This window comes from Schistocerca gregaria, chromosome 8 (genome assembly GCF_023897955.1).
Source record: "Schistocerca gregaria isolate iqSchGreg1 chromosome 8, iqSchGreg1.2, whole genome shotgun sequence".
Lineage (NCBI taxonomy): Eukaryota > Metazoa > Arthropoda > Insecta > Orthoptera > Acrididae > Schistocerca > Schistocerca gregaria.
Genome location: NC_064927.1, coordinates 96,885,719 through 96,957,807, shown reverse-complemented (window position 1 = coordinate 96,957,807; position 72,089 = coordinate 96,885,719).

Sequence of the window (72,089 nt, the reverse complement as noted above, 5' to 3'; positions counted from 1 at the left end):
AAATTGTGGACGAGTGAAGTAACACCAGTGGACACTGATACTGCAGAGTAAAAGATCAAACACTGTATCTCCTGCAGCTACCGCATATTTTGTAACCAGCTTTGTAAAAATGCTAATGGATGCCTCCATTAGTATTAAGACCTCCCATAAGGAAAAAAGTCGGTCGCCTTCCATGTACATGAAATGAAAAATTTGTTTCCAATTGTTAATAAAGAATGATTAGTGTCAACCATTGTCACAATAACTGACCAGTAATCAGCTCTCGTGGTAGGGGTAAGGTACTGTACGTGGTAACCAGTAATGGTAAATAGTTTTATTGTATTTTATTTCCATCATTTTAACCTGGTGTCAGGCAGTAGCGTGAACAGTTGTGTGAAGTAACCTGCAGCACTTCACCAGCTCCCACGCTCTTGCACTGACCTAGGGATGCCGCCGTGGTATCGCTGAGTGACAGACGCCAACTTCCTTCCACAAAGCACCAATGGCAGGGCCGGAGGTTGTCACGAGGGGTAGGCAAGGGGGTCAGCGAGGCAGCGGTCACAACCGTGGGTCCCTCATTTGCCAGCCAGTTTCTCGCCCTCTGGACGCTTCCACTGGTCCTTCCTATTGCCGCGAAACGCTCTTTAAATTCCATGTGCAGGTTCATTTCACTGCCATTGCCAGTTTTTGTGAATATTGTACACCTTAATGATACTTATTGACAATAAAACCCATTTTTCTCGGAATTCCAGCCATTCTCGTTTCATGTGTAGGGAAACCATCCCACAGTCCCACCTGAGAACCTGATAGCATTCTGGCATGCACGGTACTTATTTATGACATGACATAGTGTGTAATGTTTGTTGCTTTTCAATTAAAATAATTATTTTTTGCTTCTATTTAATGGTTTGTAGTGTGTTTTATGTCATGATTCTAAGTCTTTGTACTTTCCATTCAAGCAATTGAAACGACAATGAAACTATTTTTTACCCTCAGCTGTTACAAGAACCCAAGTTAAATCATGCAAGTTACTTTTTCTCTGTGTAACCATGCGATTCGCTGCACAGTGATACCTACAAGGTTGGACGAAGTGTTTTTGCGGCGAAGTGAAAGACAGCGAATTCTGATTGCATCTGTTGGTGGCTGGAGCGAGAAGGCTGTCTCAAGCTACTTAAAAGCACGTAGATGCCATCTGTTGGTAGGATTTGGCAAAGAAATATCTTTGCCACACAGTGAACGACGACCTGATGTCTTGGCATTGTTGCTTCTGAACGAAAAGGGTGCATTAATTAAATTTCACATGTCAATTAGCCAAGTAAGATAGTTGTGTGAGAGGTTTGTTCAGAAACCGTGACTTAATTTTATGAAGTTGTCAGGCTTTCGTGAAACATTTGCAGACCAACTGGTATATTTATTTTTCTTACTATGAATTCTGCACAGATGTTCATATGTAGAAGCTAATGGCACCTTAAGCTCAAATAACTCGATAACTGTGTAAACTGTGTTCACAGTACATAGTTCAAAAGATTAGTGATCTTCTGCTGAGACAAAGTGACGTGATATCATACATGTCTGTTAAAACCATTTGTTGGTTTTGCCCAATGCTTATTTCCAACTTCAACTGAGACATTATGCACATGCTGTTGAACATGGCCACTAGGACTCAAGAAGACACCTCGTTGTACAATAAAAGATGAGGTGATAGAACGTTGTACAGAGAAAATACTTCGGGGAGTGACGAAACATACCTACAGGCTATCCGTCAGCCAGTAAATGGATTTGGAATACACGAGTGTCTGGCAGATGGGCGCAGAGCAGTGGATTGTTGGTGTGGCTGGTGCCAAGTTCTACGGACGACCAGGTTCGTCCCTCGTCAGTCGCAAGGGCTGGGCCGCCAGCCAGAGTGGGGGCCGTGGAGGCGGAGCAGGTGCTCAGCTGTGGCTGGCAGTGAGTGGCGCGGCCACAGTCCAGGCCGCTCGCCGACCACCTTCCTGTCTGAGTCGCCGCTACTGAGCACAGCAGAGTGAGCACGAGGGCGAGGCTTTGGCTCGAGTTCTTAGCGATTTGGTAGTATGTATGTGCTTCTTGATAGCTACAGTATTTGGGTACATCTATTTTTTTGTTTTTTTTTTTTTTTCAATAAAACGGTATGTGATGGAAGGGATCGTATGTAACATCCGTGCGTATCACTTTAACGGTAAATTTCGTTAGAGAAAGCAAAAACGATCGTTCCTACAGTAACGAACTCCATAACACATCTGAGGCTCACCGTCTGTTCGAAATGTCTTCTTTGGAGGGCCAGATGGAACGAGGATGAAACCCTTCTAACTGTTCATGTGTTCAGCTTCAACTGAGAAGCCAGGCACATGCAGCACAACTCGTCCAACTGGTAACTGACATCAAGATGTAATCAACATATATTTAAATGTGTACAGAGCTCAATCTTTTCGTAGTGACGAGTTTTAGTTGATCGTACATCAAAAGATAATGTTGAAATATAAATACTATAGTTTCACAGACCCCCGACCAGAAGGGAGGAGTGTCTTAATCTTTGTACAGACCTTTCCATGGAATCAAATGTTTCTAATTGTATGGGTGTTCACGTCCTGTGTGTGTCTACTACCTTCTTTATTTTAAACTTCGCACCATTGAGGCAATACTTAGTTCATCTGCACCTGTCAACTGAGGGGTCCAGCTGCCTGAGATTTAACCTCCGTGGCTCTTCGGGGTCACACTCATAAGATGAAGCGATATACTGTTGGACTTCTGCAAAAATGTGGAGTCTGGGAGCTTTAAGAGAGAAGCACAGCGTGGTGCAGAATGCTTGCAGTTGGCTGAGCAACTCCGTGATGCTTCCCTTTTTAATGAATAAACCTGCAACGAAAAGAGGTGCTCTTGTTTGCATCTCCTCTAGTTCCTCTATCTCCTACCTTCTACGGATCGCAGTCTAACGAGCTCCATTGTACAATTCGCCGAACAACCTGGGCCAACTACCTGCTCTGCGGGTGGATTACAGTTCCTGAGCATCGTTCATCTCGCACCTGCCTCATCTGCGATCAGTCATTTGTCCTCGTTCCACCGCAATAGCTCAGTATCCATGCTCCTAGATATTTTGTGTATGTGACTGCTTCCAGTCATTGTTCTGCAGTCACGTGATTATCCAGCAACGGGTTTTTCTGCTTTCTTACGCGCTGTATGTTAACTTGTTCGAAGGTCATTTGGCCCATTTCTCTACCGTTGTGACTTAGTAGTATCAAAGAGCAGTAGCCACGAAAAGCGTCGTACAACTTCCGACGTTATCCGCTGCGTCGTTCATGTGTGTTGTAAAGCGTAATGGTCTTGAGATAGGTCATATTTTGGGGTCTGTGAATTTCGTTACGTTCTGTGCACTTCTGTCTCTTTCACATTACAAAAGTGGTAAGATCCGAAGTGTTAAATTACCAAATCCACCGATATCTGTTGTTCACTAACTGTATTTCGTTACTTTTGATTGAGAAGTAATGTATGCGTCCTGTTTCTGAAAGAAAAGTAAGATTATGGGTTAAGTGACATGTGTGCAAAATGATGTGCTTACAGAAATTCATGAACTGTGATACTGACCTCATAGAAATTGTTCTATGCTGCTATGTTCGAGCCAGAGTGGCCAAGCGGTCCTAGGCGCTAAAGTCTGGAACCTCGCGATCGCTAGGGTCGCAGGTTCGAATCGTGCCTCGGGCACGGATGTGTGTGATGTCCTCAGGTTAGTTAGGTTTAAGTAGTCCCAAGTCTAGGGGACTGATGACCTCAGATGTTAGGTCCCATAGTGCATAGAGCCGTTTGAACAATTTTTTTGTCAAATACTAAGATGTGCCGTTCGAAGGCGGAGCAAAATATTGAATCTTCTATGTCAGGGCATTGCAAAATTCATTATGGACATCCGTCACGTATTACGACAATCGCCAAATCACGCACCAACACCTATAAGCTTGTACAGGACCTTCTGAGGGCGAGACCCACTCGCACTGGACCTTTTTTTTAAGAAGGGACTAGGACTGTAGATCCGTAGATTAATGGTAGACGTTGTTCGGCAAGTATAAATATTGTTGCGCCTCTATATGGAATAGGAAGTTTTGTGTTGCTATACTGACATTACTTTCGGCCAAATTCAGAAGGAAGTTAAGTGCATTTACTGCAAAGCTCAACACTGGTGTCCATTGAAGTTGTGTGACCTGTTTTCCTAGTGACAAATCCACTGTTCTCACGTGCTCGCCAGGAAGTGCTCATCCAGTGAGAAGTTTGGAGGGAGACGACGCGCTGTGATGGTCACAGCCTGTTGCGCCGGCACCGGCGGGTTTGGATCTGGCGGCTTCAGTCCACAGCGGGACAGGGGGCGCTGTGTGGCCGGCTGGCGAAGCGAGAGGAGCAGGGAGGGGCAGCCACGGCCAGTCTGGGCAGAAGAGGCCGTGGGGCGGCGGCTCTCAGCAGGCGCGGGGGGCGCCAGTGTTGACGCTGCGGCACGTCCGAGCAACGTTCAGGGCAGTCAGATGGTGTCAGCCGGTGTACTCAGGTTTGGGCATTTGTTATGTCCACAGTCTGAAAAGCACAACTGCTAACACGAGTATAATGAAGAAAATGGCTGTCAGGGCACATTCCTTGTTGTATAGCTTATGTATCAATAGTTCAATTCAGAACTGATTATTTACATACATAAAGTAGTTAGATTTACACTGTAAGCTAGCTTTGATATTGAAGAACTTTGCGAGTAATGTTACTTCTATTCACTGTCCTTGGAGTGCCTCATATTCGCAGGCTAAATGGCAGTCAACTTGACGTTCAGCTCCCAGTAGTTTTCAATCAATCTTACAATAATCAAATATATGCAATCCCCCTCGCAGAACATAAATCGCTAACTAACGCGTCAGCGACCCACGCCTCGCATAAATCACTGCAATGTGTATTGCTAACAATATATACAAATTGAAAACAGTATTTCAAGCTTTGCTACGTGTGTTACAACAGTTGCACAAGCACCTGTAAATCTCCTGTTAGCAGGTGTAATTCAAGGTATTAGTATGGCATATATTAAGTTCAGAAACACTGATTCGCTAATGCATGGAAACAACCTAGTATAGTGTGCGAGTTTCACGTTGCGTATATTGCCACAGTGTCGGTTAGACACAGAAAATGCATTTGTTTTGTCAATTGCGCTAGCAATTAGCATGATTGTAATATTTCCTGTGTATTCTGTAATTCTATGCTTTGCTTTGTTGCTGTATCTGGGGCTACATTCTTGAGTAAGCCACGCCTTGCGTATATTTCCTCACTGTCGGTTATCGAACGCAATAAATAGAAAAATGGGTTTCTTCCCGTTCTGTGAATTGTGGTAAGAGTTACACGGTGATTGTAATTTTCGTCTTGTACTGCGCCATTAGAAACCTTGCTGTTTTTAAATTTTCGGACACTATGATCGCAAACACTGCATCGTCTCGACAGTGACACTGAGTTTCGCGTTGCGTAGATGACTACGTTGCCCAATGATTGATGGTGGAAAGAACTGATACTTTTTATAGTAAGTGTGCTAATGGTGTGAATGGTTTCTCGTTAACGCATATCATCCAAGTTGTATCGTTAGTGTGGCGCTTAGGATACATCACCTCATTGTCCTGTGACGAACGGTATTTAGATATAATTGCCTTTCCTTATATTTTGTGAATTGTGCTAAAATAGTTGCTTCAGAGATCGATTATATATCTTTCTTTTTCCTATATCTGCTTCTTTCCGAATTAGTATGGATGAGCGTGTTTACTTCCCGGCTTCTGATACCGTGAATGTTAAATTTGATATCTCGTGACATTGTATGTAGTGCTGCTGCAAGCATTTGGATGTGATGTAATTCGCTATTCCCTTCAGTGCATATACAGTATTCAATGTTATGAGAGTGTAGCTTCGAGATCTGTAACGTTGAAGTAAACCGGTGGAATCCTAAAAGTGCATTCTATGGCAATCATCGAAACCTAAAGTTTTCCGCAAACCACCTAGTAGTTTTCGACGGAAGGCACTACGTATATCACAGTGATTCCACCTTACCTATTCCAATAGCGAGTGGCGTGTGGGATGATTGCGGTAAGCTGAACTGGTTGGTGTATTTCCTCGAATTTTTCACGTCGCGGTCTTTCACGCAACTTATGAGGGGGGGGGGGGGGGGGCGGGGGGGGGGGGGGGGGGGGAGGGAAGCAGTACGTTTTCCCGGTGCTTCCTCGGAATTTCAGTAACAGGTAGCTGCTAGGAGCACACCGCCTCTCCTGTAACATCTGTCGTGGAGATATTCGGGTATCTATGCAATACTGATGCACTGTGTAAGCAGTCCGTTTGGCTGTCTTTGTGGCCACTGTGGGTGTGAACAGACAATTTCGTACCGCTTACTTACATTACGTAATGTCTTACGGTTTCTCCTTGGATCATCTGATGAAAATTTAAGTTTCAAGATCATTGACTGCTTCTCTCATTGCTCTTCTTAACGTGGTTTTGGATTTGTTCCGATTTTGTCGGCTAGGATTTGACTTTCCTCGAATTGCAGATGCTCTCTTCGTTCAAGGGCACGAATATTAAAAGGCGGCGAATCTGTCTCGTGCCTGAAGCCCTTACTAAGAAAATAATTTTGGATTCCCTACCTTTATCCACATCTTGGTGCTCATAATTGATTATAGGTACTCCGCTATTTGTATCTTGTCACTCCTGCTGAGCAAAAATTTCTTCCTACCCTTCTCAACATCCTTTGCAAAACCCGTAGTCATAGCTTTGATGACTTTAATGTGAATCCGTCGGATAGGAGTGAAGTTGTTTACTGCAATAAACGAGGGACGACCACATAGATGTTCCATGTGAACTTGGGATGTCGCTGCTTTTCACATTTGGTTTCAAGCAACTCCTGTTGCTAAAACTATCTGGACATATTAATCTTTGGTAAGCGATCCTAACAATGGCACATTCCATTGGATGCTCTTGCAGTTTAGCAATTTCAAATTTACCTTCGCTATAAACCGTTTATGCAGAGGAAGACGAACTGAGAAAATCGCAGCTATTGTAACTTCCATTCTGGCAGGCAGTTCGTCTGTAATGTGAAAAGCGATTGTTTAACCGGAAGAGAGGACCCGCTTAAACGCCACACAAATTCCACAACCGAAGTAGTCTCCTACTGCGTGTAGTGCACACAAGACCTATTAGGGGGTGTGACGCGACAGGCTGTGTTTAAATGTGCGAGTGGGGATTTGACTGCGAGCGGGGTTGGAATGTATCTGTCAAAGCTGGAAAAACACGGAAGGGATGTTAGGCCAGTCGTTGAACGCACTACGGCAGCTAACTACTGTTGGCGTTTGCGCTCATACATAGCACATGGTGAATAACACAACGAAGGGCCATACGTCATATAAAAGAGGAATACCACGATTCTAGCAGCGCAGACCTTATTCGTGATCATTGTATATAAAAAGGTACAGCTTAGACAAGTTTTCCCGCAACTGCCAATCAGCAAAAGCAGTTATTTCTTCACTAATAAACGTACAACAAACATCAAATTTTGATCTCTCGGTGAGGCGCTTCCACTGGTTCGTTGACAAGAGTTTGTAATGGTACTTGAATTACGTAACAATTATGTCACCTCACCTGAACCCCTCGATACCAGTACAATTCCACTGTGTTTCTGCAAAGTAGACATATTTCTGAGACGACATTCAAATTTGATTTCATTTGTGATACATCGATATGTTTATATTGCAATGATATTGTTCTTGTGTGTTGTTTCTTCTGTTACTATGATCTTTGACATACTTGTAACTCTGATTTTTGGGCGCGTAAGCGATTATTAGTTAGTTAACTTCTGAGAGAGTCGGACGTTGAGAAAGTCCTCTTGGACGTCATGTTTGAAAGACGCGTTTTGTAGTCCGCTTATAAAATGTGAAGTTTAACAGTCACAGTGAGGAAGATGTTTTCAAGTATGTTTTGTATTGTGAAGTGATGTTTTGTGTGTTACGTGATATTGCAAGAAAAGCAATTAAAAGGAAGTGTAACTTGATTTCGGAGTGCTGATTATTTTTTACATCACCATTGTTCATCAAAAGTGTAATCTTCAAGGATGGTTTGTGAAGCGCATCTACAAAACTTTTGAATATAGCAGAATAAAACCTAGGCCTCTTCGCATCCGAGATTGGAAGCATAACCACCTAGATTTTCAACGATTTAGCCATGATTTTACGACGAGACCAGCGTGGGAAACACAAAAAGGTGAGTGCCTAGTTTTTCATTATTACATGAAATGACTATTAACTGTGCTCTAATGACACCTGCCACATAATGACAGTTGCTGCCCGAAAATGCAATATTTAGCAGCGTGAGCAACACCATGACAGTTGTTAGATGCTGACCTTTGTTGTGGTAGTGAAACTCATTTAACTGGGCCTTATTACGTGACGTGTACAGCAGTTTCGTAGAGGGTTTTATTTTTATAAGAAGTGGGGCCCCTCCACGCCCACACTGGCGTGATGGCCAACTCAAAAGGTTTGCTGCCATCTCTGCATAAGAATTAGCTTCTACTAAAGTGAGTTGTCGCAGGATGTGGGTACTGCGACGTTTGGGTACGTCTGGTTCAGGTTAACCATTTATACACGTTCATCTGGAGACAGATTGGATCGAAGGTCGAACGAAGGGTAGCGGTTTGAGGGGCACAGGAAAGACGTGCCGAGTCAAGAGCCAAGGGGAAAAAATCGGCGATAGTAAGGTCGGATAGTAAGAGCAGTAGAAATGTCTTGCTGCCTGCGAAAGGTCTTGCAAAGGTAGGCTTTGTTAGTAGTGGGTATCATGCATGTCGATACCTGTGACTCTGTGCGCTGCTGTTAGTCTGCGGCTGCCGCTAGGTGCCGGTGTTGATCTCTCGGTCAGCGTCAGCATACCTGTAACAGTTAGGCTCGTTATCGTTGTGTGTCCGAGAGGTCATACAACAGATTCACAGTGTAGGGCGATGTTGACCATTAGTTTGTGCGTCAGTGTGTGAGCACGTCGGTTTCTCTACTGTAGCCAGTTGATCGGCTTCAGTGGCAGCTGTCATATCCAGTCGACGTTGCTGATACGAAGGGGCTTCCCGACGTTAGTCGCTTATTGGTATATGGTACTTCGGCATAGGTAGTTACGCCCTAGAATTGGCCGCTTATACTTCCACCTATGGCTGTGATCATAGTTTCCCAGAGTAAGGATAAAACAACTCTAGTTCTTGTACACTCGTGTGGCTTGTTTTTTGAACTCTACCTTGATTGTTTCAAGGTGGTATTTTTGTGAAGATCCACGGTGTGTGTGTGTAGCGTGGAGCTTTGCTGATGATGCGTAGCACTTTGCTGATGATGCGTAGCACTTTGCTGATGATGCGTAGCACTTTGCTGATGATGCGTAGCACTTTGCTGATGATGCGTAGCACTTTGCTGATGATGCGTAGCACTTTGCTGATGATGCGTAGCACTTTGCTGATGATGCGTAGCACTTTGCTGATGATGCGTAGCACTTTGCTGATGATGCGTAGCACTTTGCTGATGATGCGTAGCACTTTGCTGATGATGCGTAGCACTTTGCTGATGATGCGTAGCACTTTGCTGATGATGCGTAGCACTTTGCTGATGATGCGTAGCACTTTGCTGATGATGCGTAGCACTTTGCTGATGATGCGTAGCACTTTGCTGATGATGCGTAGCACTTTGCTGATGATGCGTAGCACTTTGCTGATGATGCGTAGCACTTTGCTGATGATGCGTAGCACTTTGCTGATCCCCAGACGGAGCTGCGTACATCATAGGTCAAATCAGTGTCGTGTATATGAACGTCGACACCCTCCTATGCAGAGTACGTTCCCTGTTGAGCATTGGTTACAATTGTTTGAGCCTCGAGTGCACTCTGTTGCCAACAAATTCGATGTGGTCGACCCATGTAAGTTTCTGGTCCAGCCAGATACATATATGTGACTTATTCTCGGAAACGTATTAGGCGTGTATGTAGAGTTATGTCTACAATGTGGTATCCACAGTAGTTTCGGTCTGCGTGTCAAAAGAACTGCTTCACACTGGTCGACGTTTACTTTTATACGCCCTAGTTCCAACCACGGCTAGGCAGTTCTGAGCGCCGTCTGTATTCGTGCGTTGATGTTCGACTGTTTCTCATCTTGCGCATGGATGGCTGAGTCATCCGCGTAGATGGCTAACGTTTCTGGGAAGTCGTTAATGTACAGGTTGAACAAAATGGGGCCCTAGGATGCTTCCTTGGGGTACTACAGCTTGGATACACTGTTGTCTATTGTTTGCCTGCGCGTCAGTGTTGAAACACCTGTTAGTGAGATGAGTGTATGAGAGGTACGAGTCGGTCCGGGAAACGAGCTTGGCTTAGTAGGCGTATGTGGCAGTTGTGCCAAAGACGGTTGAAAGATTTTCGATGTCGAGAAATTAATTTTGTAGCCCTGTGGCATACGTTGGAATATGCGGAGGAGTTGTGTTGTTGAGTGGTGATCCCTAAAACCGAATTAGGGTGTCATTGGCGATGCAGTGCCTGGTGATGTTTCAGTGCTACATTCACAACAATCTTGCTGAGCGAGCGCAGCAGATTGACTCGGTACTTTTGTGGGAGGGAGTGGTCTTTCCCTGGCTTCGTGAACATCAGGACCTTGGCCGCCTTCCAACTGTCAGGGAGGTGTTGCTGTTTCAGGATGATATTCGTTGCGTGCAAGGTATTCTACGGCTCTATCCGTGAACTTCTGGAGGCCATGGTTTTGAATGCCATCAGAACCCACGCTTTCCTAGCGTTGCTTTGCTTGATAACTAATGTAATTTCATTTGTGCTAGTGCGTGTAACTTAGTCACGCGTGGGCTGGGCTAAGAGTCGTGTAACCTCCTGGTCCGTTTCAACTGTGAATACTATATCGGAAGGAGGCAGATTCGGCTACAAAGACGCTGCGCGTGTTGTGGCCATAAGCTCTGCCTTCTTCGTCGCGAAGTAAGCTGGAACGTCTGATCCTTGTGGAGTGGCAGTGTAATGTTTGTGAAGTGTGTGGCTAGCTTCCATACGCCGGGACGTGTGGTATCTAGCTCTGCGAGTTTCTCCATTGTTTCGAAATGTTTGTATTTTGTGCCGTATTATAGCCTGGAGTCAGAAATTCCGTTTATAGAACGGCGTGTGGTACGCTGCCAGTATCTCCTGAGGCGGTTTTTCGTTGGGATGTGGCCCATGATTTCCTGGTTCAGGGCCGTAGAGTGTTTTGGTGTTGTACGTGGAATGTCGTCAGTCATTGCGCCTTGGACGGCAGTTTTAAAAGCCTCCACTGCCTCAACAATTTGTCGCGTGTCTATAATACGGTGGGTGTCCGGTATACGACTGTCAAGCGTTTCCTGGAACAGTGTCCAGTTCGAGAGCTTGCGGTTCACTAGCCTGCGTGGTTCTGTGTCCGGCAGTGTTTCGCCCGTGTGCAGTACTGCAGGCATGTGGTCTGAGTCCAGATTGTTTTCAACCATGAGGTTGAGAGTGCATGCGATGCCTGTGATGCGGGCTATGCCAAGCACGTCTGCCTTGTGTCGAGCCTGTGCAGGCACGAAAGTGAGGACGTCCGGCCCCCAAGTATAATGTAGTTTCGGCGTAGTGCGTGTTCGCACAGCTCCTTGCCGTTGGAGGTACGTATTCGTGAGTTCAATTCGGGGTGTTTTGCGTTCAGATCTCCATTGGTGGTTAACTGCCGTGCTATGTTCAGAACTGTGCTGATATCGCGTGAATTTCTAATAGGATTCTGTTTCTCAACGCTAAAGATGGGCATCATTTCAGTTTCACCTGTGAGGAACTGACGTACTTTGCTACAATTAGGCTCTTCGAACTGAGGATCGTATGTCAGTTAGGCTTTAGTTAGGTGCAAGCTAGCCTGCGGTTTATTCTCCTTTAACGTGCAGCAGTTTTTCAGTTCATAAAATTTTACATAACGAGGTTACCCGCCACTATATGGGGTGCTCGGGTCGCTTTCAACCACTTAATGAAATAGTTGGTTTTCGCCAGTCTTCGAGTTAGTGTAAACATTTCAAAGAAAAACTTTCATTAGTGCAAATTGAGACGGTAGTTGAGTGTCATTGCACGTAATTTGCACCTTTAGAATCTCAGGGATTGATTCACTTGCTTGCTGCTTAATAGCATCGGGAGCAATTTTATTTCACCATTTCGGTTGCTAATGCGCTCGGAAAGGGAAGCTGGTTTGATCGTTCCCAATGATAACGAGAGCCGACATATTTCTGTACATTGCCCAACAACATTTGTAATGTTTTTCCCCGCACCGTCGCAGTGGCGGGCTGGCTTCCTGGACCTGGTCTGCTGGGCAGCCAGACCGGGAGGCGAGGACTCCTGGGCGAGAGCCGCAGCTGCGCGCCGCGCCGACAAACACGTGGCAGCGCAGCACACTGCACCGACCCAGGGCATCTGTTGTCACATTAAGCAGTCAGGGAAGGACTACGGTTTCATAACAAGTCACAAAATAAACTACTGTAGTGGGGAAGGACAATCCCATGTGGCAAATTTGTTGACGTCGTTTAAAGATAGCATTGTGGAGGGCATGTCCAACGAAGCGAAGATAAAGTTCGTGAGATGCAGCTTGACGGAGGTGTGGCAGGTCGGATAATCGAAATCAGCATTTACAGACTCGCCGCGTCTGAGACGCTGCTGCTATATAAAAATTGGGGTGTAGGAAAGCAGATACACCTGCAGAACGCGTTCCTGAAGTACACCAAATTCTTTGCTGTGGCGTTTGCTCTATTGTCGCATGGTGACTACGGAGAGCTTTCTTCAGTACGTGGAACGGATGGATGGTGCGGCTTGCTAACGGAACAGAGGTGCCGGTAATGTAAGCAAGTACGGGAATTGAAGAGAAGATAGGAGCTGCAGAGCGCCGACCGGGAGTGCTTCCAAGGTGATATTAATAATTTTCAGGCTAATTCCCACAACCGTGGAAATTAGCATAGCAGGGAGGCGGCGGGAAGTAAGAGGCAATGCAGTAGTGGGCAGCAGAAAAGGAGTAACGAGCGGCAGCAGCAGCCAGGAAACTGGATGTTCTCCCAACCGTAGTCTCCGAAGGGAGGACTAAAGATGACGTAAACGGGATCGAAGATGAGTTTACGAGAAGGATGACACATAGTAACGATCATGCAGAAATGGGAGTGTCCAATACGGAGGCGGTAATGGGCAACGAAGAATGGTGCAGAGGCTGGAAGCAGCGTGATAGTGAAATTAGAAACAGCATGCTACGAAAGAGAGCATAGGCAGTTGGGAAATTGGGATGTTTGAGACGAGGTCAGGTACTGGAGAGAACAGCAGAGTGCGCTTGTCCTGCGCTCAGGGTAGTAACAGTGTGCACAACGGGTTAAACAGGGTAAAGCTATTCTCTTGCGAGTTTTTGTATTGTATTTTGTGTGTTCGAGTAATCAATGCCGGTCAGTTTTTGCTTTGTGCCGTTTGGCGCGATTCTTCGAATAATAGACTGGGACTTGGCCGTCGATTAGTGTTTTGCCTGAGGGACGGCAGTTGGAAAGGAGCCGCCGAGTGACAACGGCAGAGAGCGCGTCGGCCGCGCTGTGGCCAGAAACGGCGGACTGGGGGAGGGAGTTGAGTTGTCCCAGTGAGACCGCGGCGTCGTGCTGCTGTAAGCCGTTTACCGTCGCCGTATGTTGTGGCCTTACAGAACCGAAATTGTTCCTTTCATTCTTCCGTTCATTCATTTCTTCTGTACTACCAAGGATAGTGTCACGGATCGCCATCAGTTGTGCTATAGTGTGTGTTTTGAGTCAGCGACAAAAACACTGTATAAATAATTTGTTACGCATCTCCTCAAATTAGAAAGCAGAAATTAGTATACTGCAGGGAAATGGCCACTAACTCTAGTATCCAGTGTGAATTTGATGCCCTTAGAGCCAACATGTATAACAGGTATTTCTGATAGTGTTGAAGTCATACTTCGTGAATCTCAAAGAGCGCACTAGTCGAGTCACAAGAAGGGCACTGCAGCGTAGCAAGTACAATTACGAAGTATTACATATTATGATCCTGTGATCTTAAATCAAAATGCTGCCGCACTATGTAGGAAAATCCACGTGCAGCAGGTAGGTAGGTAGGTAGTAATGATGGTCGTGTGTTACGTAAATTTCTTGCCCACGAATTTGTGCATGCGCCAGTAGGTACTTGGCTGGCTCGGACAGCCCGTAGTCACCTGGCTGTCGCCTGGAGCAGTGTTTCGCTGGCTGAATACGGTGTGTAAGTAAAGCGTGAGGTTATGTATCTATTTACTTAACAGAATATTAAGAGTGGATGAAATCTAGAATTCTTATGAACTTAGTTTGCATCCCCCTTTGATCCTAATTTATCCTTAATATCCCGTATGACACCACTGCTTCCCTGAAGAACTACGTTCTCGATTGCACCAAGTTTACTTTTGCGCCATTCATTTAAAGCTCGGAGAAATAAGCTGCTTTCCACAGTGACTGAATTTTATTTCAAATGAAAGGCAAGTATGTATTGCTCTTGTATTTCAAGAGACACGCTTGCAAGGACAGGGGCCTCGAGATAAAATGTAGTATCGTATTAGCTTGGAGCATTTCCATTTATTGTGGAATACAGTGTGCGAATGATTTGGTTTACGTGAATTTTGAGTAGCTTTATGTGATCAGCTACAAGTACGGCGGCTTGTTTTGTATAGGTTTAACTCATGTCAAACCCCCATTTATTTTACAGCTTTTTTCCACTCTGAGAATCTCAGACACAGCAGTTACGACAGGATGGGGGCGTTGGGTTATTCGGGGGAGACCAGCGAGTTCACCGGTCTCGTGGAATTAGGGAAGGATGGGGAAGGAAGCCGATGTTAATAAAGGCTAAGATATATAGAAAGAGTTAAGGAAGGCTTAGATTGCTACCTTACCAATTGGGAGACGAGCTTGTATTAAGAAAGCTGCCAATAAAGGAAAAAAGAAAAGAGCGTAGTCGCTTGCTAGCGACCTCATCGTAGTCTACAGTCAACACAACCTCTTGATGATCAATGACAGCCATCGTAATTTCTGAGGGGTCACGTCGAGCAAGGCTGGGTTCTAAGCAGAAGAAGAATCCACAAAAATAGCGGCCACCTGTGGATCAATAGATTTTCTGTTCTGAGTCTGAAGAGAAATTTTGGTCTAGGGATGGAGTTCCCAGCCGGAGACCTGATTCCTCGGCCTTCGTTGTAGTGTCCTATTTTGCTCTTCCATTGAGGACTTGGGCTGGCGATGGAGATGCTCCAGGACCTCATAATTGCGGCTCATGACCCTATCATGGTGAGCCAAAGCTGATGGCGGCAGTCCTTCACATAACTTTTTTTTTATTATGACCAATTCTCATATGTTATTCTTCATCTTTAACTTGCGTAGGGGATTCTGAATACTCCTTTCCAAAGATTCCCTATTTCTACATGTTTGTAACTCTAGCACAGTACCATTCCTGCAGGCAATAATTTGGCAATAATTTTGCATTGGTGAAGGCCTTCTACTCAGGATTCCGGCAATGTCACAATACATTCCTCAAATTAGTATTCACGTTCGAGTTCACATTTGTGGTCGTTAGTACCACACAATGTGCTACCTGACCTCACATACCAGCCTAATGTTTAGACTGCATGAAATCATCATCAATTTGTCCCACATTCATGTTACAGGGTTGTTCTGTGCGCAGTTGGTATACCCAACTCTTCCTGTGTTAAGGTACCTATGTGTCAACTGTTACACAATTCCTAATGAAAATAATTAATTTATATGCAGTTTTACATCTTACTTTCTCTGCTCCTTTCTCTCATCAGTAAGCTACGCTCAGTTAGTCCGCATTACTCTCATTCATATCTACTTTACAAGTTCAATATGTCTCTCGTCTGTTTAACCTTGGTCGCCTTCTCTCTTTCAGAACAGAGTAGCTCAGTTTGTATGTGGGTAATGAGAGCTCTTGATGCCCCCACTACCTGTTCTACGCTGTGGCACATTAAATACCTCTGAGAGTGTACATCTACATAATAGCACAGTGTACTGCAGTTGCTACCCTTAAGCTCTGTGTTGAATTGACCACCTCTCACTTAGTCATCTTTTCTTGAATCATATGGCACCATCGTCCCTCTCCCGATTTCTTTGTTGGTCATTCTTCTGTTACCACTCACCAGGAATCTTCGGTGAAAGCCCCAGCTGCCCCTGAAGCAAGATTGTCTACGGCACAGTGTACACGCAGGGTGAGCCGGCCACCTTGCCGTACGCTGTCGCTGACTATCTTGTTTGCATGCAGGAGGGGTGTTTCACTGGAACCCTTGTGAAGGAGCTTCCTGGTAAAATCCGTGGCCTACTGGACTGTAAATAGCTGTTTAACAGTCGACATAAACCAGTTTTTTCTTTCTTGCACAAGCAGGACCAGTTAAGCTATTTCCATTTGTTCACGTGATGCACCGTGTTGTTTACCTGCTAGATTTTGCTGCTGGGAACCCACCCTGCCGCACTATTCCTTTCTATACTGGTACAGATGGTGTGCGAATTGCAGAGCCCCAGTACAACGAAATGCACGAATGGCACACCCCAACACCCAACCATAGCTACAGACGTAGTGCACCGTTATCAGGATAGGCAAAAATTTTCAGTGACAGTGATTGTATGGAGATGACATACAAATATTACCTCAACCTTAGAGACTTCCAACATATCTGCAGCTCATTACTCTTTCAACTTTATTTTATTCGTTATCCATATGTTAAGACGTTCAACCACGTTCAAGGACATAGATATTGTCAAATCTGTTGGCTACTATTTCAAAGACAATACCATAATTACGAATGATTTGTCTGGTAATGGATGTAATATTTAACTCAGGGTCATGTGGTTGCTGGAATCTTGAGCATTATAGAAAACTTCTGATCTTACAGTCAATGTACAGTTCAAAGAATTTTAAAAATGAGTATTTCAAAGCTGAGATTTAACTTGAGGTATAAAACTACCAAAAATGCAAGGATGGCGTTGATAATAAGCGAGGAGAATTAGTAATCTGCACTAATAAATCGGAAGAAGCTGGGATAAAATTATTAAAGCCCAAGCCAACAAGTGCAGACAGGCAAGATGTTGAAAGTACTGTTAACATTTTTTGGAAATGTAGGATGCAGAGAGTGACATGAGGCAAGTAAGTTTGGGACCGGTTCTAGTATTGACGATTCGGATGACAACTTAGAGAGAGCCTTTAGAGACGGAAATTTTTTTTGGGACAGTGATTCATGTAAGGAAGTACCACTTTCAACAACTTTTCATCCAAATGAGGTGCACTCCTTTTTTGATAGTGTCCATAAAAGCCACTTTACAACGGAATCGATACAGAAGAGTAAGCTGAGAAATACCAGTGCCTGCTTAAAAGGAGGTACTTTCGATTTTGGGGTGCAGGGCAGCAGATGTCCCAGCTACAAAAGATGCTTTAGATGAATTTGACATGGGATTCGTGGATGACTACTAGTCCAAAGATAGCTGGGTAAGAAAATATTTTAAGATAGGCCGACGGGGGAAGGGTAGAAGGATTTGGTGATAACATAAGATCTGAATTTGTAAATGGCTAACTTGATTCACGGTTCATGGTGAACGAACAAAAGTGTAGGCTACCCGTCTGGTAACAGGGAAACAAATTGGATTTTCAGTATTTCATGCATTTAAAAACATAATGTCGTCTCTGAAGTTCAGTATTGCGTTAAGTCACCCACAGTAAGACAAGCAAGACATTTAGAAACTGCATATTTGTTAAGGCAGCATCAGGATGTGTAAATTGCCAGGACTAAAACCATTCAGCATTTGAGAATGAGGTCACTTAGTGACTACTAAAATTTTTCTCGCTTACATGCTTACCTTCGAATATGTAGCACACTGCCTCATTTGTAAAAAAAATCGGATGCCTGAAGATATTTCGCGGGTGGTATTTCACTTGTTCCAGGAAGTAGGTGCTTAGTGGTAGTCCCTTCTAAAGCAGAACAGAAAATGAATTTCCCTAGATTTCCAACACCTCATGCATTTACCTGAAAGAACGTTCATGCATTATGGAAAACATTTTGACATCACAAGAAGAGATATGTGCATACTTAATTCAAGAAATTCCAAACAAAAAGTGTTAAAATTTAAAATCATTTGCATTTTCCCCAGAAAGTTCTCTCTGTGGGTTCCAGAGAGAGAAAGCCAGGATTTGAAACGGTAACTTTGTTCGTCTTACCTTTTGCTGCAGCATACACTTCATCTACGATTACCACAAAGATTCTTCAACCTTCAGTAATTGTTAGTTCATATGTGTCAGACCTGTGGCTCCCACATTCAATAAACGCGTGGGTATTTAAGGTCACTTCTTGACTTCAACACTATCCCAGTAAAACAAGAGATAAGAGGCACGCCACCTGGTTAGAATAGGTGTTGGTGAAAGGTAGATAGGGTACTCTCTAAATGCGGCAACAAGGGCAGGTATTTCCAAAATACGTTGAATAGGAATAGTCAGCATAAGATTTAAACAAGCCTGTCAGAATTTTAGGACCTTTCATATTGTCTGCTTGCATCTTTGAGGATATAAGCGCATTTGAACTTACTTTCAACGTAGTGTATATGAAGAACGAGACGACACGATATAACGCCTGTGCGAAGCATGTAACTTGCTTTACGTTAAAAGTTTTACAGATGCTTTCCCGGCGGTTATCATAAATACGAGGCATAAAAATAGGACGCTTTTCTTATTAGAAAGTATTGGTCACAGTATTCCTAAAAGATAACAAAACTGAATACTGCGACATTTTAAAGCTCGACTTCGGAAGTTGAGGGATGGTGTGCGGAGAGTTTCACTTCGTACAATGCTGTTTACATGAGCTTTAAGGCAATCATCTCCAATAGCAGAAATGGCACACGCAGCTATGAAGTTAGGAAGCAACGTGAAAGATCACTAAGCAGCTTTTGGTGAATATCCTACCCTCCGAAGTGGGAAATTATACTAAACCTGTAGGAACACTTCCAAATAGTTTCGGTTAAGTCAGTAGCCAGAAAGTCTACAGACGTATACCAAATGTAGCCATGGCACTGGCCGAAACAAAATATTTGCACTACACGAATATTTCCGTTTGCAATTGCGCTCCTTTTTTAAATTAGAAATAGCCTCGCAGATTGCAGCACAATATATGAAGTTCATCCGACCCGTCCTCAATGAAATTTTTGGCTATCAAAATAGCAATATAAGCCAAAACAGTTAGTCGTTCCGTCAACACAAACCATCATATTTTGAGTTTTCCAAGATCTTTCGAATTTCACCTAACGCGTAAATGACAAAATTGAGAGGAGTTCGATTACCTTCATAAAATTCGACATTGCTGGAAGTCCATTCAAGTCATAGATATACTTACAAGAACTTCTCAAGGTCAAATCGACAGTTCTCTGACGCAATGTAAAAAATAATTGGTACTTATTTTTAAAGGGGAGCACGTGTAAACTGCTAATTATAAATATTTCTACCCATAACTGTGCGTATATTTTTAGTAGATCCGGGATATGATGTGTGTACATTTCTAAAAATAATCGGGATACAAGATTTGCCAGTTTTTCGACACATATGCTTGCTCTTGCAAAGCTGCACAAAAATCAATAAGAATGGATTTTGCCTTCCCTTAGTTGGTATTGCTTTAATAAATGATAGCGTACCCCACACTTCGTGTCGACACCTACATGGCTACACTGCAACTCACATTTAAGTACCTGGCATAGGGTTCATCGAACCACCTTAACAATAATTGTTGTACTCGACTCTGGAGCAGCGTGCGAAATATTGTCAGTCGGAAGAGATATCTGGTGCTGGAAATTAGGTGAGAAGCTCCCGCCGCAGCCAGAAACTCCTTTCTTTTAATCGTGTCCACACAAATCCTGTACCATGTCCATGACACTCCCCATATTTTTCGATAGTACAAAATGTACTGCTCTTGGTTTTTTCGATTTACTCAGTCGGTCCTACCTGGTAAAGAACAAACACCGCGCATCAGTATTCTAAAGGTGGATGGACAAGTTTAGTGTAGGTAGTTTTAGTAGGTCTGTTGCATCTTGTAAGTGTTCTTCCAGTAAAACGCAGTCTTCGGTTCGCTTTCCCCACAACGTTTTCTGTCTCGTTTCCAATTTTGGTTGTTCAGAGCAATTCCTAGGTAATCAGTTAAATTTACTGCCATACGACTTGTTCGGTGTAACGCATCAAAGCGTTACCTTTCGTTTTTTGTGTAATGGATGATCAGAAAACGAAAAGACAGTTTGTTTCTGAATGTTTTCAGTAAAATATTTTTACCGGAGCTATGTTTGTTACGAAACCATCGATCTCTGTAATGACCCTTTAGGACGTTTAATTTAACGAAATCACAAGTCTAAAAACGGGGTTCATGTCGCTAAAAACACGTGATATGTCACTTGGTTTTTCTTCTTGCCTACTTAGCCTCCGTGCTTGTCCTGACAACATGTAAGTACGCTCTGTCTGTAACAGTTGGTTCAATAATTCCCTTATTTACTGTATTTAGCTATGTTAATAACGTAAAACGTGACCGCTTCAATATGCCCTCGTCGTTCGAATAACTTCTTCTTTCTTCATTCTTTCCCTTTTGTACAAGTAAGCTATATATACGCGAAGGCAAAGGTAAATTAATTAGTTCCTTTGTGGCAGAGATGTTTTGATACAAGAAGAAGAGATTGGCTCTTCATCTGAATAATGTCTGTATCTTGATCTCTTTGTTTCTATAAGTGGTAGCGAGCAGGCGATTGACGACATCCACCATACCTCTATTGTTTAAAAATGAATATTTGAAGCGCACGTTAAAAGGTGACATCAAAAAATGTGTTGGGAAGTAAATTTTTATTCATATATTCACGTCGACCACACCTGTCCCTTCCATCCGCTCAAGAGGTTGAAAAATATTGATAGCCCTTAGATTCGCATTTAGAGCCCATTAGTAATTGTTTACCAGTAACTGTTTTCTTGTTTTGGCCCATACAATAAGCTCTCGAAATATGGAAAGCAAAAGGAATTTCAGTAGAAGAATTTGTTTCGCAGTACTGACGACGAAAAAGAGCTCATAGTTCTGGAGGCGTGTCATGTCCATGAATATCGAACTTTTCTCCTGGGACATCCTGCACACATTGAACTAAATTATATTTACGTTTACAACATTTAAACGTGTGAACGCTAAAACATTTTCCGGCACACATGCAATATGGTGATAAGCATGTAACAAAAAACTTAGTTGTAATTAAAGTGCATACGTGAGAGGCAATATGGTACAGGGAGAACGGATTGTCAGCAAAAGCCTTTTACGATATCGACATTTTCAATCAGTATAGTGTTATTTCCTTTTCGGGAAATTGAATACTTTTGGTTGTGGATAATGTACATGGTGTAGCGACTAATGATTGTAATATTATTACTGTATTTTACTTCATTCATTTTAACTTAGCCTAAGGTAGTGTCGTGAGCAGTTGTGTGAACAACTCTGCAGTACTCGTGGCCGGCTCCCACGCTGTTACTGAGGTAGGGACGCCACCACAGTATTGCTGAGTCAGAGGTGCCAAATTTCTGCGAGAAATCCGCCAATGGGAGACCGTTTCCCGTCACGTGAGGTACACAAAAGGGTCGACGAGGTAGCGGCTGCAACAGCGGGTCGCTCTTTTCCCTGCCATCTGCTTCACCCTCTGGACGTGCCATCCTGTCCTCCATACTGGGGGCGAAGTGCTCTTCGTCTGTGGCCGTTGTCCGTTTTCGTGAATATTGCACCCTTCAGTAGTAGTTTTTGAGAATGAAACCTATTTTTCTGTGAATCATAGCCCTTCTCAGTTAACGTATAGGAAAACCACCCCGGTTGGCCCCTAGAGCTCCTCGTATCGCCCTGACATGTACAAAGTGGTGTCATCGAGTGGGATCTTCCCACAGTTCCACCTGAGTCGGTATTCTGCTGCTGTTCCTATGTGCTGGCAACCACAGAAATGCCTAGCGGTTATCGCCGGACGCGTCTGGAGGCGATCCCGACAACGTGTCAGGCCGTGACGGCAAGTGAGAGCGCGCTACACGGCCACGCGCCGCCACACCACGTCCCCCGCCGCCAGTACCGCAGTGGTCGCGTGCCTCCCAGCACCTCCGCTGCCGCTGGCTGCTGTGACGGGTCAGTCGCCTTTCGCACGGCCGCCGTCGCCGAAGCCACCTCCGTTTGATGCGAGCGGCGCTGCAATGAAGACTGCTTGTTAACAACTCTGGCCAACTTCCGCCGAGGTTTCTTACCAGCCGGCCTCTGTGACCTAGCGGTTCAATAGAAAAAAAAAATCTACAGGAACGGCTTAACGCGATAACTCCAGAACGTGAAACCGGAGCTGCCATAAGTGCAGTAACAACTCCAGGCCTTCAAGAGCCCCTATAAATGAAACAGAAAAATTAGTACCACACATATACATTACGCTTCCAGCCATAACTTTTGTACCTTCTTTTGCTGGAAAGCCAGGCGAGAAAGTAACATTTCCCAAACGTCAAAGAAGTAGGATGTACATGGGCATGGCGAGACAATTTTTCGTCAAATGCCACCCAGCTGAAGTTTTCGGAGCGCTGCTTGGCTTCATGTTGAGAAATACCATACAGGATCGTTGTCCGCAAACTAAGTGGCCGAATGCCCCCAAGACGAACATTGCAGCAGGCAAGGAAAAGAATACTGAAACAGGAGTACTACACTGCTGCCACCCACCTTAGTCCCTAGTAAAATATATGGACCCTATAAAAAGGGGAGAGACCACTGAGGTAAATCACTGAGTTTGAGGTAAAGCTCAGAGGAAAGTCTGCCAAAATTATTGTAGACATAGGAGCTAAAACGGCCACGCTACCGTATAATCGGACTGGGAGACAAGAGAATCATTCCTGCAGGTACCTGTGCAACATACCTGCACAATGAAGGGAAAAGCATATGGAAGTAGGTGGACTATGTTTTCTTAGGAAACTATTTCCTAGCTGAGGCTGAATCTTATTTCCTATGAGGCTGTGAAACATTATAGGACGAGTACTGTTTGGTCAGTGATACAGACCACTGTCTGGACAATGAGCGTGCATACCATTTGCGAGGAACTTGTGAATGTGGAGGCCTACCTCACAAGCTCCAACTGAACCGTGTACGTGGGCGTTGAGACCTATCACATCTGTAACTAACAGCGGTGGAACAGTGGTAGCTTCCTGGATTGAAGTCAAAGACCCGGTACCGCCGAGATCGTACTTTCTGGTCGACCCAACGCCCACAGATACTTTCTGTACAGGCTGCAAGACACTGAGAGGTCTATGTATTGTAGGCTACAAGTAAAGGGAAACAGGTTTAAAATACCTCTGTGTTGAGAATGTCGGTCGGCAGGATGTAGAAATACCACATAGCACAATAATAGGTAGTGACGAAGAATTTATGCAAACAGAAGTTTCGAAGCAGAAACAGTGTCACGAGAGAAGACGTTAGTAGTTAACCGTGAGGAAGGTTTGTGCATTGTCACTCTTAATAAGAAATCAGTTGAAAGAGAAGTTAGCTTATTTGCCAAATTGGAGTAAAGACTTGTGTATCCAATTTTAGAGGAATGTGTGTGGTTATTCGAGGAAAGGCAATATTTGCCAGCAACTGAAGTCATACAGCATAAGACGCCAGACCAACTGAGCAGAAGACGTGTCGTTTACCCCGTCAATTACTATCTGTTGTAGAAGACGGGATTCAAGAGCACTTGGCTGCAAGGAGAATTCAACCCCTTGCAAGCTCGTGTGCCTGTCGAATTGTCATTGTCCCAAGGAATTAAGTCAATGGGCAATAAACGTGTGGTCTGTGTGTTGATTTGAGAGCGGTAAACAAGGTTACCACGCTGGATATGTAACCTGTGCTATTTATCTACGAGAACTTGGAAAAATTAGGAAATTCCAAATTTCATCAGCCGGGAAACGCGTTCTGGATATCATCAGATTTAGATTGCACCACGACAGACAGAAAACTGCTTTTGTTGTCCCATCTGGACTGTGTAAATTCTTGTACATGGATTTTAGTCTGACATGCGCTTGCCAATTGTGAGAATTTACCGACTTGATAACACGTTCAAATCCTACTGTGTGTCTTGAGTATCTCGATGAGATAGTAATTTTCGCATAATCAATTGAAAAGCATAATGAACGATTAAGAAGTGTGTTGACTAGATCGAAGAGTTTACAGTTGAGTTCAAATGGAGAAAAACGTTCGTTTGTACAGTCAAAGGTTCAGAAGCTGGGGCACATCATCGGTTCAGATGGAGTCAACTCAGATCCTAGATTAATTGAAATAGTAGATAATTTTCCAACCCCCAAGAAATGTTAGCTACAATCTTTCCAAAGTTTACCCAATTATTACAGGGGTTTTGTGCATTATTATGCTGTAACAACAAAACCATTAACAAAACGACTAAAGAAAGATACAGTATTTGAATGAACAGAAGACTGAGAATTGGCAGTGACGATAATAAATTTTGACTAGCTAAGCTTTATTTATATATCCAGTTTCAGAACACACACACACACACACACACACACACACACACACACACACACACACACAGATTACGTTCCTTTACAAACACTACAGAAGCATCAAATCCATTTGAGAATGTGGGTTAGAATATCTGTAGCCCATTTCCACGAAGCACCAAGGATAATAAGTGTATTGCCAGTGTTCATTTTTCAAGGTTCTGAATTTTGACACTACTTGCAGATACGACCGCTGAAACTGTTGATTGCACCTCTGCCAGTCACTTGGTATTGCCGTTCGAAAGTCCTGACGCAGTACTCACTGGTCAAGGCTCAGATTTTATGTTGACAGTGTTCGCCCAAGTTTGCAAAATGTTGCGTAGCAAAAATGGCGAACTACGTCCTTCCATTCTAAAGCCAATAGGTGCCTAGAGCGAGTGCATCAAACTATTGCGCGAACGCTATTGTACTATGTAGGGAAAACCCAGTTACATAGCGGAAACTGCCCATACGAACCAGTGAATGGGATATCGATGCATTAACCATAAAGGGAAATATTTCTATTTTGTCACGCAAACTGTGACTCCACCGTGTGATGGAAGAAGCAGAACCACAATGGATGTAGTTGTGAGTAAACGCGAGTACACCAGTCATGTTAGGAATTTCAGTTACGACTTTCCAGCAGACTTGGCCGTCCTGTCTGTCACTGTAGCATGGGTGATAAACGGAGATTCATATTTTAGCAAGGGCCCGCTACGATATGCATCTTCGTGGAACACATTGCTACGTGGGGGAGAGACAACTTACTATTTCAGTATAGTCAAAACCTGCCCAAGTGAACTTGATCGTTGCAGAGCTTTCAAACCAAGCAGATAACGCACATTAAGATACTAATACAAATACCTTGAAGTTACCAAAATACGATGTAAGTAACGTCCATTACTGGTAGTCTTCCGTTATGTTTCATTCAAATTAGGGCGAAAGCTGTCATTTATTTTTTAACTGTATTCACAGCACAGCACGAAAACCTGAGCATGCGTAACCAACTTCGAAATCTGCAGTATTTACAGCTGTAGTCATTTGCCACAAAACGTAACGGGAGTGTAATAACAGCTTATCATATGTAACGGTGGCGGGAAGTATCGAGTATTAGAATTTGATATTTACCGAACTACCGAGCTACAGCATCTATCAGCTTTACATAATGCAGCTAGAAGACTTTGGAACACAGCCCCTCTCCACATAAAAAAACTGTTGATTTCGACAGACAAAACACACACAAAAATTCACGCTCAAATTAGAAATAAAACATTTCAACCTAATGTCCATGATTTACCACGCTGACCAGAGATCTTGAGACACCAAGGAAAGTTCGTCGTTGGCAGAATGAACTGTCTGTCTGCGAGAATCTGCATCCACCACAATAATTCATAGGATATTGCAAGTAGGTTGAATAAATGAGCGCAGATGCCATCAATGACGACTTACGGTAATGAATAGTGCAGGCACAAAGAAACAGATCGTGGACTGACAGTAAATGACCAATGAATATATCCCCAGTATTAAGGCATTTGACAGCAAAAAGTTCTTAAATATATGCTGTCTTAGTAACAAGTAGAAATGATATTGTAGTTCATGACGCAGTGTGAAGTGCATGGAGAACCAATAAGCGGACACAGTTCTAGCTAATAAAAGAACGTATGTAGAAATGTTAGTGTTCAGCGTAAGATTTTGGATCTCTGCCGGTATGTCTTTATGCTTTATTATGTATTTTATCTGACAGTCGACCTCGCTGTCTCTGAGCCTGTTTACACATTTCGAGGTGACTTTTTATTTCTTTATGTAATATATAAAAAGGATTCAATGCTGTTAAGAGGACACTCATTGAGCTATTGCGAAACACACGGATAATGTGGTGTCACTGCCAGACACCATACTTGCTAGGTGGTAGCCTTTAAATCGGCCGCGGTCCGGTAGTATACGTCGGACCCACGTGTCGCCACTATTGTTAGTAGGCTGTTCAGGTTTTCATATTGGTAACGCCACGTAGCGCTCTGTATGAAAATCACTGGCTCTGCTGTGTGCAGTCAGTGGCTGGGTGGCATTGTTGTAATACTCGCCATTGTAGTGTTGGGCGGCTGGATGTTAACAGCGCGTAGTGTTGCGCAGTTGGTGAGCCGCCAGCAGTGGTGGATGTGGGGAGAGAGATGGAGTTTCGAAATTTGTAACACTGGATGTCATGAACTGCTATATACATTATGACTGTTGAAGTCAGATTGCGTTGCGCTAAAAATAGTGAGTGTCAGTTTAAGCACAGTAAAGTATAATTGTTCATTGGGGACGTTTCACTATCAATGATTGCAGACCGAGCGCCGCCACACGGCGTCTAGAGAGACTTCCTAGCACTCGCCCCAGTTGTACAGCCGACTTTGCTAGCGGTGGTTCACTGACAAAATACGCTCTCATTTGCCGAGACGGTAGTTAGCATAGCCTTCAGCAATGTTATTTGCTACGACCTAGCAAGGCGCCATTGTCAGTTATTATTGATATTGTGAATCATGTACCGTCAAGACCGACGTTCGTCATTAATGGATTACAGTTAAGTATTCCACCAGCTACGTCCGTTTTTCTAAATTCTAATTTGCTTGTCCTGTTCCAGACCTCACGCCAGCCTGCGTGAGCTAAAACGCGTGCCTTTCGGCCTCATCTAGTAACAAGGTGTTGGCTCTCCTGCCAACCACAACAGATAATTCATATTATTGTAACTTTGTTCATTAGAAAAAAGCACTTGAAGGAAACATTCCCAATACGAGGATATACGTCATTCTCGAAGTGCTGCAAACAATTATTTGCTCTCACTGGGAGAATTTGTTCACAATGCACTGCATGAAACAAATACTTTTCGCACTGAATACAAGTACAGTGTGTGCACCATAATGCCTGTTACTCCAGTAGTTTAGGTACAGCAACAATTCCCAATAGAATGGGAAATCGGAAAGCTTAGCCCATGAGAACCAATAAGAGTTACCTGCACTTAGAGGCATTCTGAATAATTCACTAGCAGCGTCACCGCGACCTCTGTCGTATGCCACAATAAGGCACACAGAGTAGCTAGGTGCGCACGTCACTACGCGCTTAGTGAAAAGGAAACGGCGAAACGTCTATCCTATGTACTGACGCGAGACTAGGCACGTGTTGATTTCTGCGGTAGACAGAGTAAGCTATAATCGATTCTGATGACGCGGTTATTTAGGCTACCGACGGGGGCACGGTGCACGTGCGTCCATTCTGCTGAAATTGGCAGTGGGCGCCCATGACGGCATACTGGTGCAGCTAATGTTTTGACCCTGACGCTTTTATCACTTAGGCCACTGACTAGTTGTCAGCTCTATTCCGCATTCCTTGCTTCTGTCGGTGAGCAGCTAGCGGGGTTAATCGGGACTAAAGCCTTACACAGTACCGTAACTACCACATTCTTTTCCAGCCACATTATACCGAAATACCGCTCCTATCTTGTCGCTGTGATCCGTCTCGCTTTACTAAGGTCTTTGTCAGGCGTCAACAGCGTCCTACATACGGCAAAGATTAACAAAGGTGTCAAATGCTTCACACTTGAGTAATGTGTGCCTGACCTTCAGGGATAGAAATGCAAGGCAACTGTTTGTGCTTGTCGATTGTTGCGAACTGTGTTCCTTCACCACTCCGTTTGGTACTGCGAATATTGTTGGATGGCACACTCAGAATTCTTCCCATCTAGTCGTCATTACCAGTGCCAGGTCTGTGCCTGTAGCTCTATTGGTCGTTCGCTATACTGCATGGAATTTGTATAAATCTACCTACTGCCGATCCCGCGAGCCTTCAGGGCAGGTTGTGCCACATCACTGGCTAGACGATGAATACCGTGGGTGACGTCTGATGAGTCACCCTAATTCACAGGCGTGGCTCTCCCAATAGTGTTTTGTATAATTGTATACCCAAGTTTTCAGCATATGTGGTAAAAAGCGATTTATTAAGGAAGTAGTTTCCGGATGCCAGGAGTAAAAACTATTTGTAATGAAAGTGACTGATACCTGGTTTGTTCAGTCGCCAATTACGCCTCTTACAGGCTCATCCTCTAATCGTGTCTGTCACTCATTGTTAGTTTACGCACAGTTCGATGAGTCACTTTGAGCCTCCTTCGATACAATTCCCACAGCACTTTGGCTCAGCTGCAGCCCAGCTGGTGTCAGCCATTACGCCCACCAGCACCACCTTGGCTCTGCCCATGCTATCGACTATCAGCTGTTGCACCGACACTCGAGGCTCCTCAAAGTGTAAAAAACACAGTCGTAGTATCACACTCTCCAAAATTGTGGACGAGTGAAGTAACACCAGTGGACACTGATACTGCAGAGTAAAAGATCAAACACTGTATCTCCTGCAGCTACCGCATATTTTGTAACCAGCTTTGTAAAAATGCTAATGGATGCCTCCATTAGTATTAAGACCTCCCATAAGGAAAAAAGTCGGTCGCCTTCCATGTACATGAAATGAAAAATTTGTTTCGAATTGTTAATAAAGAATGATTAGTGTCAACCATTGTCACAATAACTGACCAGTAATCAGCTCTCGTGGTAGGGGTAAGGTACTGTACGTGGTAACCAGTAATGGTAAATAGTTTTATTGTATTTTATTTCCATCATTTTAACCTGGTGTCAGGCAGTAGCGTGAACAGTTGTGTGAAGTAACCTGCAGCACTTCACCAGCTCCCACGCTCTTGCACTGACCTAGGGATGCCGCCGTGGTATCGCTGAGTGACAGACGCCAACTTCCTTCCACAAAGCACCAATGGCAGGGCCGGAGGTTGTCACGAGGGGTAGGCAAGGGGGTCAGCGAGGCAGCGGTCACAACCGTGGGTCCCTCATTTGCCAGCCAGTTTCTCGCCCTCTGGACGCTTCCACTGGTCCTTCCTATTGCCGCGAAACGCTCTTTAAATTCCATGTGCAGGTTCATTTCACTGCCATTGCCAGTTTTTGTGAATATTGTACACCTTAATGATACTTATTGACAATAAAACCCATTTTTCTCGGAATTCCAGCCATTCTCGTTTCATGTGTAGGGAAACCATCCCACAGTCCCACCTGAGAACCTGATAGCATTCTGGCATGCACGGTACTTATTTATGACATGACATAGTGTGTAATGTTTGTTGCTTTTCAATTAAAATAATTATATTTTGCTTCTATTTAATGGTTTGTAGTGTGTTTTATGTCATGATTCTAAGTCTTTGTACTTTCCATTCAAGCAATTGAAACGACAATGAAACTATTTTTTACCCTCAGCTTCTGAACGAAAAGGGTGCATTAATTAAATTTCACATGTCAATTAGCCAAGTAAGATAGTTGTGTGAGAGGTTTATTCAGAAACCGTGACTTAATTTTATGAAGTTGTCAGGCTTTCGTGAAACATTTGTAGACCAACTGGTATATTTATTTTTCTTACTATGAATTCTGCACAGATGTTCATATGTAAAAGCTAATGGCACCTTCAGCTCAAATAACTCGATAACTCGATAACTGTGTAAACTGTGTTCACAGTACATAGTTCAGAAGATTAGTGATCTTCTGCTGAGACAAAGTGACGTGATATCATACATGTCTGTTAAAACCATTTGTTGGTTTTGCCCAATGCTTATTTCCAACCTCAACTGAGACATTATGCACATGCTGTTGAACATGGCCACTAGGACTCAAGGAGACACCTCGTTGTACAATAAAAGATGAGGTGATAGAACGTTGTACAGAGAAAATACTTCGGGGAGTGACGAAACATACCTACAGGCTATCCGTCAGCCAGTAAATGGATTTGGAATACACGAGTGTCTGGCGGATGGGCGCAGAGCAGTGGATTGTTGGTGTGGCTGGTGCCAAGTTCTACGGACGACCAGGTTCGTCCCTCGTCAGTCGCAAGGGCTGGGCCGCCAGCCAGAGTGGGGGCCGTGGAGGCGGAGCAGGTGCTCAGCTGTGGCTGGCAGTGAGTGGCGCGGCCACAGTCCAGGCCGCTCGCCGACCACCTTCCTGTCTGAGTCGCCGCTACTGAGCACAGCAGAGTGAGCACGAGGGCGAGGCTTTGGCTCGAGTTCTTAGCGTTTTGGTCGTCAGTAGGCGCTTCTTGACAGCTACAGTATTTGGGTACATCTATTTTTTGTTTTTTTTTTTCAATAAAAACGGTATGTGATGGAAGGGATCGTATGTAACATCCGTGCGTATCACTTTAACGGTAAATTTCGTTAGAGAAAGCAAAAACGATCGTTCCTACAGTAACGAACTCCGTAACACATCTGAGGCTCACCGTCTGTTCGAAATGTCTTCTTTGGAGGGCCAGATGGAACGAGGATGAAACCCTTCTAACTGTTCATGTGTTCAGCTTCAACTGAGAAGCCAGGCACATGCAGCACAACTCGTCCAACTGGTAACTGACATCAAGATGTAATCAACATATATTTAAATGTGTACAGAGCTCAATCTTTTCGTAGTGACGAGTTTTAGTTGATCGTACATCAAAAGATAATGTTGAAATATAAATACTATAGTTTCACAGACCCCCGACCAGAAGGGAGGAGTGTCTTAATCTTTGTACAGACCTTTCCATGGAATCAAATGTTTCTAATTGTATGGGTGTTCACGTCCTGTGTGTGTCTACTACCTTCTTTATTTTAAACTTCGCACCATTGAGGCAATACTTAGTTCATCTGCACCTGTCAACTGAGGGGTCCAGCTGCCTGAGATTTAACCTCCGTGGCTCTTCGGGATCACACTCATAAGATGAAGCGATATACTGTTGGACTTCTGCAAAAATGTGGAGTCTGGGAGCTTTAAGAGAGAAGCACACCGTGGTGCAGAATGCTTGCAGTTGGCTGAGCGACTCCGTGATGCTTCCCTTTTTAATGAATAAACCTGCAACGAAAAGAGGTGCTCTTGTTTGCATCTCCTCTAGTTCCTCTATCTCCTACCTTCTACGGATCGCAGTCTAACGAGCTGCATTGTACAATTCGCCGAACAACCTGGGCCAACTACCTGCTCTGCGGGTGGATTACAGTTCCTGAGCATCGTTCATCTCGCACCTGCCTCATCTGCGATCAGTCATTTGTCCTCGTTCCACCGCAATAGCTCAGTATCCATGCTCCTAGATATTTTGTGTATGTGACTGCTTCCAGTCATTGTTCTGCAGTCACGTAATTATCCAGCAACGGGTTTTTCTGCTTTCTTACGCGCTGTATGTTAACTTGTTCGAAGGTCATTTGGCCCATTTCTCTACCGTTGTGACTTAGTAGTATCAAAGAGCAGTAGCCACGAAAAGCGTCGTACAACTTCCGACGTTATCCGCTGCTTCGTTCATGTGTGTTGTAAAGCGTAATGGTCTTGAGATAGGTCATATTTTGGGGTTTGTGAATTTCGTTACGTTCTGTGCACTTCTGTCTCTTTCACATTACAAAAGTGGTAAGATCCGAAGTATTAAATTACCAAATCCACCGATATCTGTTGTTCACTAACTGTATTTCGTTACTTTTGATTGAGAAGTAATGTATGCGTCCTGTTTCTGAAAGAAGAGTAAGATTATGGGTTAAGTGACATGCGTGCAAAATGATGTGCTTATAGAAATTCATGAACTGTGATACTGACCCCATAGAAATTGTTGTATACTGCTATGTTACACGTTTGGAACTGCATTAATAACAATTATATATTTTTAACATAGCTGTTACCATAGGAATAGTTTCTGCAAGGACTATGTATCAGCTTAAGACGACGACCCTGAATGAAGCTGAGCCTCATCCAAAGCCTTGAAGATCGTGGCAGACTGGATGATCAGCTATCCAGTGAGTGAGTAAAAGATGCATATAGCAGTGTCCCTGTCCATTTCTTATTGTATTGTGACGTAAAGTCCATCCACCACTGTCTCTCATTTCATGCCTGAAGTGTTTTCTTACCTACGGTCACAAACAAGATGAAAGTTTACACTCTCACAAGGCATGCTTTTAATGCCGGCTATGAGATGATACTCCACTCCTGAAGGCAGAGTTGAAAACTGTGTGGAGGATCTACAACTCAAAATGTCAATATCCTTGTACCAGAATCAAGACAAGTTGCTCAAAGCATATATGTAATAATGCAACAGGTACGGCAAGGTCGCTAAGAGATTTAAAGGCGCATTGATGGCCAATCAACAACCTAAAAACTGAGATCAGAATGTATTCTTAATTTTCCATTTCTGTTTCCGAACATAACATACCTACAACCATGCAACAAAAATAAAGTGTAATGTGCAGAGAATGTACGTTCTCCGTGTTCCGTATTATCAGCTGTTGCGACATATGCTCCATGGTTGAGCGTAAAAGACTGCAGTTAAAATGAAATAGTCTCGCTTCATGATCGACATACCGGAACGTCATCGAAATATACACACAGAGCATCATTCACAATAAAGTCAAATTTCTATTTAATTTACCAGTTTTCTAGTGAATAGTTCATAACAAGAAGTATAACCAGTTGTGTTGGGTTTATTTATGTCATCTACATTTTAAACTAACTAATGCTCAAACGGTATTTACATCATTTGAAACTAGTTCACATTTGTGTTCCAACTCTGAATAATCCTGTGATTGCAGGTGTTTTGTAGCAATGTGTCCAGCTAATATATATATCCTTATTAGTGGATTGTTTTCACCTTTCTGTCTTTGTACTTCAGTGATAAATAAATTGGTTTATGAGGTGATCAACATTAACTTCTTGGTTTAATTACCGTAGTTTCTAGGGCACTAAATCAGAAGACACGCTATTGTCTCCAATTTGTTGATTTAACGTCGACTTGGAGATAATGCCACAAGTATTACTTATGCCTAGCTCAGCCTTAAAGAAGAAAAGCTGTATGGAAGTCAACAATTGGAGATGTGAAAATTATGCTCAGTGAGTAGTTTCTCATTTTATCTTCTATTTGGCTGAGACGAAAAATACCAGAAACATTGTACTTTTCAGGACTTGACACCAGAATCAAATGCAGTTTCTCCCAATGTATAATATCCTGAGTATAGCTGAGCTTCAGTGAGGTTTGAAGAGCATATGCGACATGTGGATGAGTGAGAGTACTTCGTGCAGGGTGAATTTGCCTCGTTTCACTTTCCTTACTCAAATGTCTGTGTCATTCATTCAGACATACGTGTGTGTAGTCTCAACTGGGGACAGCGGTGCATTGTAGTGAACTTACCAAACCAACAGGAAGACGATGCCTTGAGTAATAACAACCCAACGAGTAGCTAAACACTGTTTGGGTAAGGTACTTAGCCATTTCACCATTTAGGATGTGGTGTTAGGTAAAGTACATTCACTATAAGAAAACTAACACATGGGTTGTCTGTGAAGGAGTATTTGTTTTTTCAGTTCACCCACAAGTTCTGCACAAAGGTGTTTAAAGTGCCTGGTGTGAAATACTGCAGACCAACCCAGTCATAATGTGCCAGATCCACAGTGATTGGCACACATTCAGCACGACAGGTGGGGGAAAATGAGGTGCTCAGCTCCAGCCAGAAGTGACTGACACGGGCATAGTCTGCACATTGAACACATTCCCAGTCCTGCGACCTATAAGCAATCTGAAAAAAATTCAAGTAGATGATACTATGATGCGCCATCTGAAAGATATCTAGTTCAGCTAATAAGACTATGGAGTAAAAGGTATCACTTTTGCAAGAAATTATGAAACATGAGAGAAAGGTGGTGCTTAACTCACAATATCCATAACACAGTATACAAAACTGTAGTGGCGTAAACTGAGCATTATATTAAGAATTTGTAAAAATAATTACAAATCCAATCTTAAAATCGCAAATATGTATTTTAGGTCACATAAATTTCCTGTAAATTCGTAATTCGTTTAAGGAATAATGGTCGAAGTAAAATGAATTAAGAAAACCTCAGTGGTACACTTGCTCACAGCAGTTTGAGACAAAGCAATGATGTGCAGGCCATGTAATTCATGTCATTCCTTTTTAAAAGGTTATTATTTCAGTGAATTGTGAGCATGATGCCAATCGCAAAGCGGTATGATGAATTAGAACTCAGTCGATGCTTTACACGGCATGTGAAAACCGGAGACCATGGAAAATTCGGTCTCGTTGGTTGTAGTGAGTTTGTCCACTTCCTCCCTGTCTCTGATTGATTCAGATTGCTCTTGCGTGGGGGTGTGGCAGTTAGAGCATACAGGCAGTTACTGTAAGTTCAGTGAAGCTTTGTACTCCCTCTAGCACAATAGGATCAAGTATTTTCGATGACTAACAAGTATCTAAGGTGAGACAGGCCATATGAGTTCTATATACCTAATCTCTATCCATTTTACGTAATTACTTACACCATACGGTAATATTTCAACTATTTAGCAAATTAGTGGTTTTTAATTTGGGTTGAAATACTGTAACAAAATGTGCCAGAGTGGGCTTGCATGATGCACGCTTACAGTTTCTTCTCAAACTGTAGCACAATCCTTTATCGTATTCCAACAGTAAGAGAGTAGAATAAGTCAATTCTTGTTGCTGCTGTTTTTCCTTAGTATTTATTGGTCACCATAGTTACTTGCTTACACAACTAAAATAAGCAGTGAAAAAATCAGTAGCTCGCTATTTTGTGTTGTGGAAGTAGTTGGTTACACGAATAAAGGTGGTGGGCAATTGTTAGTTTAATATACAACGACTACTTAAGTTCCATCAAAACAGGCAAGTAAAACTTACGATCCTCGTGGTACGTCGAGCGCCAACTCCTTATCCAAGACGAAATATTCTGCCAGTTGAGAGAGGCAAAGCACTTCGCCCTCTAAAACACGGTGTGACTGGGTTAGATGAACGATAGTATAAAACGTAATTAGCTGGGAAGTAATAGTGGTATTTATTGGTAGTATCTTTGTGTTATGGTAACTCGGCTTTCCTTTACACACTTAATACACCCGATATGCGCACGTTTAGTGACGCAACAGGTACCTTATCAGTATACTATTTCCCACCAATGTTGCGGACCATTCCAGGTGCAGTCTTTGATGGGCGACATGAAGTGCTGTCGAAGGCGACTATAACTATCTACCTGCTCGTCAGACTGAATTCAGAGGGCTTCGCTGGAATTGTGTTCAGACCACTTCAGCATGGTCGTAATCCATACTTCAGCCGAAAATCATGCTGTAGCCGCGTAACAGACTATAGCTCCATGACAGATAGCACACAGTACACTTTCTGTTATAGAAACCACATTGCTACTGACACTACTTTATGTGAACTGAGTAGGAAGCACAGGAAATATTTCAAGTTAGCTTAATTGTCGAGGCCAGAAACCTATAAATATCTCAAGTTCGTCACATAACATTTTACATTATTATATCTGTAACCTGGACACGCTGTAGGTGATGTGGAAATATAATGTAAATAACACCAACAAGGAAAGTATGAGACTGGAACGCAATATGGACAAGTTGTAACTTAGAACAATTGATACTGATATTGTGCATAGATTGTCAAACTGTCACCAAATTCCAAACTGTTTCTTTGTGCCCACCCTGTAGTAACTATGTCTTGCTGCCACCTCAGCCTTGCCGAGTCTTCTCTTCCAGGTAGTGTTCTACTGCTCAAATTGAATTAAAACCTCAGTAGACTGGACGATGTACAATAACCAAACATAACACACTGAGGTTGTCACGTGGCATATTTTACAGACCCCAGCACATTAGCACTCTGTATCTATTACCCAGAGACAAGGTAAACATACAAACAAAATTTCGTAACATCTGTCCCCACAATATGGCCAGCCACAATTACAAATAAAGCGAGATATGCATAGTTAGTTGCATTGATTTCGTGATGTGTTGGCAGTTAGCTAATAAGTAAAATGTGACAGGCGAAACTGAGGAGAGTGCGACATCACAACTATTCGATGTGACCAGAGATTGCATTCTGTGGCAGTGGACAGGCCGTTCTGACCTTGCCCTGGAGCCTATAAAGTGAAGAGGAATTGTGGCATCAGTCACAACCAACACAACTACATCAACGAAATTAATGTTGTATGTTTGGAGGAAATCATTGTTCTGATCCAAAAAAAAGTGAAAACTAACGATTTTGAGAAAAACATTGAATACTGTCACTGTGTAAAATTGTACCAAGTGATGTTTATGTTGACTCAATACATAACACTACTGTTCATACATTGCTGGTGACACTTTCAAGGATGTGGATGTAAGAGAAAAGTGTCTTTCCAAATTTTGTGGGGCTACTGTGGCTTTCATTAATACTTAGTCACAGTTTATAATGGTGGCATACAATAACATACTAGATCCGAAACTCACCAGTGTGTGACTTGGATTCTGAAAAAATGTTTCTGCTTTGGTAAAGATGTGAACGTATTTCTTTGTTCTCTGTTTGACAGTTCATCTAAGCTAAACATTTGCTAACACATAAATGTTACCTCAGTGAATTATTTTTTACATTATGGTACAATGTTCACAGTGCAGTCATTGTGACAAAAGAAGTTGCTGACAAGTTCTCTTCAGTTAGAAAAGATAATGACGAGCTGGAACTGCTGCTCAATTGGGGAAGGTAGATGGTAAATTAAAAAGTCATAAGAATCAGTGTTAGGTCACCCAAATTCGTTACTTTTCTTCAGTTATAACATCTGCTGTCTCTTTGTAACTCTGACTTAAATGTTCCAGATTGTACTAGCATTCAAAAACTGAAGGTATGGTGAGTATGTAATAAGCATAACGTATGCCCAAAGAGAATCGTGAAGTTGCACTGTGGCAACCTGGCAGTAACATGTTGGTTACAGTCACACAATGTGGTAGAGGGAAACTGATCTGCTCATAATTTTTGTGAATGTAGTTGCATGCACCATGGTTTATAGGCCTACTGGGGATACTCGCCATGTAAAACAAAGAGTAACGCATCATGCTTGGTACCTCTATGGTGATGTGGAAATCCAAGTTTCGTAAATAAAAAATGTGAATACCGTCAAGGATACCTGTTTCTGTTCAACTGGAATACAAATTCATTATTTCAACATTGAATGGGCTCTGCGCATATAGTAATTTTTAATGGCTTGGCTACTTTCCCCAGGTAAAGTATTAGTATTAATTGAAGTTGTGTATAAAAGGGCGCTTGTATCAGCTGTAGTACAGGATTGTCATCTGTAAATCCATATATTTACTAAACCTGAGTAATTACAATTACATTTTTCGTATTTATACTTCATTTCTATCCTTCATTGTCTAATCTGCTATATTTAGGTTTGCTTCTAAAAATTCTTAACATGGAACTGTATTCGTCAGTAATTCCATTGACTGACTGGCTGTCCTGCCAGGAGTGCTAATTCTCTTTTGAGAAAACATGTATTCCAATATTGAAATACATACCTAGAACACGGAATTCTTAATAAATAAGATATTCTCACTTATTTTTTTCTAAAAGAGCTAATTTTTTAAATTGTATAATATACTAGAACAAGGATGTTGCAGGCATAAAAATCTGCTAAGTAATATAATATATCAAAACAAAGTATTTGTGGCCCACTGTTGGCAAATTCATTTTGTGATGTTTTAGAGTGAAAACGTTGAAGTCTGTCAGTTACATAAAAATGTAAGTAACATAGCAATTTGCACAAGCATAATTTCACAGAGCTTTATAGATTACGCAGCCAACAATGGCTCACAATGCACAAAACATGCCGAGCACCAAAATCTGGCAGGTTTGCTCCGTTGTATGAAGCATAAAAAGACTGTACTGCTCTATCAAAATAAAGCAAAACCTGACGATAAACTAGCCTGCAGAAGCTTTAGTGTTGCAATTGACGTTCAGCCACAAACAGTAGTGATGCCTCAAACTTTCTATCAGATCTCTTTTTGCACAGTATAGAAGCAGTCGAGGGAACCTCTTGTGAGGCAGTGGTTGATGATAGAAGAAGTGTAGGTATGATTACAATTTTGCCAACATTAATAATAATAATGTTTTGACACACAGACACACAGACGCGCGCACACACACACACACACACACACACACACACACACACACACACACACACACACACACACACACACACACACACACACACGCTCGCTCGCAAGACTCTCCCTAGTTAGGGGTACATATACTACTGAAGGGAGCTAAGCTTAATGTCACCAATACCAAAGAAAGATGATAAAAAATCACACCATGACTTATATGCAGTCAGCGTATTAACCACAGTATTTAACGCCTTCTAGTACACTTTTAAGAAGTAAGTGGTGGACTGCCAGACTCTGCAATCCACAGTAATGGGAATGACAGAAGGTGCATCCTGTTCTACCAAATATTGGGATTGCTTCCCACTCCATATTTTTACATTCCTCACCTAACACTGTGTGTTGAAATTCTGAAAGTTCACTTGGATGTCCAGGTGTCTACTTTGGTTTCTTCAGCGTATCCACGACACTTCTCCATGGGTCAAATAAACCTTGGGCCATATATGCTGCACGTCATTATACTCATTCAGTGTTCCCTGTAGTTTATCTGGGGTGCACCCCAACAAGTAAAGCAGTATAATAGGATTGGTTGTATGCGTGTTTTGGAAGCAGTCCCCTTTATAGAATGATTTCATTTTCAAAGTATCCAGGACTGATGTGTCCGCTGTTGTACCTACATCTTACAATGTATGATATTTCCATTTGATTTAGCCAGAAATTCCTGCCTCATGGAAATACTTGGGTGTAACATTGTAAATGTTATTCACTGAATCACTATGTTCCTGTATTTTGTAATATCCTCAGTTTGAAACACATTCTTTATCCTCCCATATATGCCCATGAAATTCAAAGGTTGCCACTACGTTTTCAGCGAATTCTGATGTTACTGCATGAAAGTCATAGTTAAGGTTTTGTGTGTTCGTTAAATAATTCTCAAAGTTCTTTCTTACAATTCTTAAGAACTCCCATGAGTGAAACTCTCATGTTCTTGTCACTTGTTGAAAAATAATCTGCCAGGCCAAGATGCCATTCTATACAAGTTAACACAAGAGTTATTGTAGGCAGACGGAAAACGGGCGGTAAATTCTGCAGTACTTCGCTCTTTCCACAGTGCAACCGAATGCATATCACTCGTTGCAAAGGAAAAGCGGTTGAAAATGAAAGAACATATTGGTAAAAGTGGACTGTATTTGGAGATGACATTGCGAGACACAGGTAGAGATGCGTGCACGCTGCTTGGCGGTCACGGCCAGTCCCGGCAGTGCAGTGTGTGGATGTTCGGGCAGAAAAAGCGTCACCTGCAGCGAGCGTCCAATAGCTGCTGCGCCCTTGCGGCAAGTTGCACCAACATGGATCATTCCGCCCACCTAATTCACATCAATTCACAAATAAAGTTAATCACATGCAGCACAAGTTACACCAAACAGAGAAAGAAATAAAGTGACTGAAGAATCTGTGTCCTCTGTAAACAAAACAACTAGTAATTTAATAGTAATGTGCATTAGAGTCTATGTTTCCTGTGGAACAACACCGATCTTAGACTGTGGTCGTTTGTAAGTTCCCATTGCAGTACACACCGAAACAACTCGTACCAGACCATCAGGACCAGGGTGTGTACGAGCAGTGACCCCAGACCGCAACACGAAGGGTGGCAAATTGTCTGCCTTCAGTAGTACCAATGTACCTGGGTGTAGATTGTCCTTTGTTTAGCTCTTTGTTGTAGTTAGGATAGGTAGTCCTTTGACCACCATTTCCAGATGTGCTGCTGCACTTCTGGTTGAGCTACTGTTTTGACAACCTTGATGATTGCTCTGAAAGCAAGCCTGGCTCTAGGATAATGGTCAAGGGTTCACCAATAAGAAAATGGCTTGTCGTAAGGCATGGGAATTCATCTGTGTTGTCAGGAAGTTGTGTAATGGGTCAGGAATTCAAACATGCTTCAATTTGTGTGCATATTTCTTCAAACGTTAGCACTTGGTTACTCACGACTCTCTTCAAATATGTCTTGATAGATTTTGTGCCTTCTTCCCACAGACCACGAAAATGAGTTGCATGAGGTGTGGTAAAATGCCAGTGTATGCCGTTCTGCGATGCATAGTTCTGGATTTGGGTTGTGTGAAAATGTCAGCTGAAAAGTTCATGCAGTTCACCCAGTTCATTCCTTGCACCCAAAAACGTCTTCCTATTGTCACTGCACACGTTTGCGCAAACGCCTCGTCGTGAAATGAATTTTCAAAGAGCAGCAATGAAAGCTTGGGAGGACAAATCAGTGAAAAGCTCCATGTGTACTGCCTTTGTTACTATGAAAACGAACAAGGCAATGTAGACGCTTGTGCTAGTTTTGCTCCTCTTTCCTCCATTCCTTATGTGTAGTGGCCCTCCATGGTCAACCCCATAATTAAGGAACGATCTCCTTTGCTCTACACGCACTGACAGAAGTTGTCCCATGAGGTGTGTTGCAGTGGTTGCCTTCAAGCGATGGCAAGGAAGGCAAGGCATTGGTGGATTATTTGTCTGATTACAGATCTTCCATTGGGTATCCAGTACCTTTGTCTGAGGCTTGCTAAGAGCAACTGAGATCCTGCATGCAACAAACGAAGATGATCGCTCATAACCATCAATTTAGAGACATGATACTTAGGAGGAATAATCACAGGGTGCGTCTGACTGTAAGAACCCATGAAGAATAATGTTGGGCTATCTCATTCACAGTGCAAGTAGTTACGAGTAAGCAAACATGTTGAATACATTTCTCTGGTCTACCAGCTGATTCATCTGCATACTTCATGGCGTTAACAGGCCATGCTGATGGTGGCTGATGGAGCCAGCAAGGACCTGTCCACCATAGCTTACTGTCACCTAGCTTTCTTTCCCACAGCCTTGTCCCACAGTTACACAGGATCAGCCATGGTTCATAGTATGTGGCATGTTAAGTGGAAGGGGTGGCTGGATGCCCTTCCTGCTGACACCCCATACCCCCCCCCCCCCCCCCCCCCCCCCGGGAAGGAATTAGTGTACCCGAGCTGTGTTTGTGTAAAGTAAGCCACAGAATAGTGTGAATGTGTTTCAAATGTCTGCGAGTCGTGTAACTGAAGCGGAATGTGGGGCCAGGCCGGTATTCACCTAGGGGATGTGGAAAAGTGCCTAAAAACCACATCCAGGCTAGCCAGCACAGCGGCCCTACGTCGTTAATCCGCTGGGCGGATTCGATCCGGGGCCGGCACGCCTACCAGAGTCCAGGAAGCAGCGCGTTAGTTATCGTTCTCGGCTACCTTGCTGATTTACTGTCACCTAGCTATTGCCGTGCAATTCTTCTCGAAATGATGTCCTTGCTGAGGCATTAATCACTACTCGAAGATTGGTAGTGCTGCTTGATTCTTTAAGCACTGCATGATGTGGCATGTAATATGTGAAGTTCTTTGTATCTGTGGTCACCAGTTCCATATGACCCAATTTTAATATTCTCTCATGAAACTGACGTACTGCGTCCGTAATTCTGGCTGTCGCTGTAGCCTTCTCTCTAAGCGTTCTAAGCAGCATGTAGCATTATTTACACTCTCCTAGTCCTGCATGATTATCTATCTTTCGCCCCTAGTTTCATCACGAATCTACCATTTGCATCATCTGAATGGTCTTCGCAACATGCTCCTCACATAATCGTTCTATTGTGGGCAAAGAAACAGACCATTTGTTCTTGCTGCCCGAACCTTTCGACCTGAATGTTAAGGTTGGTATTGCGTGCAAGGCATGACAGTACTCTTTGAGCATTGGACTTAGCTGAATGAGGAGGTATCTTTCCTGACACAATCCAACCAAATGATGTTTCCTGTAAGGTTCGGTGTTTATCTCTTTTTCAGCTGACCAGGCTGCAGTATATCAAAAAAGATCGATACTCCATGCAGAAGATCAATCTGACCAGGTTTGTTGAATGATGGGTCAACTAACCCTACGTGCTTAGGAAGCTGCCAGGTGGAGGTCTCAAGGGATGCTGTTGGGAGTGGCCCTTTTATACACGATAGTAATGTACAGACAGCATGTGTGCCATAGTCGACAACTTTGAGGAAAAGTGCACACTGCAAACGTGCGACGATTCTACCGTTTGAAGATCGCTGATGCCACTTATTTGTATCGAATATCGACTGAGCAGTAGTCCCATCCGATATGCTAAGCTCCTAGACACAAAGTTCATTTGTTAGTCACTGTGCAGTATGTTTGCTGTTGTTGTACATCCGCTTCTTGGTTTCTACTGTCACTACTACTGGCTTGTTCCTTGAGCAGTAATGTGTTGCGATGCTTGTTACAAATTCAGCAGTTGCAAGAACGACATTCCTTTTCCCCATGATTCACGGCCAGACAGTTGAAACAAAGTATTTGTCTATTCACGAAGTCTATTCTGCCAGCAATATCGCTCTCTTGAACGTTGGACATCTACTTAGTTAATGCGCTGAGTTGCAGAACGCACAGTCGGGAGCAGTAGTGACAAATATACGCCGAGAACTGTACCCTTCTGCCTTAGTATACTTGGCGGCCGGCTGCTGGGAGTGGGGCAACATTTCGTCCAGATGAATGCCATCAGATCTTTCACACGGGAAAAGTGGTGTCAGGTGTTTTACATTCCCACTGTTTCCTCAGAGTCACACTAAAGCGATCCAACAAAATGTGCGAGAGCAATATTTCATGCAGTGGAATGCCGACCTGCATTATCTCAGTCGCGTTCAGATTTCTCATTAGCTGATTGATTAACATGTCAGTCTTTAGTAGATTCAACTTTGACGTTGGGCAAATTCGGAAGTACTTTTACATGCAAATTGACATTTAACTTGGGATTGAAAGTTAGGAGACGAGGCACTGGTGGAAGTAAAGTTGTGAGGACGGGGCGTGAGTCGTGCTTGGGTAGCTCAGTCCGTAGGGCACTTGCCCGCAAAAGGCAAAGGTCCCGAGTTCGAGTCTCGGTCCGGCAAAGAGTCTGCCAGGAAGTTAAATATCAGCGTGAAAATTTCATTCTGATAACTTGGGATTGTTATACCTTTGAACTATCAAATCCCATGCAATTTTAAAGTAACTTTCTGTAACCGGTAAGTTCTCAACCAGATTACGTGGTTCATCAGACACACATGACCATAGATAATATCGCTGGACATCAGTTACGGCTTCGTTGCTAATAACCAGTGCCTTAAAGGTATCGAAGAAATGCACGAACTGTGCTATGTTACCATTGAATTTTGGTAATGAAATTGCTCGGAGCTTTATTTCACGTGCACTGCATGGACTTGCAGACGTAGGTGGTAACAACATTTGACTGGAGCAGTGTCGCTATCTTCCATTCTAAATCTGAGCACAAGTTTTCAAACGACTCCCTGTCTGCATTATGAGATTCTTCTACATCGTTAGTCTCTGAGTTTGGATGTAATTGTATTTATCTTGTATTTATCAGTGACTGCCTTACTCTGATGTTGAGATTGGATCCTTCTTGAGAGCTATTAACAAATGTGGGGAGTCAGGTCACTCGTCACTACCCAAACGTTTTATTCATATCTTACAGAAATTAGCAGTACGGCAATAAACAGCCTTTTAAACACGCCCCTAACGGCTCTCAAGTCATTTATAGCAATACAACAGTTTAAAAAATTTAAAGGACGTTAGTAAACAGGCTACTAAAGCAAATACAGAACTTTGTTAATAAAGGACGGTGAGGTAGTGAAGCTACTAACACCGCCAATAAAAAAAAAAATAAAGGTCTCAGCGAACACACGATTAATGGCAGGAATTAAAGTTTTTAAACAAAACTTTTTAAACAAAAGTGTCCTGGAATATCATTTGAACATATGACGGACCCGTGTAAGGCAGCTACAAATCACCCACTCAGGGGTGCTCAGGCTAGGCAGAATACCGACCAATTTAAAACGCCCGTAAACACAATTGCCACTCTTAAGCTAGTCACTGCACCGACTTTTAGACAGCGAAAACTTGTAATAAGATGGCTTAACTTGCTGACAGAATTAGAGCTAGCCTCGTGCAAGGAAACATTACACCACACAGTCCTGAATGAGCGACCACATGAATTTACTCATAACACACGACAGAATAGCCTAACAATTAAACTGTCAAAACTACACCTCCCATCGGGCAGTATCGAGAGGAGGGGGAGGAGGAGGAGGAAAGATCAGTTTCTTCAGTTACATCGGTGCTGGGGACAGGAAATCCGATCGACGGAGGCCACAAGGCAGAAGAGACGCTGGTTACGCAAATTACTACTTAATGATTAAACCTTCCACTAACTTAACTTGCAATTATGTTCGAACAGGCAGTACACGACCTCCGATGGTAAGGATCCAGACATCCGACCGCGCACGCGTCGCCAGTGTACCCAACACGCCACGGTCACGCGACAGCACGCTCTGTCACCGCAGTTCACGTCTTCTGTGCAACGTTGACGGGTAGTGACCGCTCCTTCATGTTAGGTGTCTCCTTTTTCAAACTCCGGTGTTGAAACGGAGTAGCTCAAAGAAGCTGGTTAATGTCCTACCAAAGTGAAATGAACAGCAACTACTCGTCGGGCGATTCTGTGTACAACCAAACCCGCGGGGAGCTCTTCCGTCAACTCGACCCGCTCGTTACACACAACCGACATACACCACGTGGCGACTCGGTACAACCGACCACGCCTGGTCCGCGCTGGCGAGCCACACTGCCCTCCCATCTCCACCAGACGCGCTGCGCGCACGCCCTGACTTCAGCGCCACCACACGTAGTTACCACCGGTTCAAGATCTCACTTCCTCCACAGCAGTTTCCCTGAAGCAAAACGCAGATACCGATAGCAGAGGGAATAGACAACCAAGCAGTCACTTAATGACAGACAACATATCAAACACACATGTCAGGGGAAGAAAAGGAAAACCAATGCAATCTAAACACAAGGTCGATACATTGCTCAGTCGCTTTAAGGTTTTCGAAGCGTAAGTAATTACAAAAAAAAAAAAAAAATCTGCTACAAAGTAAACGTGTAGCTAACTTCAGTGGACAGCACTTATTTCGTTAGCATTGTCATACATCCTGCCAAGCAATAACGTATCAAGTCTGGGTAAAGCAACGAGCATGCACATAATTTATCTGAAGATGAACCTTGCCGTTGGTGGGGAGGCTTGCGTGCCTCAGCGATACAGATAGCCGTACCGTAGGCACAACCACAACGGAGGGGTATCTGTTGAAAGGCCAGACAAACGTGTGGTTCCTGAAGAGGGGCAGCAGACTTTTCAGTAGTTGCAGGGGCAACAATCTGGATGATTGACTGGTCTGGCCTTGTAACAGTAACCAAAACGGCCTTGCTGTACTAGTACTGCGAACGGCTGAAAGCAAGGGGAAACTACGGCCGTAATTTTTCAGGAGGGCATGCAGCTTTACTGTATGATTAAATGATGATGGCGTCCTCCTGGGGAAAATATTCCGGAGGTAAAATAGTCCCCCATTCGGATCTCCGTGCGGGGACTACTCAGGAGGATGTCGTTATCAGGAGAAAGAAAACTGGCGTTCTACGGATCGGAGCGTAGAATGTCAGATCCCTTAATCGGGCAGGTAGGTTAGAAAATTTAAAAAGGGAAATTGATAAATATAGTGAGAATTAGTGAAGTTCGGTGGTAGCAGGAACAAGACTTCTGGTCAGGTGACTACAGGGTTATAAACACAAAAAAATTGTGGGAATGCAGGATTAGGTTTAATAATGAATAGGAAAATAGGAATGCGGGTAAGCTACTACAAACAGCATGGTGAACGCATTATTGTGGCCAAGATAGATACGAAGCCCACACCTACTACAGTAGTACAAGTTTATATGCCAACTAGCTCTGCAGATGACGAAGAAATTGAAGAATTGTATGATGAAATAAAAGAAATTATTCAGATAGTGAAGGGAGACGAAAATTTAATAGTCATGGGTGACTGGAATTCGAGTGTAGGAAAAGGGAGAGAAGGAAACGTAGTAGGTGAATATTGATTGAGGGTGAGAAATGAAAGAGGAAGGCGCCTGGTAGAATTTTACACAGAGCACAACTTAATCATAGCTAATACTTGGTTTAAGAATCATGAAAGAAGGTTGTATACATGGAAGAACCCTGGAGATACTAAAAGGTATCAGATAGATTATATAATGGTAAGACCGAGATTTAGGAACCAGGTTTTAAATTCTAAGACATTTCCAGGGGCAGATGTGGACTCTGACCACAATCTGTTGGTTATGACCTGTAGATTAAAACTGAAGAAACTGCAAAAAGGTGGGAATTTAAGGAGATGGGACCTGGATAAACTGAAAAAACCAGAGTTTGTACAGAGTTCCAAGGAGAGCATAAGGGAACAATTGACAGGAATGGGGGAAAGAAGTACAGTAGAAGAAGAATGGGTAGCTTTGAGGGATGAAGTAGTGAAGGCAGCACAGGATCAAGTAGGTAAAAAGACGAGGGCTGCTAGAAATCCTTGGGTAATAGAAGAAATATTGATGAAAGGAGAAAATATAAAAATTCAGTAAATGAAGCAGGCAAAAAGGAATACAAACGTCTGAAAAATGAGATCGACAGGAAGTGCAAAATGGCTAAGCAGGGATGGCTAGAGGACAAATGTAAGGATGTAGAGGCTTATCTCACTAGGGGTAGGATAGAGACTGCCTACAGGAAAATTAAAGAGACCTTTGGAGATAAGAGAACCACTTGTATGCACATAAAGAGCTCAGATGGAAACCCAGTTTTAAGCAAAGAAGGGAAAGCAGAAAGGTGGAAGGAGTATATAGAGGGTCTATACAAGGGCGATGTACTTGAGGACAATATTATGGAAATGGAAGAGGATGTAGATGAAGATGAAATGGTAGATACGATACTGCGTGAAGAGTTTGACAGAGCAGTGAAAGACCTGAGTCGAAACAAGGCCCCCGGAGTAGACAACATTCCATTGGAACTACTGACGGCCTTAGGAGAGCCAGTCATGACAAAACTCTACCATCTGGTGAGAAGCAGGTGTTGACAGATGTGAAAATTACCGAACAATCAGTTTAATAAGCCACAGCTGCAAAATACTAACACGAATTCTTTACAGACGAATGGAAAAACTAGTAGAAGCCGACCACGGGTAAGATCAGTTTGGATTCCTTAGAAATACTGGAACACGTGAGGCAATACTGACCTTACGACTTATCTTAGAAGAAAGATTAAGAAAAGGCAAACCTACGTTTCTAGCATTTGTAGACTTAGAGAAAGCTTTTGACAATGTTGACTGGAATACTATCTTTCAAATTCTGAAGGTGGCAGGGTTAAAATACAGGGAGCGAAAGTCTATTTACAATTTTTACAGAAACCAGATGGCAGTTAGAAGAGTCGAGGGATAAGAAAGGGAAGCAGTGGTTGGGAAGGGAGTAAGACAGGGTTGTAGCCTCTCCCCGAAGTTATTCAGTCTGTATATTGAGCAAGCAGTAAAGGAAACAAAAGAAAAATTCGGAGTAGGTATTAAAATCCATGGAGAAGAAGTAAAAACTTTGAGGTTCGCCTATGACATTGTAATTCTGTCAGAGACAGCAAAGGACTTGGAAGAGCAGTTAAACGGAATGGATAGTGTCTTGAAAGGAGGATATAAGATGAACATCAATAAAAGCAAAACGAGGATAATGGAATGTAGTCAAATTAAATCGGGTGATGCTGAGGGAATTAGATTAGGAAATGAGACACTTAAAGTAGTAAAGGAGTTTTGCTATTTGGGGAGCAAAATAACAGATGATGTTCGAAGTGGAGAGGATATAAAATGTAGACTGGCAATGGGAAGGAATGCGTTTCTGAAGAAGAGAAATTTGTTAACATCGAGTATAGATTTAAGTGTCAGGAAGTCATTTCTGAAAGTATTTGTATGGAGTGTAGCCATGTATGGAAGTGAAACATGGACGATAAATAGTTTAGATAAGAAGAGAATAGAAGCTTTCGAAATGTGGTGCTACAGAAGAATGCTGAAGATTAGATGGGTAGATCACATAACTAATGAGGAAGTATTAAATAGGATTGGGGAGAACAGACTTTTGTGGCACAACTTGACCAGAAGAAGGGATCGGTTGGTAGGACATGTCCTGAGGCATCAAGTGATCACCAATTTAGTATTAGACGGCAGCGTGGAGGGTAAAAATCGTAGAGGGAGACCAAGAGATGAATACACTAAACTGATCCAGAAGGATGTAGGTTGCAGTAGGTACCGAGAGATGAAGATGCTTGCACGGGATAGAGTAGCATGGAGAGCTGCATCAATCCAGTCTCAGGACTGAAGACCACAACAACAACAGATGTATTCTGCCCCAAGAAATGAACCTGACCGAACATGTACTAGCGTGACATCAACCTAAACGAGTGTAGTTATCCAATAAAAATATTATTGAAGTTAGATATAGACCTAAAAGTATGCATGTTTCATTACTACACGAAACACCAGTAGTGGGACAAGTATATTCTAAAATCTAAATGACACAGTGCACTGAATCGTACTTAGTGGCAGGGAAAAGTAGAAACGTCGCCACTCTGCACTGTTGGTAAATTTAAGATGTGGCAACACCAAAGTTACATCTTGGCGAGAAGTTAAAATTTTGTGTAGAAGATAGGTAAACTCAAGAACTCCTTTGATTGACAGGTTCTTAACCTATTGTTCTGTTAAGTGGTTTTCCATGTCACCCCCATTTCCATAAACTATTGTACTGCCTGACATGCTCTTCGAATTTCACGTGCTTTTGAACGCCATTTCTGTTGCATTCGTCTTTGTCACCTACCCCTTAAACTACTGTACTGCGTTTTACATAAAAATTATGCAAATTAACCAACTGTTCTTCACTTAACCTGCTGTTCTGCTCCATGTCACCCACTTACACACACACCCTCCCCTTAACTATTGTACCACTAACTCCAGATGGATAGAAAAAAATTATGCATACTAATTAAATCGGTATTATTCACATATATGGGGAAGTTCTTCTTAATTCACAGCATCCTATTGGTTGGCAAAATCGATGTAATATAGTTTAAACAAAACATAGCTAGTAAAAAACACATCTGGATGCCGTAGTCTGAGTGCATCGGCGAGCCCCCTGGAATGATGATGCTGCCCTTAGCAGCCAAGTCATACATAGGTGTACGTTCGGGACCTGCAGACATGAAGCAGGGACATTCCTTTCATACTTGTCATTAGGGGAATTCCTGTCGAAATAAGTGTTTACCTAGGCACCATTGCTGGTGCAATGACGCATAGCTGACATGTGGGTCCAGTGCCGAGAGATGTTGCTATGCTGCCCAGAAAAGCACAGGGAGTACTGCTCCTAGCAATCCTAACAGAACAGCCCGTCTGTCAGTGAATTTACACATCAAACTGCTGCTGCTGCTCCCCTCTTTTTTCTGCAGATGAGACTTTCAGCGGCAAAAAGCTATTTTACACTGATTGTGATATTGCACTGACAATTAATTAAAGCTAGCAAAGTACCCTACATAGCGTCAGTTACGAAAAGACTCTTACTCAACTACACTGCTCTCCCACTGAGGACATGAGCTTGAATATTAGAGCGTGAAACCAGCGATATATCACCACGTACCATGTCGATGTAGTAAACATAGAATTCATATCCTGCACCATACAAAGTCATTCCTTTTACATCGTTCATACATATACCGCGAAGACAGCATAAGCATATGCACCATAGGCATCCTTGTGGCACTAGATATTTCCCATGGGGGCAGGTGGTCATCCACTCCCAAAGCATGACCAGCGCTCCCTCAGTGGATAGAAGTCACGCTTAGAACTGTCGTGCAAGGACGGGTTCGTTTCCCCCTCGGCACAAACGCGCTACTCTTTCTGGTACAGACCTGCTTGCTTGCTTTTCTACACACATCTTCAGACTCTGGGAATACAAGAACATACGTAATTTTGCATGGTTTGCTAGAATATTATACCATTTAAGCGGTACTTCTCGATATCAAGCACATAGCAATATCGTTTGCATAGAAGTAGCGCTTTCATGACATAGCTCCACAGATAAGGACTGGAAATTATTTCTCTGGGAACCCTACACTGTAGACAGGTGGAGGGTGCAGTAAACCACATAGTAACTAGAAACTTATCCCGTCTGTGAAGACCATTACGTGAGAACTCGAAAAAATAGAGGAAACTGATATTTCCACTCATGAATACCAGTGTCAGTGATGTAACAGATCCGAACCATCCTTATAATTTACAAAGTCAACTAAGGTGTTTCTCACGTCTAGACAACCAGATAATGTGTCTTCCACCTGCTAGATGCACCCCCCCCCCCCCATCGATGTCCTCTCAACTAAATAAAGACAGGAAATGTGAAGAATCAGTCGACCCAACAATTTACATGGGAGAGCGTAATGATCCAGCTGAAACACATGTCCATGTTGAATCCTCTAAGATTTCCATGCGATCACGAAAGCTACCCAACACATGCTAAGTATTAGCTCCGTATTCGGCCGTCTAGAGGACGGTTCTCAGCTACATTCCTACATTCGTATACTCCCAAAAGACCTTTCCATTTGGACAGCTCCCACTGTTAATGGGGAACGTCAGTCAGTCCCACACAGGTCACCAGCGCTGCACGCCACGCACCTCTAGACATAATTATCCTAGGAAATCAGTCACATATATATTTGATCGCTATACTTGCACTTAAATTTTATGATCGCGGTCTCAATTGAACGACGTTTGATAATGAGCGAATATCGGAAATACACTCTGCTGACAGCTGTGGCTCTCGAAATAGAAATATCTGTACGATTCTTATGACTTGATATACTCCCCTTTGTTATCACAGTACTTGACGTCAAATCCATACCTTGCTTACGAATGGACGTCATTTCCTTTGAACATGTCGGAAACAAATACGCATAATTTATAAGCATGATGCTCACGGCGAACTTAATACACACACACACACACACACACACACACACACACCCTACTACTAAGTATAATACTTCGCCAATAAATGATTTCCAGCGATAGAAAATAATACTGATCGAAAATCAACGATGACTGACATGTCCAATAAGTTTTATTGCTAGTAGTACCTCTGTGTCATAGAAAGAAAGGCGTAATCGTCTTACAAACCTCCACATGTTAAAAAACCCAACCATATTACCATCACAAGTGTTCTTGGTTCTGCAAGTGCACACAAGTATCCATGTTAAAAGCTATAATGGTTTTATAAATCTACATATGGCATTACCTCTGAATGAAGTGGTGTACAGTATCAGACATACACATCGCCGACGGTGCAAGCTCGTAATAAAATTACTGCATTTTGAAAGCAATTCGGCTAACGAGCTTGGTAAGAAACCAGAATTTGCAACTCCCTCACGCCGCCGCCACCAGATATTTCTCCTGTATTTGTAGCGCATACTGTCTCAATACCATGTCTGAGGTTCTGCGATATACCCACTGAGCTATAGGTGATGGTTGATTGAGAGGGACCACGAACAGTAGTTGATGGTGTGCTGATTGAGGTCGTAAGAAATGTACACCAGCATTTCAGATCGCTAGTATTACGCTATCCACTACAAATGACGTCTATGATTTGGAATAAAATCCTACCGTTCAACCACATACATGCTTTGGATCACAGCCAAGAGGAATCATACTTCTGACACACTCATATCTCAAAATGTGTCGCCTTTCTCGAACCTATCTGCTACAGTAAAGTTACAACATGGTCTTGCAACCACCCCACATACTCAGCGCTATTGTCCCTGCAGCTTTGTGCATGTGATTGTTCCAACGAAAGTCGGAACTGAGTAGAAGTCGAAGAAGGTTATTTCTACCACCTTCTGCAACCTGTGTAGAAACAGGCGAAACTGAGCTCCTGCGACATAACTGTGTTTTGACTATTCGGTGGAAACGAAGCCTGCTCCTCCAACACGAGGTAGTATAAAAGAGTACAGGAACTGGGGGAAGGACGTGGATTTTGCTACTGCATTGTGCTGCTTCTCCAAACTACAAGAAGGTATTACAGATCCACATCGCTCAGCGCCCATTCACGTCTATCACCCCAACATTCTATTATCGTTACTCTGAAGTGAAAAATTACAAACTATCATAGCACCACTAACTTTATCAGATGGAAAACTCGATAAGATTTTTACCACATCTCTCTCCTCCCAAATATCGAAAACAAGTACCGCATGCATGCTGGCTTGTCCGCAGCTCGTGGTCGTGCGGTAGCTTTCTCGCTTCCCGCTCCCGTGTTCGATTCCCGGTGGGGTCAGGGATTTTCTCTCCCTCGTGATGACTGGGTGTTGTGTGCTGTCTTTAGGTTAGTTAGGTTTAAGTAGTTCTAAGTTCTAGGGCACTGATGACCACAGATGTTAAGTCCCATAGTGTTCAGAGCCATTTGAACCATGCTGGCTTCGAGCACATGTGACGATCCTATTAAATATACAAGTATTGATCCACTGCACGGACCAGTTTAAAGTTTCATCACCTGTACTGTAGCAGGATGACCGTATCCCACAGACTGTACTGTAAGTTGCAAGAGACACTACCCGTGACCCCGTGTCAGTGTTTGAGACATTGCTTTTTTTTTCCCCTGCTGTAACACGCTTTGTACACGGCCATACATTTTGTTTTCTGCCACGGCTTCGAGGTCTGTGTCAGGTTCTAAAGTGACATTAACACGTCCTGATCCATTGCCTCTTGCAAAAAACTAGACGTCACACGGTGTAAATGATGTTGTTATTGCCCCTACCGTAACATGCCGCACACAGAGCATGATTTAAATTTAAAATAAGTTACAACATAACGAACCTGGAAGAGTTTGGCGGCGTTGTGGAGTGTTCCGAACTGCTGTCCAAAAGTGATTGGAGACCTCTACATTTAAACTCATCTGTCACAGTGACGGAGTAGGTGATGGTTCTGTGTTCCATTGCGACTGATTCCTCATACTGAAGTCATGTACGCAATCACTGTTTCGGTGCTGTCCGTCCCCAGAAAGTGTTGTCCCACCACCAAAACTCTTTCAACTCAAACAAGCGATGTCAGCCAAAGTGGCTCTGAGCACTATGCGACTTAACTTCTGAGGTCATCAGTCGCCTAGTACTTAGAACCAATTAAACCTAACTAACCTAAGGACTTCACACACATCCATGCCCGAGGCAGGATTCGGACCTGCGACCGTAGCGGGCGCTCGGTTCCAGACTGTAGCGCCTAGAACCGCGATGTCAGTCAATCATTATGTGGTAACCAACAGCGTACCAGTTGATGAATGGCTTGGAAAAGACAGCCCCAACATACTGTAATAATAAGCATTATGGTTGATTGTGTAAACAATTTTACCATTTTTACAGTAACTTCAACACTGACCTATGATGTGACAACATGTTTCCCAATTTCAGTATCGTAGCTAAACCACCCTTTCTCCACTTTGCGAGTATCACTGCGAATGCAGATAGATTACTGTGCAGTACATCCATTAACTGTTAATTGTTGAGCACATACTTCATCAAAGTATATCAGACAGCGCTCTACATATTTCTATCACTTAGAGTGTAGTGCTTAATTTGCGATCTGTCTCTATGGTGATGGGAGTCACAGAGCATTCCCACAGTCTCAGGGTAAAATTAGATACTGAATGACCCGCCACGCACTGTCATTGACCAACCCGCCCTGCAGCACCTTTACCGATGTAATCTGCAATCGGACAGACGTAGACCGCTACATTCCACGGCTCGTGAATGGATGGAGCTTGCTGAGTCCCTGCCCATCTAAGTGTACAAGATTTGTCAAGATGCTCCCATGTCGAGGAGGTTAGCAGTCCTTACCGATGAGTAGTAACAGACATGAAAATATTGTGATTTAATAGCAGACAGTGAAGAAGAACAAGAAATGGATAATTTGTATGCGTGATGGATCTGGATGGAGTTCGAAGAATTATTACGTAAGTCAACCAAGCTATCAGCTTTAAAGTATTATTATAGAGTCTAGGATCAGTACCTGGAAGCTATTGGAAGGAGAGAACATAAACACTCATACTCCTCAGGTTACAACATTCCGCACTTAAAAGGGGCTATAATGTTAGTTTGCGTTTCCAACCTATCAGTCGTATGGAATCTAGCGCTGTTAATATTCCAATGTAAGAAATATATTTCAAGCACATGACATACATCGTTCTTCCCAGTTTCTCTACAATAGACTACGTGACCGAACCGGGAAAGGAAAAAACTACTTCCTTAAAACATTTGCTCTGTGTGATATGTGCATAATATAGCTTTCCAGAGATGTATAGCGTCCATTATTCACAAAACATCACGCTTCATAAATTATACTTTGCCTGCATCAGACCTATATAAAATTATGGTTAGTTACGGGGAATACGTCTGACAAGGAATCTGATAAATGCATAGCAGCGGAGTCTGACATGTGAAAATTACAAGTCATTCCGCCACAAATTCTGTAAACAACACATCTGTGATGCAAATGTATACAAGGGGGTTGCAGTGCCTCACAAGAACCTATCGGTAATTTAGTTATGAAGCTGAAGTCCTGTTTTTACACCCAATATGCGAAAGGGGGATGGAGTGCATAGCATAAATCATAGATCGCGTAGAGGAATGTGTCACGTTACATCACACATTCGAAGTCCTCTGATGACCGACAGGTTTACCATTAATGATCGGAAGCAGACAGTGTTTGTACATAGCGCGCGATTGGTCCACCTGTGAGCCCTATCCCAGATGCGACGAGTGGTAGATCCACCACCGAACATCTGTTCTGAGATATATATACATATCACATACAGAACACATGGCTATATACTAGTCGAACACAGGCTATCACGCGACTGATACTTCCTGACAGAACAGCGGAGAAACTGACCTATAGCAACTACTCCCTCTCTATAATGCGTCATCAGTCTACCATCATCCTTTAACGCAGATGCATGTAAATTTAGAGGCGGATAGTTCTGTGTCTTCCTGAAAAGTGTCAAATAAAGTAGTCAACTCACGCGTGTGCCAATTCTCTGGCGCGATGCGTATACGGCACTATAGATAGCGACTTGTATTTCTGTTTCGGGTCTGGTTCGGCCTGCGCAGGCGCTGAGGCGGCTGCTGCCCTCTGGAGCGTTTTTTGCGGGGGGCCGCGCGCCCCCGGCTCGGCAGTTGGATTCGCACCGAGCTGGCGGTATTTGGCCTTCCGCCCCGGTACGGGGGTGTGGTCTCGTTGTTGGCGGGCCTCGTTGATTTGGCCGTTGGGCGGTGTGGCGTGTTGGTGAAGTGCTGTAGTGGACAACTGATGGATCCCCACACGCGATCGCTCGAGATTCTCCGCCTCTGAAAAGGGTGGCACGATATCGCTTGGGTTTCTGAACCCAGGAGTTGTAAGGACCGCAGGGCAGGCTTTCTGTGTGTTTGCTCTGTCCGGTCTGCGTGGCGGGGTTCGTTTCACCTTACTTCAGCTGTTGGTTATATTTTCTGCGTGATTCCGTTTTGACCAGAGTGTAGGTGTGGAGTTTTCTGCTGGTGTGTACCCAGTCGTCGCCCGCGTTTTGCCGTCCGGGGGCAGCTGTATCTGTTGGTGGGAATTATTTGGCAGTGTGTGTTTTGCTTGGACCCCGTGTTCTTCTGAGTTGACATTGTGGCCAGGCTGGCTCGGTTGTGTTGTTGGTTTCCTGGCTGGCTGGGGACTGCGCGCGCGCCTGTTCCGTGGCAGCGGTCTGATATTTTTTGTGTGCTTCTTAAGTTGCTAGCAACTGCTTTTAGCCTTATACTTACTTATTTTTATTTAAATTGCCGGGCATTGTCATTTGCGTGTTCTTTCACCTTTATTTATTTGTAGTGTCAATTAAGCCTAAGACAATGTCCATGGTGCAAGCAATTGATTTTAGCCTTGTGTGTACTTAATCCTATTTAAATTCTTGGGCATTGCCATTTGCTTGTTCTTTTACTCTTATTTATTTGTTGTGCCAGTAAGCCCTTGGATGATATCAGACCTTGGTATCTAAAAAATGGTTCAAATGGCTCTGAGCACTATGGGACTTAACATCTACGGTCATCAGTCCCCTAGAACTTAGAACTACTTAAACCTAACTAACCTAAGGACAGCACACACATCCATGCCCGAGGCAGGATTCGAACCTGCGACTGTAGCGGTCTCGCGGTTCCAGACTGTAGCGCCTAGAACCGATCGGCCACTCCGGCCAGCCTTGGCGTTGGTCTTAAGCATCGTACATTATTGGAGGAACTACGACAACAACATGTTCCCATTTCCACCGAAAAATCAAAACACGGTCCTGCCGCATTAACACAGCTCACTATTTCGAAATAGGTTGCAGAAGCTGGTATATTTTGCACTCTCTGACTTCTGCTCAGTTCCCACTTAAATTGGAACGATCATATGGTCAAAGCTGGAGTCTGAGGAACAGTTATAATACCTAGGTTCTGCCGAAAAACAGCGTTGGAAATTTATTGTACCAGATATGTTCGAAAAAGGTGAGTCGTTTCGAGATACGCGAGAGCCACGAATATGTTTCACTAGTGGCCGTAATCATTAAAAGACGCCTCCATAGGATGTAACGCAGGTATGTGGTTGAATGGAAATGCTTGATTCCAGACAGCATTTCTACCACAAACACTATAGTTCTGAAAAGCCAATGCATATTTCTTACTAGCTCATTCTAGTGTTGCATTTTTTAAGTGATTCGTTGCATAGCACACCATGTTCTGCATGTGATAATTCTCAGGCAATCATCGCTTATAACCCACTGGAAATTTCGCAGAACCTGTAACTTGGCAGCAGGGAAGAATGCATTACAAGTTATGGAGGCATATCTAGCAGTGGGAAGAGGGAGTTGCAGATACCAGCTTCATACCACGTTCATTAGCCGAAATACTTTCTAAATTCGTTGGGTTTATTACGAGCTTACACCGCCGGCAACATGTGCCCCCACTATCGGTGTGTTAATACACACCCCAGAGAACACCGTGTATATCCAGTGTCGTGGTATTTGTGTGGAAAACCACTCACTTGGAGGTAAGGCCATACCTCGATTTATAAGGGTTGTATAGTTTTTAGCATGGATATCGTTAGCGGTACTTGTATGCATCTGTTTGTGAAAGTAACATAGTCGTCGTGATTGCGTTCTTTTTTAAAATACTTGGTAGGTTATAAGACAATATCGCCAGTCTCTTCCCAACACGCACTGCTACCACTTGCAAGAAAAACAAATAGGACATGTCTATTCATCACCGATTTCCGCTCAGTACTGTTTTGGCTTTGCCAGCATACAGTTATTGGAGAATTATCATACATAGTAGTAAGGGTTGCGTGAAGGACTCACTGTGGTCAGCAGGATTACAATGTATGTTTGTGTTCCGACATGTTCAAAGATAATGGCTTTGGTCTATCGTAAGAAAGGTGTGGGTTTGACGTAGAAATCTGCGACAGCCGGAAGCGGAATAACAGATTTTTTACGTGGACAATTAATTCCAGTCGTAAGTAAGGTACTGATATTTATATTTACAGATCCACAGCTGTAATTGTAAGATTTAATTGTAAGTACAGTTATAAAATGTGTGTGGCGGGTTTCATCGGCCCCTTATGCCTGGCATGCGAGGAGTGCTTATTGGCGTTGGCCTGTGGCCGGAACGATCGACATTTCTGGTTTACAGTGGGAGCTGCCCAGACTGGAGAAGCTGGCTGGGTACTCGAATGTGGCTGACCTAACCATGTCGCCCTCTAGGCGGGTGAACAGCGAACTGATACTCAGTATATGTTTGGCAGCCTTCGTAATCGCGTGTGTTCTCCATGGAAATGTGAGATGATTCAATATGGGCATTGCGCTGGACAGCTATTGACTCCCATGTAAATTATCTTGTTGACTGCATCTACACAATTCCCAACATTATTTGTTTGAGAGAACATACATTTCCTGGTTCTCTAGACTTGAGAAACACCTTAGTTGACTTTGTAAAGGATGATTTGGAATGTATTGTATGGTTGTCTTGGGTATTCGTAAAAAAATAAAATAAAAGCAGAACTAGCAGTTCCCTCTATTTTTTCGAGTTTCACGTAGAGATTCTCACAGACTAGAGAGTTTTGTAGTTCTCTGTGGTTTGCAGTACGTCCCAACTAGAGTAATAATTTCCAATACTTATCTTTGGAATAATACTGTGCAAGCGATAGTGCATTGCAAGCATTATTGCCATGTGCTTGATGTCGAGAACTATCGCGTAAATGGTATGACATTCTGGCAAACCATGCGAAAGTAGATGTGTTCTTGTAATCTCAGAGTATGGAGGTGGGTGTGGAAAGCATGGCATCAGGCAAGCTAACAGGTATGGTCCAGAAACAGTAACCTTTTGTGCCGAGATGGACTGGCCTACTCCTGTACGACAGTTCGGTTTCATGCAGAAAAAAATTCAAGCTGTGTAATTGAGGAAGTGTCTTTGGATATAATTTCCGTATTTCATGATCTATATACCACTTTTTCAGAGTTTAACTGTCAGTGCAATATGACTGCTGTATGTTTTGTTGATCTATAAAGAAAAGTCTCGTCTGCAGGGTGTGGTGGACAGTGCTCTCTCATCATCATCATCATCAGCAGCAGCAGCAGCAGCAGGCTCAGCTTGTCGGGTAAATTGAATGAGACCCAATCGTAATGTTCAGTTCGAAAGAGATCCTTTGTACAGGGCTTAGGACCATCTGCAGACTGGTTTGAACAAGACTGGGCAAAGATATCTACGGAAATTTATGTGACGTCTGAGAGTAACGTGTTGCCTTCTTTGTTCGTGTGCTCAGACACAAGTCGAAGCGTACCATCCTCCTCTGGAGGGATGCTGTCCATCATCCACCACTGTGGCTTTAGAGCACCTACAGACCTGTAGGACATCTAAAATTCACCGAAAATTTCAGCCATTTTTTCTCGGTTGTAGGACAGTGCTTCGAATTCTTCTTGTGTAATTGAATTGATTGTCCCGGCTGTGCTTAGACAGTGTTTAGAGAGGTGAGCAAAATGTCTCTCACCAGCAGCAGCAAATACAAAACTAACAGAAAAATGACAGACATAACAGCAGCTGTAGGATTCAGAAACTTTGGTCTCTCACTCTGGCTCTGTCTTCCAGCAAGTAGCTGGAACTCAAAAAGTGGTGCAGTGATTCTCGGAATAACACGTGTAATTGTTTAAATATTTTCACATCATCTGCAAAGCGCTCTCTCTCTCTCTCTGTCTCACACACACACACTCTGTGCAGTGTTCCATTTACTTCCTCTAATATCTTCAAATTAAGATTGTGACAATATTCTGCAAAACCAGATGTAATAACTCTTCAAGCGCTTTATGTTCAAGACAGGACCTCTTGTAAGTTGGAAGACTGACTGACTGTCTCGACTTTTATTGAGTGATCCACAGTTAATAGTAAACGCACACGCATTTGTTGGTATGAGCTGCCAAGTGTAACTCAGCCCATATTCATTATTTCATGAACAATGTTCGTCTTCACGAAATATCAATGCTATTGACACAGTTATTAGGTGCTAATGAACTCCTCCTCCAGCACAGACGTTTTGTCCATTGAACACAGAACACAATTACGTTCGTATTTCCAGTCCAGTAGCTGGAAGGGGGCCAAGTCCTTTCCCTGCCATTTTTTCGCCAGACCGCCATCTTGGATTACATCACAGGAGAAGAGAGGGGAAGGGAAGACGGCGGCCTCAGGTGACGGTGTTTCAAACTAGGTCAATTGGACTCCAGACCACATCGTGAACACACTGGACGGAGCTGCCTATGACAACTCAGATTGTTTAAATAAACAATGCTTGCATAATAAAGACTTAATTCCATGCTATCGAGCACCTCAGCACAGAGTCCTTTCCGCGGCAATTTCCAGATGGATGAGGGGAGTGGGGGAGGGGAAGGTGTTAGGTTAGTGGAAGTAGCCGAATTAACATGTTTTCCCACTAAAATTTGAACTTCCCATCCTGACGTCACTGCGATGTTGCCACATCTATGGCCACCGTATTGGACCTCATCTTGAATAAATTTGGCGATAAAGAAAGGTGGGGTTGTACCTGCCTTGGTCCACAACTAACGGTTCAACAGAGGAATGCGTGTTAACGATGTGTGTAGGTTATTTGGAGAGTGGCTGCAATGTGTGACAGAGTGTGAGAATCCATGATAAGACAGGTGAATATGTGTATTGCATCCCATGGAATCCACTTTGAACATCTGTGTGACGTGGATGCGATGCAGCTCTGTACTTTCTTGAAGAAATTTTACGATTAAAATATAGGGAAATTTCCTTACCCAGATGCTACCGGCTTCCCCTAGAGGAAGTACCATTTAAAATATGTAAATATGAGTGTTGGCAGCACAGTGTGCTCCCAGATCACTAGTCACTTCTGACTAGGAAAGCGCTCGTTCATTTCTTTCCTGGTCGCATGATACGACGTGAAGGCGCTATCAGTTGGCTTGGACGTTCGCCTCGTTTAAAACCCCGAGACATTTATCTGTAGGGGTATGTGCAAAGAGGTAATCTGTGTAAAAGTTCCAACGACGGAACAGCGTTTAGAGCTTCATATTGTAGTAGCGAGTGCAATGTCACGGAATGGATTTCTCAAATTTGCTCAGATATACCGGGTGTTCCCGTCGGTATAAATTTGAAAACTTAATAAACCACGGAATAATGTACATAGAGAGGTAAAAATTTACACACATGCTTGGAATGACATGGGGTTTTATTAGAACAAAAAAAGCAAAGTTCACAAAATGTCCGAGAGATGGCGCTGGACAGCTTAACGTCAGTGACTGCGCATGACAATCGTATATAAAAGGAGCTGTAATGACAGAGAGAATCAGATGCGCCAGCTGTCGCAGCATGTTGACGTTACCTGAAAAGGCGCTTTTAGTGAAGCTGTATTATCAGAATGGGGAATGTGCTAGTTCAGCGTTACGATCCTATCGTCATAGGAAGGGGATTCGATCGGGTAAAGGTCCGTTGACAAATGCAGCTGTGGCGAGAATGATTTCCAAGTTCGAAGTCTCAGGTTGATTAGACGATAGACCCCTTAGTGGCCCACCGAGCACAAGGCGTAATGGTGCTGAGGCAGTTCAGGCAGAAATGGAGACTGTAGCGGCTTCGTCTATGCACGGGGAAGTCAGCACTCGTGCAGTCGCACGTCCCACACGCTACTGTGTGGTTGGCACTTAGGCGTACCCTCCGATGCTATCCGTACAAAATCCATCGGCATCATGAACTGTTATCTGGCGATTTAGTGAAGCGCAGGGCATTTGCGGTGTGGGCGTTTCAAAAGATGGCGGAAGATGACGATTGGTTGAGTAACGTGTTGTGGACCAACGAAGCTCATTTCATGCTCCGAGGGTCTGTCAACTCCCACAACTGCAGAATTTGTGCTACCGAAAATCCTAGAACTCTCGTGGAAACTCCATTGCACGACGAGAAAGTCACGGTATGGGTTGGGTTTACCACATCTACCGTTAGAGGGCCTTTTTTCTTCGAGGGAGTGCGTGCATCTGGTTTTGTAACTTCTACCGTGATGAGTGAGAGGTACGCCGACATGTTACACAATCGCATCATCCCCAGCCTGGCTGATAAACACCTGCTGGAACGTACGGTGTTTATTAAGGATGGCGCTCCACCCCATATTGCTAGACGCGTGAAAGATCTCCAGCGCGCGTCGTTTGGTGGTGATCGTGTGCTCAGCTGCCACTTTCGTTATGCTTGGCCTCCCAGGTCTCCAGACCTCAGTCCGTGAGATAATTGGCTCTGGGGTTACCTGAAGTCGCAAGTGTATCGTGATCGACCGACACCTCTAGGAATGCTGAAAGACAACATCCAACGCCAATGCTTCACCATAACTCCGGACACGCTTTACAGTGCTGTTCACAACATTATTCCTCGACTACAGCTATTGTTGGGGAATGATGGTGGACATATTGAGGAATTCCTGTAAAGAACATCTTTGCTTTGTCTTACTTTGTTATGCTAATTATTGCTATTCTGATCATATGAAGCGCCATCTGTCGGACATTTTTTGAACTTTTGTATTTTTTTTGGTTCTAATAAAACCCCATGTCATTCCAAGCATGTGTGTCAATTTGTACCTCTCAATCTACATTACTCCGTGATTTATTCAGTCTTCAATTTTATACTGACTTTTTGATCACCTGGTACTTGCACCAGCAACCAAGAGTGGATGGTGAGGATTTCGAACACTTGAAGGAATGAAGGGAATTATAAGAAAGTGTTTATGAGACGTAATTTGTTGTTTCCTTTACGTTACCGTTGCTGTCATTTGTTAATCGTCATAAAAACAGCTGACCTAAAACTCCTGCCGATCCACTGCAAAGTGCACACAATCAGCTGGGCCTCGGTTAGCGGTGCAGTCAGGGAGCGTGAGTGAGTCCGTGAGTTCGGTCGATAAAAGAGCGTCCCGAATGGCTGTGCCGGCTGCTACGTCAGCGGGTAGCATCATCAGAGCGCCACCTGAACATACAGTACACAGGTGACGAATTCGACGACTGGCTGCCCAGCTGGACGAGTCTCAGCAGGGCCGCAGCGTGGAGGTGCGGGAGGCAGGATTCTCCTTGATATGTGCGCCGATGGTGGAACAAAAATACCCAGGTAGCGTAGAGTTAATGAATTGATTCATCAGGAATTAATAACAAGTGTACTCCGATGTGAACTGAATAGCAAGTCACTTCGTGAAATGGAGCAATAGTACTTGTGGCAGCCGAAGGCTTGTTAGATGGTCACTGAATCTACGTTCATTAAACATGTACTTTATAAAGTGGAAATCCCGTGGGGAGTAAACTCACTGTGAGTGAAATGCTGTGCCGTGCTGTGGTTCGAGTACTGCCCTAAATACCGCTCGGCGTTACCATCCAACTGGGCCTAGCTCTGGTCACGCCTGTTGCGGAAGATCCTCTGCCAAGAACAGTGTCCCCTGCGTGCTAAGCTTCGAGACACTAGTGAGATGTTGACTGCTGACACCAGAGGTGTTGAAGGTCGCCAGAATTCTCTGCAGAATGGAGGAAACCGTAAAGCCCATCTTCATGTCCCTATAGCAGGCAGGCAGCTTCGGTGGTGGTTGCTGGAACAAAAGAAATTGGCAGTTTCTGGGTATCATAAGATGGTCAACAGCGACGTGCTGTCCTGAAGTGTCATATGCTACTAAATTGGAGATAAGTGCTGGAAACCAATGATAACGTTCCTTGGTAAAAGGGAGGGCCTTGCTGGATCTTTAAACAAGAAACGATGCGACTAGAGCACAAAGTAGGAGGGGTATGTATGTATGTATGTATGTATGAGTGCAAAGTTTGCACCGATGAGTGTGTCTGTGAATTTTTTGGCAGGAGATGAGCTGTCGTATCTGGTTGATCTGTAGATGCCTCGCCTAGAGGATGGTGACGGTGAAGTTTAGGTAGTTGAGTTTTAAAAGTGTGGTCTAAACGTCCGTCGGTTGTATTTAGAGCAGCATGGAAGAGCGCTGTGTGAATTAGGACGAGGCTGTTTCTGTAGCAAAAAGCGGAGTGTTCTGCAGATGCAAACTGGGGAACACCTTCTGTGACAGTGGTGACAGGAAATATTTTTCTGCGTCGGTACCTTAATGTAAAAACTGTACCGCCTGGCAGAGGTGCCTACGGTGCCCGCGGAAGAGGTGAGTGCACTGAAAACGCTTTTGTAGAATTTTGAAAGTAGTTCTTCTTTAATGCAGGTGAGCCATCCCGCCAGCAGCTTAAGGATCGGACATGTTTGAAAGCACGAAAATTTCAAAAATTCATTATTTTTTCCATGTAAAATATAAAATTAGGGTAAATTGGGTGGTATGGTTTTCTTCTTTACGCTTTTGTCTTTAAGAAATCATTTTTGAATCCATATCTGACGCTTCATATAACCGCTGCCCCAGGTGGAACGATGCCTTGTAGCTTGAACATTCGTCGTTGCTGGAAATTGCCGAAGCCCCCTACAAGACTTGTAAGAAATGAATTTGATAAAAGTTATTTTCAATATATCCTCTATCAGCATATAAGATTTCTGACACGTATTAAGTTCTAATAAAATCAGATTCGGTTGAAAATCGTATGTACCGTTCTCAAGTTAAGTTTCCCTCAAATTTGAAAACAGGCTTTCGAGAAAAACGCTTTTTTTTTTTTGGTTAAGTGAGACAGACACAAATCCCACCAGTGATACCTGGACCACAGTGCAATCCTTTCAGCTCCCAAAGGAGATCGTCCTCCATCTTCTTCGTGGCCATGGTGGTCCTGCGACACCTCGGGCAGCTTCTGGCATTGGCGGCTCCGTTCGCTCGATACTTATTTCTTCCGATTTTATGCAGAACTTTCAACATGCTGGTTGTATTCGAGCACGTTCGTAATATCCATAGTGCCAGCTAGCCCATCGTTGAAATAAAATGTTGCCACACTGAACATGATGGCGCCTTTTTACCAGACAATTTTTCAAAAGTCGAACTATGGCTTGACAACTAAGTGTCTGACGAACTTGGGACGAACACAACATCAGATAACCCAGAGAACATTTAAAGGCAAGAGGGGTACCATCCCCTTAAATGTATGAGGTGTCACGGTGGTCACTACAGTAGCTCGGTGAAGTATTTACTAGATGGTCGGATCTGGGAAGCTCAGAGCCTGCCAGATTAAAACACACAGTTGTGTAAGAGGCAGAATAAAAAGTTTAAAAAGTCACATCTTTAAATCGAAACCTTCATGGCTTGCCAGACTAGGAACTTCCCTTTATTAATATTTGCAACTTTTATATTGATTTTAGGTATGGATCTAGTTCCACACGTTGTATGTCAGTGCATGTTTTATTGTCGGATTCCAGGTCATCACATGCAGTTACTACGTACCTACCCCCCCCCCCCCCCCCCCCCCCCAGGGGGCCCACAACTCTTTTGTGGATACGTGTGTAGCGAGCACCGGACCGCAAGCTGGTGTGGCCCTCCTTCCTTTCCGGGCTGCATACCTTACTTTTCCACATCCTTCCCCATGCCCCGTCTCCCCCCCTCACCACCGCCTCTTCCCTTCCCTTTCTCCCCCTCTGGGACTATGTTTAGGGCATACGTTCGGAGACAGACGCTCGAAACGGTAAAACAGTCTCTCTTCTTCGCTTTCTCTGCTGGCAAGTCTGTCTTTCGTTTGTCCTTCTCTTTTCCTTATCTCTCCTCTTTACCATTTTCTCCGCTTCAGCGTTTGAGACCTCTCTTCATTCCTTTCCTTTCCTTTCCTTTCCTTTCCTTTCCTTTCCTTTCCTTTCCTTTCCTTTCCTTTCCTTTCCTTTCCTTTCCTTTCCTTTCCTTTCCTTTCCTTTCCTTTCCTTTCCTTTGTTCCTCCCTGTTTCTTTTTCCTCCCTGTGCATGTCTGAAGGCCGGTAACGGGGTAACGCATAATTCAGCGCCACGGCTAGACAGGTAGGACACGTACGTACCCCCTGGTAATGGCCAGGTCCACGGAGGGGTGATTACGCGAGCTGATACCTTCCGAACGTGCCGATTGGTCTCTCTGTCCGTTTCTCGGGAGGTGTGACCTGAGGTGTGAACAATCACCTAAGGTGGGAGTGCCCTCAGAGAGGGCCCCCACAAGGAAGGAGCGCGCCATCGGAGACTCCGATAATCGTGGGGGATACTTTGGGAATGGTATCCTCATCTACTATGTCTGCTCACAAGCGAAAGTTATTCAGAAAGGTGTCGAAGCACTGCAGGTCCTGTAAAGTCTTGTTCCCGATTACGAAATGGCATCTTGTTGTTACAAACAGTCAGTGCCCTCCAGGCACAAAAATTTCTGCGTACTTCACTGCTAGACACCTTCCGTGTCCAGGTGGAAGCGCACCACATGTTAAATTCGTCACGCTCCCTCGACAGATTCTCCGACGAGGAAATTCAAAACTACCTGTCTGACCAGGGTGTAACGGCTGTTCATCGAGTCATGAAAAGGGTTGACAAGAACATCGTTCCAACCAGTACTCTCTTCCCGACAATTGACCAATTTCAACTTCCATCGAATATAAAAGCGGGCTATGAGATAATTTCCGTTCGCCCTTACATCCCAACCCCTACGCGTTGCTATCGGTGTCAGTGGTTCAATCATACCAGCCAGTCATGTTCCAATCCAGCCAAATGTGTTATGTGTGTCAAGGATGCCCATGGGGCTGCTTGTCCACCACCGTCCCTTCGTTGCATCAACTGTAAGGGTGACCACACTGTTTCCTCTAGAGATTGTCCCATTTTTAAAGACGAACGGCTCATTCAGGAAATCAGAGTGAAGGAGAAGTTGTCGACATTTGCTGCTCGAAAGTTGTTAGCCAGTCGAAAGCCCACTGTCCCTCGCGCAGGTAAATACAGCACTGTCATTGCCTCTCCTTGTCCAACAAAGGAGGCAGCCACGCAGACTTGTGATCTCACCTTTAGTGCCACGGTCGTCAGATCGGCCAGCGCAAAGATCGCCCATTCAACCTCCTCACTCTCACCTGCTCTTTCTATGGCTCACCCTTCATCAGGTTCTGCTAAATCCCGACCCCCAAAACCAGACACCCGGATTTTCAAAAAAGAGCCTACTCGTGAAGATTTCTTACAGACCCCAACTTCACAACCATCGATTCCTCCTTCACCTCAACGTCCCGTATCCAAGAAGGCTAATAAGAAACCCAGTTCCCATCCTTCTCCGCCGCGGCGTGTGTCATCTACAGCACCAGCTGGCGGTAACCGCCCTCGGCCGTCTTCTGTGTCGCCGAGGCGCACTGCTGGCGGCCGATCAACTGGCCAATAGGTGTTGGCAGTAGCTGCTCCCGAACAACCTATGGATCAGGATCTTCTGCCTTTGGCTGAATGCTCTTGCACGCTGTCAGTCGTACAGCTCTGAGCAGTCGTTGAGCTGAGGGCAATCTTGGTCACATTCTTCCCTTTTCTGTCCACCCTATCTCCATTATCCATAGGAATATCCGCGGCATTCGAGCCAGTCGGGATTAATTGTCGATTCTCTTACGATCCTACTCGCTGGTCACCTTCTGTCTTAAGGAAACAAAGCTGCATCCCCACGATCGCTTTGTTCTCCCTCATTTTCAGTCAGTCCGATTTAATCTCCCCTCTGTTGAAGGCACTCCAGCACATGGAGGACTCACGATTATTCTCCATGATACTCTCCATTATCACCCAATCCCCTTAAACAGTTCCTTACAAGCTGTCACTGTCTGTCTTTCTCTTTCTGGATACACCTTCTCCCTTTGTACTGTATACATACCATCGTCCACACATATGGCATGAACTGATCTCCTTCATCTTCTTGGTGGGCTTCCGCCCTCCTTTTTGCTGGTTCAGGACTTCAATGTCCACAACCCGCTTTGGGGACCTCTGCGTCCTTGTCCGCACAGCCCACTATTGGTAGACGTCTTCCACCAAGCGGATCTTGTTTGCCTCAACACTGGGGACCCTACATTTTTGTCCGCCTCCACGAAAAATTTCTGTCTTTTGGACCTTTCGGTCGGTATTGTTCCGCTAGCTCGGCACTTCGAATGGTTCGCTCTTGCTGATACACACTCGCGTTACCACTTTCCATGTGTCCTTAGATTGCAGCCACAACTGCCATATATGCGCCAGAGACTCTGGAAGTTTGCCCAAGCCGATTGGACACTTTTTTCGTCTCTAGCTACATTCGATGACCGTCACTTTCCTACCGTCGACGTTGAGGTCACTCATATTACAGAAGTTATTCTTACAGCTGCGGAACGTTCAATACCTCGCACCTCCGATTTGCCCCGGCGCCCTCAGTTACTTGGTGGAAAGAGGAATGCCGTGACGCAATACGTGAGCGTCGACGTGCTCTTAGCGTTTTCCAGCACCATCCTCCTTTTTCCAACTGTATCTGCTATAAGCAGTTCCGAGCGCGATGCCATTGCGTCATCCGTGATAGCAAGAAGGCAACCTGGGACTTCTTTACTAGCTCATTTAACACCTTTACTCCCTCCTCGGAAGTTTGGATTCGACGGTTATCTGGCGCTCCTAGTTTCTTCCCGGTCTCTGGGCTCCATTCTCTTTCTTTCCACTTTCCTAAGACTGAGAACTTGGGGTACAGCACCGCCTTGGCTCCGGTCCCAGACCTGCCTGCTCCGTGACCTTTGTCAGTTTCCCAAGGATGGTACCCCTTCTCTTGTTTATCATCGGGATTTTGCTGCTCTATGTGCACAAATGAAGGATTCCACATTTATTTACACCGATGGCTCAAAAATATCGTTAGGTGTTGGGAGTGTGTATATTGTTGGCGACACCCCAAATCGATTTCGGCTTCCCGACCAGTGTTTGGTTTTCACTGCGGAGCTTACACTGTTCTCCAGGCAATTCAATACATCAACGCCATAAGCGGATACAGTATGTTATCTGCTCAGATTCGCTCAGCTCTCTCCTTAGTCTCCAAGCTCTCTACCCTGTCCACCCTCTGGTCCACTGGATTCAGGACTGCCTCCCCTCGCTCCACTTGGAGGGCGTATCTGTGGCGTTCCTCTGGAACCCAGGACATGTTGGTAACTGCGGAAATGAGGCACCAATATAGCAGCCAAGGCTGCAGTCACTCTTCTTCAGCCTGCTATTCGCATGATTCCCTTCGCCGATCTGCCGAGTGTTTTATGTCGTCGTGTTGCTCTTTTATGGCACCCACATTGGTCGATACTTCCCAATAATAAATTGCGGGACGTCAAAGCCCTTCCGTGTGCTTGAACCTCTTCCTCCCGAACTCGTCGTCGGGAAGAGGTAATTTTAACTAAACTCCGGAAAGGACACTGTCTTTTTAGCTGTCGACATATTTTACGTTGGGATCCTACCGCACTCTGTCCCCACTGTTCTCAACTATGGACGGTGAGACACCTTTTACTTGATTGCCCCTATTTTACTCCGTTACGCACTTGGCTACAGCTGTCGCCCGATATATCTTCCATTTTAGCAAATGACACACACTCAGCCGCTCACGTTCTCGCGTTTATTAGTGCCAGTGATATGACGTCAGTCATTTGAAGCTCTTTTGGGTACAAACAACCCCCCTTCTATAGAGGTTTTTTAAGCTTTCCTTCTGTTTTTAGTTTCCCCACTTCTTTGAGTTTGGCTCCCGTTGCTACTGGTTTCCAGTTTAGTTTTTTACCTTTACCTAAGTCACAGACCGGGCGTTAATGACTGTAGCAGTTTTGCGCCCTAAAACCATAGAAAAAAAAGAAAAACTATGGACGTACATGTTTAATTTGACATTGATACCCACATCAGAATATTGTATGGTACGCGTGGTTGGTACGCATGGCCGTTAATCATGTCAATATTTATGTATTTGTCTAATATACCACGAGGCCTGTTATAGGTTTTGCTCCAGATAATTGAACGTTGTCGGTTACGGCACTGTCTTTGTTTGTAAGAAAACCAAAGTTGGCAGTAGCCGAAACCAGTGATAGTGAAGTGCAAAAGTTTGTGTGATCTAGATGGATCGTTAAAATATAGTGCGACATTTGTAGGGTTCTGTACCTCAGTTGGATAAAACAGAACGCTTGTTGGATCACATTGTTGTCCAGTCTCTTAAAACCAGTTCCTCTTGGGAGCGGGTAGAGGAATCAAGTTGAAATCTATGAAATACTGTCGGCCAAGGGTGGCCGAGCGGTTCTAGGCGCTAAAGTCTGGAACCGCGCGATCGCTAGGGTCGCAGGTTCGAATCGTGCCTCGGGCACGGATGTGTGTGATGTCCTCAGGTTAGTTAGGTTTAAGTAGTTCCAAGTCTAGGGGACTGATGACCTCAGATGTTAGGTCCCATAGTGCATAGAACCGTTTGAACAATTTTTTTGTCAAATACTAAGATGTGCCGTTCGAAGGCGGAGCAAAATATTGAATCTTCTATGTCAGGGCATTGCAAAATTCATTATGGACATCCGTCACGTATTACGACAATCGCCAAATCACGCACCAACACCTATAAGCTTGTACAGGACCTTCTGAGGGCGAGACCCACTCGCACTGGACCTGTTTTCTTCTTCTTCTTCTTCTTCTTCTTCTTCTTCTTCTTCTTCTTTTTTGTGAAAGAAGGGACCAGGACTGTAGATCCGTAGATTAATGGTAGACGTTGTTCGGCAAGTATAAATGTTGTTGCGCCTCTATATGGAATAGGAAGTTTTGTGTTGCTATACTGACATTACTTTCGGCCAAATTCAGAAGGAAGTTAAGTGCATTTACTGCAAAGCTCAACACTGGTGTCCATTGAAGTTGTGTGACCTGTTTTCCTAGTGACAAATCCACTGTTCTCACGTGCTCACCAGGAAGTGCTCATCCAGTAAGAAGTTTGGAGGGAGACGACGCGCTGTGATGGTCACAGCCTGTTGCGCCGGCACCGGCGGGTTTGGATCTGGCGGCTTCAGTCCACAGCGGGACAGGGGGCGCTGTGTGGCCGGCTGGCGAAGCGAGAGGAGCAGGGAGGGGCAGCCACGGCCAGTCTGGGCAGAAGAGGCCGTGGGGCGGCGGCTCTCAGCAGGCGCGGGGGTCGCCAGTGTTGACGCTGCGGCACGTCCGAGCAACGTCCAGGGCAGTCAGATGGTGTCAGCCGGTGTACTCAGGTTTGGGCATTTGTTATGTCCACAGTCTGAAAAGCACAACTGCTAATACCAGTATGATGAAGAAAATGGCTGTCAGGGCACATTCCTTGTTGTATAGCTTATGTATCAATAGTTCAATTCAGAACTGATTATTTACATACATAAAGTAGTTAGATTTACACAGTAAGCTAGCTTTGATATTGAACTTTGCGAGTAATGTTACTTCTATTCACTGTCCTTGGAGTGCCTCATATTCGCAGGCTAAATGGCAGTCAACTTGACGTTCAGCTCCCAGTAGGTTTCAATCAATCTTACAATAATCAAATATATGCAATCCCCCTCACAGAACATAAATCGCTAACTAACGCGTCAGCGACCCACGCCTCGCATAAATCACTGCAATGTGTATTGCTAACAGTATATACAAATTGAAAACAGTATTTCAAGCTTTGCTACGTGTGTTACAACAGTTGCACAAGCACCTGTAAATCTCCTGTTAGCAGGTGTAATTCAAGGTATTAGTATGGCATATATTAAGTTCAGAAACACTGATTCGCTAATGCATGGAAGCAACCTAGTATAGTGTGCGAGTTTCACGTTGCGTATATTGCCACAGTGTCGGTTAGACACAGAAAATGCACTTGTTATGTGAATTGGGCTAAATTAGTTTTAGAATGATTGTAATATTCCGTCTGTCTGTTCTATTATTCTACGCTTTGCTTTGTTGCTGTATCTGGGGCTACATTCCTAAACGTCGCCTCGCTGTTGCATGGAAATCACCTTGTTCCATGAGTAAGCCACGCCTTGCGTATATTGCCACAATGTAGGTTATCGAGTGGTAGACACAGAAAATGCATTTGTTTGTTTTGTCAATTGCGCTAGCAATTAGCATGATTGTAATATTTCCTGTGTATTCTGTAATTCTATGCTTTGCTTTGTTACTGTATCTGGGGCTACATTCTTG